This window comes from Melospiza georgiana, chromosome 25, assembly GCF_028018845.1.
Source record: "Melospiza georgiana isolate bMelGeo1 chromosome 25, bMelGeo1.pri, whole genome shotgun sequence".
In the NCBI taxonomy this organism is placed as follows: domain Eukaryota; kingdom Metazoa; phylum Chordata; class Aves; order Passeriformes; family Passerellidae; genus Melospiza; species Melospiza georgiana.
In genome coordinates this window covers 7,890,624-7,961,338 of record NC_080454.1, presented here as the reverse complement: position 1 = coordinate 7,961,338, position 70,715 = coordinate 7,890,624, and the positions used below count along the sequence as shown (strand labels likewise).

The 70,715-nt window shown below is 53.2% G+C and overlaps 2 protein-coding genes and 1 long non-coding RNA gene across 6 annotated transcripts; 2 read left to right on the top strand and 1 right to left on the bottom strand.

Moving 5' to 3' along the window:
- The first annotated feature begins 12,895 nt into the window (after positions 1 to 12,895).
- On the top strand, positions 12,896 to 16,829 carry LOC131093371 (uncharacterized). The gene is made up of 3 exons (XM_058040520.1): positions 12,896 to 13,380; positions 14,818 to 15,039; positions 15,670 to 16,829. The coding sequence occupies exons 1-3, from the start codon at positions 12,896 to 12,898 to the stop codon at positions 16,778 to 16,780; spliced, it is 1,818 nt and encodes a 605-aa protein (XP_057896503.1). The 3' UTR covers positions 16,781 to 16,829.
- A 64-nt stretch (positions 16,830 to 16,893) lies between these two features.
- On the bottom strand, positions 16,894 to 19,645 carry LOC131093460 (uncharacterized). 4 transcript variants are annotated; one of them, XR_009115571.1, is made up of 3 exons: positions 17,677 to 19,645; positions 17,085 to 17,356; positions 16,894 to 17,009 (listed from the first exon to the last, which is right to left on the bottom strand). It is a non-coding gene; the product is annotated as an uncharacterized LOC131093460 (long non-coding RNA). The 4 variants fall into 4 exon arrangements; XR_009115572.1 differs by having other exon boundaries at positions 16,894 to 17,356; positions 17,677 to 17,897; positions 17,940 to 19,645; XR_009115573.1 differs by having other exon boundaries at positions 16,894 to 17,356; positions 17,677 to 17,750; positions 17,878 to 19,644.
- Positions 19,646 to 20,678: 1,033 nt separating this feature from the next.
- On the top strand, positions 20,679 to 23,187 carry LOC131093427 (uncharacterized). The gene is made up of 2 exons (XM_058040592.1): positions 20,679 to 20,767; positions 21,697 to 23,187. Exons 1-2 carry the CDS (start codon positions 20,753 to 20,755, stop codon positions 22,528 to 22,530), a joined length of 849 nt encoding a protein of 282 aa, XP_057896575.1. The 5' UTR covers positions 20,679 to 20,752; the 3' UTR covers positions 22,531 to 23,187.
- Positions 23,188 to 70,715: the final 47,528 nt, after the last annotated feature.

The window sequence follows — 70,715 nt, the reverse complement described above, 5'->3', positions numbered from 1 at the left end:
TCCCACTGAATTTTGGGGTTCCCATTGAATTTTGGGGTCCCAGCTGAATTTTTGGGTTTTCTGGGGTGAATTTTGGGGTTCCTTGGGGGGGATATTTGGGGTTTCCCGGTGTGGTTTTTGGGGTTCCCATTGAATTTTGGGGTTCCCATTGGGAATTTTGGGGTTCCCATTGTATTTTTGGGTTCCCATTAAATTTTTGGGGTTCCCATTGGGATTTTGGGGTTCCCATTGAATTTTTGGGGTTCCCACTGAATGTTGGGGTTCCCATTGGGAATTTTGGGGTTCCCACTAAATTTTGGGGTTCCCATTGGGATGTTTGGGGTTCCCATTGAATTTCGGGGTTCCCATTGGGATTTTTGGGGTTCCCGTTGAATTTTTGGGGTTCCCACTGAATTTCGGGGTTCCCTGGGGGGATATTTGAGGTTCCCATTGTATTTTTGGGGTTCCCATCGAATTTTTGGGGTTCCCACTGAATTTTTGGGTTTCTATTGGGATATTTGGGATTCCTTGGGGGGGATATTTGGGGTTCCCATTGGGGTTTTTGGGGCTCCCATTGGGATTTTCGGGGTTCCCATTGGGATGTTTGGGGTTCCCATTGAATTTCGGGGTTCCCATTGGGAATTTTGGGGTTCTCATTGGGATTTTTGGGGTTCCCATTGGGACTTTTGGGTTCCCATCGGGAATTTGGGGTTCCCATTGCATTTTGGGGTTCCCACTGAATTTTTGGGGTTCCCATTGAATGTTGGGTTTCCCCGGTGCGGTTTTTGGGGTTCCCATTGGGAATTTCGGGGTTCCCATCGAATTTTGGGGTTCTCATTGGGGTTCCCATTGGGATTTTTGGGGTTCTCATTGGGGTTCCAATTGGGAATTTCGGGGTTCCCACTGTATTTCGGGGTTCCCATTGAATTTTGGGGTTCCTTTGGGGGGTTTTGGGGTTCCCATTGAATTTCGGGGTGTCTCTGACCCTTCTCCCCTCCCCCCAGCCTGGCGCTGCCCGGGGGGGTCCCCCCGGCTCTGGGGGGGGCGGGGCCGGATTTGGGGGGCGCCCCCCCCTCCCCCCTGCCCGACTCCACCCGCGCCGACTCCCCCGGGGGGGACCTGGTCAGCTCCTCGCAGGGGAGCCCCCCCAGAGCGGGGCACCCCAAAACCTGCAAGGTGAGAATGGGAGATTTGGGGGGTCCTAAGGGGTGTTTGGGGGTGTTTGGGGTGGATTTGGGGGTGTTTGGGGGTCTCTGGGTGGCTCCTGGTCAGCTCCTCGCAGGGGAGCCCCCCAGGATGGGGCACCCCAAAACCTGCAAGGTGAGATTGGGGAGACTGGGGGGGTCCTGGTGGGATTTGGGGGTGTTTGGGGGAGTTTAGGGGGGTCCTGAGGGGATTTGGGGGGTCCTGGGTGGGAATTGGGGTGTTTGGGATGGATTTGGGGTTCCCTGGGGGCTCCTGGTCAGCTCCTCACAGGGGAGCCCCCCGGGACAGGGGCACCCCAAAACCTGCAAGGTGAGAATGGGGTGTTTGGGGGGTCCTGGGTGGGAATTGGGGGGATCTGGGGGGGATTTGGGGGTGTTTGGGGGGGATTTGGGGGTGTTTGGGGGGGATTTGGGGGTCCCTGGGGGGCTCCTGGTCAGCTCCTCGCAGGGGAGCCCCCCGAGACAGGGGCACCCCCCAAAACCTGCAAGGTGACAATGGGAGATTTGGGGGGTCCTAAAGGGGATTTGGGGGGTCCTGGGTGGGATTTGGGGGGTCCTGAGGGGATTTGGGGTGAGTTTGGGGGAGTTTAGGGGGGTCCTGAGGAGGATTTGGGGGGAATTTGGGGGCTCCTGAGGAGGATTTGGGGGGTCCCGAGGGGGTTTGGGGGGTCCTGAGTTGTCTGGGAGGGGTTTGGGGGGCATTTTGGGGGGGATTTTGGGGGTCCCCGGGGGGAATCTGGGGCATCTTCGGGGGGGTCCCAGAATCTGGGGTGACCCCAGAGGGGTCCCGGACCCCCCAAATCCCTGTGGGGCGACCCCAGACCCCCCAAAATTCCCCCCAATCCCTGTGGGGTGACCCCAAACCCCCCAAATTCCCCCCAGAATCTCCGTGGGGTGACCCCAGACCCCCTAAAATTCCCCCAAATCCCCGTGGGGTGACTCCAAGTGGGTCTCAGACCTCAGGACCCCCCAAAATTCCCCCCAAACTCCCCTGGGGTGACCCCAGACCCCCCAGACCCCCCGGGGTGACCCCACGGGACCCCAGACCCCCCAAAACCCCCGAATTCCCCCCAATTCCAGACCAGCGTGGGAACCCAGTGCGACCCCGAGGAGATCATCGTGCTCTCGGACTCGGATTAGCCCCGCCCACCGCCTCTGGTCACGCCCCCTCGCGCTCAAGCCCCGCCCCCTTCGCGCTCAAGCCCCGCCCCTTTGGCTCCTCCCCCTCAATAAACCCCGCCTTTTGTTTTACCTGCAAGGCTCCGCCCCTTTGTGGGCGTGGCCCGAGGCGATCACGCCTCTTTTGTCGCGATATGACGTCACTGATCGAGGGTGTGGTCTGCGCGGGGAAAGGGACGCGGCGCCTTTAAGGGGGCGTGGTCGGGGCGGGGGGCGTGGCCGGCGGGTCCAAGATGGCGGCGGCGGCGCCGTGAGGGGAGAGCGCGGGTAAGGCGGGCGGGGGGCGGGGCCTGAGCAAAGGGGGCGGGGCCTGAGCAAAGGGGGCGGGGGCTGAGCGGGGAGGGGGCGGGGCCTGAGCGGGAGGGGGCAGCGGGGGGGGCGAGGGGGGAAATGGGGAGAATTTGGGGGGGCTCGAGGGGCGATGAGGGGGGGGATTGGGGGGGAATTGGGGGGGATTTGGGGGTCCCGGGGGGGATTGGGGGAGGATTTTGGGGGTCCCGGGTGGCAAGGGGGGGATTTGGGGAGGATTTTTTGGGGGGTCCTGGGGGGTCTTGAGGGGGATTTGGGGGTCTGGGGGCGATTTGAGGGGCATTTGGGGAGGATTTTGGGGGTCCCGGGTGGCAAGGGGGGGATTTGGGGAGGATTTGGGGGGGTCCTGGGGGGTCTTGAGGGGGATTTGGGGGGTCCCGGGTGGCAAGGGGGAGAATTTGGGGGGGATTTGGGGGTCCCGGGAGGCATTGGGGAAGGATTTTGGAGGTCCCGAGTGGCAAGGGATGAATTTGGGGAGGATTTGGGGGTCCCCGGGGGGGACTGGGGGGATTTTGGGGGTCCCGGATGGCAAGGGGGGATTTTTGGGGGGTCCTGGAGGGTCTTGAGGGGGATTTAGGGGGTCTGGGGGAAATTTGGGGGGGATTTTTGGGGGGTCTTGAGGGGGATTTGGGGGTCCCGGATGGCCAGGGATGGATTTGGGGAGGATTTGGGGGGTCCTGGGGGGTCTTGAGGGGGATTTGGGGGGATTTTAGGGGGGATATTTGGGGGTCCTGGGATGGATTTGGGGAAGATTTGGGGGGTTCCGGGGGGGCTTGAGGGGGATTTTGGGGGGTCTGAGATGGATTTGGGGGGGATTTGGGGGGTCCTGTGGGGGCTTGAGGGGGATTTGGGGGTCCTGGGGTGGATTTGGGGGGGATTTGGGGGGTCCCGTGAGGGACTGGTTGGAAATTGGGGGTCCTGGGGCGGCTTGGGGGGGATTTGGGGAGGATTTGGGGGGTCCCGGGGGGGCTTGAGGGGCATTTGGGGGGTCTGAGGTGGATCTGAGGGGGATTTGGGGAGGATTTGGGGAGATTTTGGGGGTCCTGGTGGAAGATTTGGGGGGGGGAATTCAAGGGATTTGGGAATTAGGAATTAAATTAGGAATTAATTAGGAATTAATTAGGAATTAATTAGGAATTAAAGAGGATTTGGGGGTCCTCGGGGGGCTTGGGGGGAATTGGGGAGGGATTTGGGGACCATGAATGGAATTTGGGGGATCTTGGGGGGTCCTGGGGGGATGAATTTGGGGGGTTCGGGGAAAATTTGGGGGGTTTGGTTTGGGGGAAATTTTGGGGATTTTTTTTTTAAATTTTTTGGGATTTGGGGATTTTGGGGGGGGGGTCCTGAGGGGATCTGGGGGGGGAGGGGGAATTTGGAGGAGCTCGGGGCAATTTGGGGGATTTTGGGGGGTCCGGGTGGTTTTGGGGGGTCCTGGGGGAGTCTGGGCTGGATTGTGGGGGGGATTTGGGGAATTTTTGGGGGGATTTGGGGAATTTTTGGGGGGATTTGGGGAGAAATCCGAGAGGTTTGGGGGTCCCGGTGGGGGGTGCAGAGGATTTTGGGGAGGATTTTGGGGGGTCCTGGGGGAGATTTGGGGCAAATTCCGGGGACTGGGGGAGATTTGGGGAATTTTGGGGCATCCTGAGGGGGATTTTGGGGGGTCTGGGCTCAGTTTTGGGGCAGCTGGGGGAAGATTTGGGGGATCCTCGGGGGGAATTGAGGGGGATTTGGGGGGTCCTGAGAGAGTCTGGGGGGAATTTGGAAGAGTTTGGGGGTCCTGGGGAAGATTTGGGGGGGTCCATGAAGGATTTGGGGATTTTGGGGGGTCCTGAGGGGATTTGGGGAGATTTTGGGGGGTCTGGGCTCAGTTTTGGGGCACCTGGGGGGATTTGGGGGATCCTGAGGGGGATTTGGGGGATTTTGGGGGGTCCTGAGGGGATTTGGGGTGAATTTGAGAGATTTTGGGGGATTTGGGGGAGATTTGAGGGGTCCTGGGGGGGATTTGGAGGAGCTCGGGAGGAATTTGGGGGATTCTGGGGGGTCCCAGGGGGGATTTTGGGGGTCCTGGGGGAGTCTGGGATGGATTTGGGGGAAAATTTGGGAAAGTCTGGGGAGGATTTGGGGGGTCCTGGGGGGATTTGGGGGAAATTTCGGGGGTCGGGGGGAACTGGGGGAGATCTTGGGGGATTTTGGGGGGTCCTGAGGGGGATTTGGGGGGTCTGGGCTCAGTTTTGGGGCACCTGGGGGGGATTTGGGGGGGTCTTGGGGGGATTTGGGGGGTCCTGGGGGGATTTGGGGGGTCCTGGGGGGGATTTGGGGGATTTTGGGGGGATTTGGGGGAGATTTGAGGGATTTTGGGGATTTTGGGGGGAATTTGGGGGATTCTGGGGAGATTTGAGGGATCCCTGAGGGATTTGGGGGATTTTGGGGTGTCCGGGCTGGGTTTGGGGGGATTTTGGGGGGATCTTGGAAAGGATTTGGGGGATCCGGGAGGATTTGGGGGGTCCTGAGAGGGCCTGGGGGGGGGAAATTTGGGGGATTTTGGGGGGAATTTGGGGGATTTTGGGGGAGATTTGGGGGATTTTGGGGGATTTTGGGGGGAATTGGGGGAATTTGGGGGATTTTGGGGGAATTTTGGGGGATTTGAGGGGATTTTGGGGGGATTTTGGGGGGAATTTGGGGGATTTTGGGGGGAATTTGAGGGATTTGGGGGGATTTTAGGGGGGATTTTTGGGGGGTCCTGGGGGGATTTTTTGGGGTCCGGGTTCAGTTTTGAGGCTCCTGGAGGGGATTTTTGGGGGATTTCGGGAGGATTTTGGGGGTTCTTGGGGGGAATCTGGGGAAGATTTGGGGGAATTTTGGGGGGTCCTGAGGAGGATTTGGGGGAGATTTTGGGATTTGGGGGAGATTTTGGGATTTGGGGGAAATTTGGGGGATTTTGGGGGATTTTGGGGTGTCCTTTGGGGGATTTGGGGACATTTTTGGGGGTCCTGGAGGAAAATGAGGGGGACTTTGGGGGCTCCAGGGAGGAATATTGGGGAAATTTTGGGACATTTTGGAATTTTGGGGGAAATTTTGGGGAAATTTTGGGGTTTGGGGGGAAATTTGGGGGATTTTGGGGTTTGGGGGATTTTGAGGTTTGCGGGAATTTGGGGTGAGAATTTCCTGGGATTTGATGGGAATTTTATGGGATTTGGGTCGGGATTTGGGATTTTATGGGATTTTAGTCGGGATTTGGGGATTTAATGGGAATTTTGTGGGATTTGAGCAAAATTCAGGACGAAAATTTGGGATTTGGGGGAGGATTTAATGGGATTTGGGTCGGAATTAAAGGATTTGGGTCGGAATTAACAAATCTGGGAAGATTTAAAGGAATTTAGGGGCGAAATTTCTGGGGTTTGGGGTGGAATTAACGGGATTTGGGCCAGGATTTGGGGATTTCAGGGAGAATTAACGGGATTTGGGCCAGGATTAAGGGAATTCGAGCCAAATTTATGGGATCGGGGTAAAATCAGAGGGATTCGGGTCCGAATTAACGAATTCGAGGCAGAATTTGGGGCAGAAGTAAAAAAAATCTGGGTGAGGATTTAATGGGGTTTGGGGCGGAATTGAAGGATTTGGGGTAAATTTGGGGAATCGGGATTCGAATTAATTAATTATTTAATTAATTAATGGGATTTTGGCTGGAATTAATGGGATTTGGGGTAAAATGAGGGAATTTCGGCTGGGATTCATGGGATTTGTGCTGAAATTAATGGGATTTGTGTGGAATTAATGGATTTTGGTTGGAATTAATGGGATTTTGGTTGGGATTAATGGGATTTTGGTTGGGATTAATGGGATTTTGGTCGGAGTTAATGGGATTTGAGCCAGAATTCAGGGATTTGGGGGAGAATTTTTGGGATTTTGGCAGGAATAATGGGATTTGTATTGAAATTAATGGGATTTGGGCTGGAATTAATGGGATTTTGGTTGGAATTAATGGGATTTTGGTAGAAATTAATGGGATTTTAGTAGAAATTAATGGGATTTGTATTGGAATTAATGGGATTTTGGTCGGAATTAATGGGATTTGGGCTGGAATTAATTAATGGGATTCGGGCAGAATTTTGGGATTTTATCACAGAACCAACGAGGTTCCATCCAGGATTGGGGGATTTGGGTCAGAATTGGGGGATTTGGTACAAAATTTGTGAGATTTTTATTGGAACTAATGAGATTTGGGCTGGAATTAATGGGATTTGATACTGAATTAGCGGGGTTTGGGTGGAATTAATGGGATTTGGGCTGGAATTAATGGATTAGTATTGAAATTAATGGGATTTTGGTTGAAATTAATGGGATTTGGGTGGAATTAATGGGATTTGGGCTGGGATTAATTAATGGGATTTGGGCCGGAATTTTGGGATTTTATCACAGAACCAACGAGGTTCAATCCGGGATTGGGGGATTTGGGGAAGAATTAAGGGATTGGTTTTGGGATTAATGGGATTTGAGCCGGGATTCAGGGATTTGGGGTTGGATTAAGGGACTTGAATTGGAATTAATTGAGATTTGAGTTGTAATTAGTGGGATTTGTGTTGGAACGAAGGAATTCGAGCTGGAATTATTGGGGTTTGGAATTAATGGGATTCAGGGCGGAATTTTGGGATTTGATCACAGAACCAGCGAGGTTCAATCCAGGATTGGGGGATTTGGGGCAGAATTGGGGGATTGGGCACAAAATTTGTGAGATTTTTATTGGAATTAATGGGATTTGGGTGGAATTAATGGGATTAGTATTGAAATTAATGGGATTTTGGTTGAAATTATTGGGATTTTTGTAGGAATTAATGGGATTTTGGTAGGAATAATGGGATTTGTATTGAAATTAATGGGATTTGTATTGAAATTAATGGGATTTTGGTTGGAATTAATGGGATTTGGACTGGAATTAATGGGACTTGATGCAGAAAAAAACCCCATTTGAGCTGGAATTGATGGGATTTGGGTCGGAATTTTGGGATTTGATCCCAAACTAGTGGATTTGGGTTGAAATTTTGGGCTTCGGGCTGGAATCAGGAGATTTGGTGCCGGATTAACGGGATTTGGGTCAGGATGAAGGGATTTGGGCTGGAATTCGGGGATTTGATGGAGAATTGATGGGACTTGGGCTGGAATTAATGGGATTTTTGTAGGAATTAATTAATGGGATTTGGGCTGGAATTAATTAATGGGATTTGGGTGGAATTAATGGGATTTGGGCTGGGATTAATTAATGGGATTTTTGTAGGAATTAATGGGATTTGGGCTGGATTAATTAATGGGATTTGGGGCGGAATTTTGGGATTTTATCACAGAACCAACGAGGTTCAATCCGGGATTGGGGGATTTGGGGAGAATTAAGGGATTGGTTTTGGGATTAATGGGATTTGAGCCGGGATTCAGGGATTTGGGGTTGGATTAAGGGACTTGAGTTGAAATTAATTGAGATTTGAGTTGTAATTAATGGGATTTGTGTTGGAATGAAGGAATTCGAGCCGGAATTATTGGGGTTTGGAATTGATGGGATTCGGGGCAGAGTTTTGGGATTTGATCACAGAACCAGCGAGGTTCAATCCAGGATTGGGGGATTTGGGGCAGAACTGGGGGATTGGGCACAAAATTTGTGAGATTTTTATTGGAATTAATGGGATTTGGGTGGAATTAATGGGATTTGGGTGGAATTAATGGGATTTGGGCTGGAATTAATGGGATTTGGGTGGAATTAATGGGATTTGGGCTGGAATTAATGGGACTTGATGCAGAAAAAATATTTGGGCTGGAATTAATGGGATTTGGGTCGGAATTCAGGGATTTGGGTTGAAATTCATCAGATCTTGCTTGGAATTGAGGGACTTGAGATGGAATTTTGGGATTTGGGTCGGAATTCAGGGATTTGATCCCAAATTAGTGGAATTTTGGTTGAAATTTTTGGGGTTCGGGCTGGAATCAGGAGATTTGGTGCCGGATTAACGGGATTTGGGTCAGGATGAAGGGATTGGGGCTGGAACTCAGGGATTTGATGGAGAATTGATGGGACTTGGGCTGGAATTAATGGGATTTTTGTAGGAATTAATTAATGGGATTTGGGCTGGAATTAATTAAGGGGATTTGGGTGGAATTAATGGGATTTTTGTAGGATTTAATGGGATTTGGGCTGGGATTAATTAATGGGATTTTTGTAGGAATTAGTGGGATTTGGGCTGGAATTAATTAATGGGATTTGAGATGGAATTAATGGGATTTGTATTGGAATTACGGAATTTGATACAGAATTGGTGGGATTTGGTTGAAATTGGTGGGATTTGAGCTGGAATTCAGGGATTTGTGTTGGAATTAAGGAATTTGACACAGAATTAGTGGGGTTTGGGTGGAATTAATGGGATTTGAGCTGGAATTAATGAGATTTGGGTGGAATTAATGGGATTTGAGCCGGAATTGGGGGTTTGGGTCAGAATTCAGGGATTTGATACAAAATCAGTGGGAATTTGGTTGGGATTTGTGGGATTTTGGCTGGAATCCATGGGATTGGAGCTGGAATTAATTTGGGATTTGGGGCAGAATTTTGGGATTTTATCACAGAGCCAACGGGCTCTGAACCCAACTTGGGGGATTTGGGGAGAATTAATGGGATTTGATACAAAATCAGTGGGATTTGGGCTGGGATCAATGAGATCGGAGCTGGAATTTCTGGATTTGGGCGGGAATTAATTTGGGATTCGTGTTGGAATTTTGGGATTTTGTCGCGGAGCCAACGAGCTCCGAGCCAGAACTCGGGGATTTGTCCAAAATTAATGGGATTTGGGTTGAAATGAGTGGGATTTCGGCTGGAATTAATGGGATTTTGGTTGAAATGAGTGGGATTTCTGCAAAATTAATGGGATTTGGGTTGAAATGAGTGGGATTTGGGCTGGAATTAATGGGATTTGGGTTGAAATGAGTGGGATTTGGGCTGGAATTAATGGGATTTGGGTTGAAATGAGTGGGATTTGGGCTGGAATTAATGGGATTTTGGGCCAGAATTCAGGCTCAAATCCCATTTGGGGCAGAATTGTTGGGATTTGAGTCAGAATTGGGGGATTTGGGGCAGAATTGAGGAATTTGGGGTGGAACCAATGGGATTTGGTACAGAGTGAAGGGGAACGATACAAAACCAGTGGGATTTTGGTTGGAATGAATGGATTTGAGCGGGAATGAAGGAATTTGGGGTGGAATTAAGGGATTTGTGTTGGGATTCATGGGATTTCTGTTGGAATGAGAGGATTTGATGCAGAATTAGTGGGATTTGGGTGGAATTAATGGGATTTGGGTGGAATTAATGGGATCTGAGATGGAATTAATGGGATTTGTATTGGAATTACAGAATTTGATACGGAATTGGTGGGATTTGGTTGAACTTGGTGGGATTTGAGCTGGAATTCAGGGATTTGAGTTTGAATTCAGGGATTTGATACAGAATTAGCGGGGTTTGGGTGGAATTAATGGGATTTGGGTGGAATTAATGGGATTTTGGTTGGAATAAATGGGATTTGGGCTGGAATTAATTAATGGGATTTTTGTAGGAATTAATGGGATTTGATAAAGAATTAATGGGATTTGGGTGGAATTAATGGGAATGGTGGAATTGAGGGACTTGAGATGGAATTAATGGGATTTGTATTGGAATTACGGAATTTGATACGGAATTGGAGGGATTTGCTTGAAATTGGTGGGATTTGAGCTGGAATTCAGGGATTTGGGCCAGAATTAAGGGATTTGAGCTGGACTTCAGGGATTTGTGTTGGAATTAAGGGATTTGATACAGAATTAAGGGATTTGGGTGGAATTAATGGGATTTGGGTGGAATTAATGGGATTTCAGCCAGAATTAAGATATTTTATCACAGAACCAATGATCTTCGAGACAGAATTGGGGGATTTGACACAAAATTAGTGGGATTTTGACTGGAATGAATGGGATTTGTGTGGAATTAATGGGATTTGTGTTGGAATTAAGGGATTAATTAGCGGGGTTTGGGTGGATTCAATGGGATTTGGGCTGGAATCAATGGGATTTGTGTTGAAATTAATGGGATTTGGGCTGGAATTAATTAATGGGATTTTGGTAGGAATTAATGGGATTTGGGCTGGAATTAATTAATGGGATTTGGGCAGAATTTTGGGATTTTATCACAGAACCAACGAGGTTCAATCCGGGATTGGGGGATTTGGGGAAGAATTAAGGGATTGGTTTTGGGATTAATGGGATTTGAGCCGGGATTCAGGGATTTGGGGTTGGATTAAGGGACTTGAGTTGGAATTAATTGAGATTTGAGTTGTAATTAGTGGGATTTGTGTTGGAATGAAGGAATTCGAGCCGGAATTATTGGGGTTTGGAATTGATGGGATTCGGGGCGGAATTTGGGGATTTTATCACAGAACCAGCGCAGTTCAATCCAGGATTGGGGGATTTGGGGCAGAATTGGGGGATTTGGTACAAAATTGGTGAGATCTTAATTGGAATTAATGGGATTTGGGTGGAATTAATGGGATTTGGGTGGAATTAATGGAATTTGGGTGGAATTAATGGGATTTGGGTGGAATGAAGGGATTTGATGCTGAATTAGCGGGGGTATGGGTGGAATTAATGGGATTTGAGCCGGAATTGGGGGTTTGGGTCAGAATTCAGGGATTTGATACAAAATCAGTGGGAATTTGGTTGAGATTTGTGGGATTTTGGCTGGAATCCATGGGATTGGAGCTGGAATTAATTTGGGATTTGGGGCAGAATTTTGGGATTTTATCACAGAGCCAACGGGCTCTGAACCCAAATTGGGGGATTTGGGGAGAATTAATGGGATTTGATACAAAATCAGTGGGATTTGGGCTGGGATCAATGAGATGGGAGCTGGAATTTCTGGGATTTGGGCGGGAATTAATTTGGGATTTGTGTTGGAATTTTGGGATTTTGTCGCGGAGCCAACGAGCTCCGAGCCAGAACTCGGGGATTTGTCCAAAATTAATGGGATTTGGGTTGAAATGAGTGGGATTTCTGCAAAATTAATGGGATTTGGGTTGAAATGAGTGGGATTTGGGCTGGAATTAATGGGATTTGGGGCCAGAATTCAGGCTCAAATCCCATTTGGGGCAGAATTGTTGGGATTTGAGTCAGAATTGGGGGATTTGGGGCAGAATTGAGGAATTTGGGGTGGAATCAATGGGATTTGGTACAGAGTGAAGGGAAACGATACAAAACCAGTGGGATTTTGGTTGGAATGAATGGATTTGAGCTGGAATTAAGGAATTTAGGGTGGAATTAAGGGATTTGTGTTGGAATTGATGGGATTTTTGTTGGAATGAGCGGATTTGATGCAGAATTAGTGGATTTGTGTGGAATTAATGGGATTTGGGTGGAATTGGTGGGATTTGTATTGGAATTATGGAATTTGATACGGAATTGTTGGGATTTGGTTGAAATTGGTGGGATTTGAGCTGGAATTCAGGGATTTGAGTTTGAACTAAGGGATTTGATACAGAATTAAGGGATTTGGGTGGAATTAATGGGATTTGATACCGAACTAATGGGATTTGGGTGGAATTAAGGGATTTGATACAGAATTAATGGGATTTGAGCCAGAATTAATGGGATTTGATAAAGAATAATGGGATTTGGGCCAGAATTAATGGGATTTAGGTGGAATTAATGGGATTTGGGTGGAAATAATGGAATTTGAGCCAGAATTAATGCGATTTGGGTGGAATTAATGGGATTTGATAAAGAATTAATGGGATTTGAGACGGAATTAATGGGATTTGGGTGGAATTAATGGGATTTGGGTGGAATTAATGGGACTTGGGTGGAATTAATGGGACTTGAGCTGGAATTAATGGGATTTGGGTGGAATTAATGGAATTTGGGTGGAATTAATGGGATTTGGGTCAGAATTAATGGGATTTGAGCCAGAATTAATGGGATTTGGGTGGAATTAATGGGATTTGGGTCAGAATTAATGGGACTTGGGTGGAATTAATGGGATTTGAGCCGGAATTAATGGGATTTGGGTCAGAATTACGGATTTTATGACAGAACTGATGAGCTTCAATCCAGAATCGTGACATTTGTGTCGGAACTCTGGAACCGGTCACAGAACCAATCCCTGACCCCATTTCCGCCCCCCATTTCCCCCCCCGCTCCCCCCCAGCCCCTCCCCCTCCTCCTCCGCCATGCCCCGCCCCCGCTCCCCCGCTCCGCCCCCCGCTCCTTCCTCCTCCTCCTCCTCCTCCTGCTCCTCCTCGTGCTCCCCGTGCCCGGCCCCGCTGCTGCAGGTGGAGCTGCCGCAGGTGCCGCGGGCGCTGCTGCGCGCCCTGAACCGGCAGCGCCTGGAGGGGACGCTCTGCGACGTCTCGGTGCGCGTCCAGGGCCGCGAGTTCCGAGCGCACCGCGCCGTGCTGGCCGCGGCCTCGCCCTTCTTCCAGGAGCAGCTGCTGCTGCGCGGCGCGGGCGCGGCCATCGAGCTGCCCCCGGCGCTGGAGCCCGCGGCGGTGGCGGCCGTGCTGGGCTGCGCCTACACCGGGCGGCTCTCGCTGCGCCGCGGGGCCCTGCTGGCCACGCTGACCGCGGGCAGCGCGCTGCAGATGTGGCACGTGGTGCGCAAGTGCGCGCAGCTGCTCGGGGAGCCTTCGTCATCATCGTCATCGTCATCGAGAACGTGGGGAGGGGACATGGGGACAGGGGACATGGGGACAGGGACAGGGGATGGGGACATGGGGACAGGGGATGGGGATGGGGACATAGGGACAGGGGACATGGGGACAGGGGATGGGGACATGGGGACACAGGAGGGGACACGGGGATGGGGACACGGGACGGGGGAAAGGGACAGGGGATGGGGACATGGGGACAGGGACAGGGACAGGGACATGGAGACAGGGGTTGGGGACATGGAGACACAGGAGGGGACACAGGGATGGGGACACGGGGCAGGGGAACGGGACAGGGGATGGGGACATGGGGACAAGGACAGGGACACGGGGAGGAGACACGGGACAGGGGATGGGGACATGGGGACAGGGGATGGGGACATGGGGACGGGGGAGGAGACACAGGGATGGGGACAGGGGGAGAGGACAGGGGACATGGGGACACGGCAGGGGAGCAGGGACAGGGGATGGGGACGTGGGGACAAAGGCAGAGGAGGGGACACGGGGATGGCGGAGGGGACACGGGGATGGGGACACGGGGACAGGGACAGGAGAGGGGACACGGGGACAGGGGAGGGGGACAGGGATAGAGGATGGGGACACGGGGACATGGGGATGGTGGAGGAGACACGGGGATGGGGACACGGGGACAGGGACAGGAGAGGGGACACGGGGAGCAGACACGGGACAGGGGTTGGGGACATGGAGACGGAGGAGGGGACAGAGGGAGGGGGACACGTGGAGAGGACAGGGGACATGGGGACACGGGAGGGGAACGGGGACAGGGGATGGGGACGTGGGGACAGGGACAGGAGGGGGGACACGGGGACAGGGGAGGGGGACAGGGATAGAGGATGGGGACACGGGGACATGGGGACACGGGATGGGGACATGGAGACGGGAGAGGGGACACAGGGATGGGGACACGGGGACGGCGGAGGGGACACGGACAGGGGGTGGGGACACGGTGACAGGGACGTGGGGACACAGGGAGGGGGACACGGGGACAGGAGAGGGGACACGGACAGGGGAGGGGACACGGGATGGGCACACGGGGACACGGGGACACGGGGAGGGGGACATGGGAGGGGAGGCGGGACAGGGGATGGGGACACGGAGACAGGGACAGGGGAGGGGGACAGGGACGGGGGATGGGGACACGGGGACAGGGACACGGGGAGGGGATACGGGACAGGGGAGGGGGACACGGGATGGCGACAGAGGGACAAGGACAGTGACACGGGGAGGGGACACGGGGAGAGCAGAGGGGACATGGGGACACCGGAGGGGACGGGGGACGGGGACACGGGGACACGGGACGGGGCTTGGGACGGGACACGGGGAGGGGACACGGGAGGGGGACAGGAGGAGGAGGAGGAGGAGGATGAGGAGGGGAGCGAGGAAGGGCCGGAGCCCAGCCCCGAGGGGCCGTTCCCGGGTCCCAGCCCCGTTCTGCCCCAAAACCGCCGCGTTTTGCCCCAAACTCCCCGGGTGAAGCGGCGCTGGCTGCAGCAGGACCTGGTGCTCACCTGCGAGGAGGAGGAGGAGGAGGAGGAGCCGCCGGCCGGGGAGGAAAATTCGGGAATTGCGGGCGGGGATGAGGAGGGAGAGGGGAGGGAAATTTCGGGAATGGCGCTCGAGAGGAACCGGGAAAATTCGGGAAAAGGGTTCGGGAATAGCCGGGGAAATTCGGGAATGGGGCTGGGGAGGAACCGGGGAAATTCGGGAATGGGATCGCGGGAAAATTCGGGGATGGGATCGCGGGAAAATTCGGGAATGGGGCTCGGGAGGAACCGGGAAAATTCGGGAATGGGATCCGGGAGGGGTCGGGGCTCCTGGGGCAGCGAGGAGATTCGCGGGATTCCGCACGGAAATGAGGAAATTTCGCTCGGAAATGAGGAAATTTCGCTCGGAAATGCTGGAATTTCACACGGAAATGAGGGAATGTCACTCGGAACCGAGAGAACCGTGCACAGAACCGGCAGAACTTTGCGTGAAAACGAAGGAATTTTGCACAGAGCCGGCAGAATTTTGCACGAAAACGAGGAAATTTTGACCGGAATCGTAATTTCGCACGAGAACGAGGGAATTTTAACTGGAATCAGCAGAATTCCGCACGAAAGTTCGGGAATTTTGAGCAGAACCGGCAGAATTCGGGACGGAACCGCGGGAATTTTGATGGGAACCGGCGAAATTCTGCACGGAAATGAAGGAATTTTAACCGGAATCAGAGGAATTCCGCACAGAACTTTGGGAATTTCGCAGGAAAATTCGGGAATTTTGACCAAAACCGCCAGAATTCGTGAGGGAACTGAGGGAATTTTGATGGGAACTGGCGAAATTGCGCTCGAAAACTCGGGAATTCCAACTGGAATCAGAGGAATTCCGCACAAAATTTCGCACAGAACCGCGGGAATTGCGCAGGGAAATTCGGGAATTTTGACCAGAACCGGCAGAATTCGGGAGGGAACCGCGGGAATTTTGACGGGAACCGGCAGAATTTGGTATGAAAATGAGGGAATCTTGACCGGAACTGACGAAATTCCGCACGAAAACTCGGGAATTCTGACTGGAATCACAGGAATTCCGCACAAAATTTCGCACAGAACCGCGGGAATTGCGGAGGGAACTGAGGGAATTTTGACCGGAACCGGCGAAATTCCAGAGGGAACCGCGGGAATTTTGCACCGAGCGGGCGGAATTCCGCACGGAAACGAAGGAATTCTAACCGGAACCAGAGGAATTTCGCACAGAACTTTGGGAATTCCGCAGGAAAATTCGGGAATTCTGACCAGAACCGGCAGAATCCGGGACGGAACCGAGGGAATTTTGACGGGAACCGACGGAACTCCGCACGGAAATGAAGGAATTTTAACCGGAATCAGAGGAATTCCGCACAAAATTTCGCAGGGAAATTCGGGAATTTTGACCAGGACCGCCAGAATTCGTGAGGGAACCGAGGGGATTTTGCACAGAACCGTCGGAATTCTGGACGGAACCGCGGGGATTCCGAGCAGAACCGTCAGAATCCCGCAGGAAACCGCGGGGATTCCGCCCAGAACCGCGCGGATCAGAGGGCCCGGCCCCGCCCAGGGCGCACCTGCGCGCCAGGTGAGCGCGGGCAGGGCGGGCAAGGGCGGGCAGGTGTTCGTGTGCCACTGCGGGAAGGCGTTCTCGCACCGCTCCATGCGGCAGCGGCACGTGAACATGCACCTGGGGCTGCGGCCCTTCACCTGCGCGCTGTGCCGCAAGCGCTTCAAGATGAAACATCACCTGACGGAGCACATGAAAACGCACACGGGGCTGCGGCCCTACACCTGCCACGCCTGCCACCGCTCCTTCATGTGGAGGGACAGCTTCGTGAGACACCGCGGCACCTGTGCGGGGACAGCCGGCACACCTGAGTGACACCCGGCACACCTGAGTGACACACCTGTGACACCTGAGTGACACCTGAGTGACACACCTGTGACACCTGAGTGACACCTGAGTGACACACCTGTGACACCTGAGTGGGACACCTGCCACACCTGCCACCGCTCCTTCATGTGGAGGGACAGCTTCGTGAGGCACCGCGGCACCTGTGCGGGGACAGCCGGCACACCTGAGTGACACCCGGCACACCTGAGTGACACACCTGTGACACCTGAGTGACACCTGAGTGACACACCTGTGACACCTGAGTGACACCTGAGTGACACACCTGTGACACCTGGCACACCTGCGACAGGTTCTTCATGTGGAGGGACAGCTTCGTCCGGCACCGCGGCACCTGTGCGGGGACAGCCGGCACACCTGAGTGACACCCGGCACACCTGAGTGACACCTGTGACACCTGGGCACAGATACTGTCACACCTGCCACACCTGCCACCGGTCCTTCATGTGGAGGGACAGCTTCGTGAGACACCGCGGCACCTGTGCGGGGACACCCGGCACATCTGAGTGACACCTGAGTGACACCTGGGTACAGATACTGTCACACCTGTGACACCTGAGTGACACCTGGCACACCTGAGTGACACCTGAGTGACACCTGAGTGACACACCTGTGACACCTGAGTGACACCTGACATCTGAGTGACACCTGGATACAGATACTGTCACACCTGTCACACCTGCCACACCTGGCACAGGTCCTTCATGTGGAGGGACAGCTTTGTGAGACCCTGCGGCACCTGTGCGGGGACTGCCACACCTGAGTGACACACTGTGACACCTGAGGGACACACCTGTGACACCTGAGTGACACATCTGTGACACCTGAGTGACACCTGGGCACAGATACTGTCACATCTGTCACACCTGCCACACCTGCCACCGCTCCTTCATGTGGAGGGACAGCTTCGTCTGGCACAGCAGCACCTGTGTGGGGACACCTGAGTGACACACCTGTGACACCTGGGCACAGATACTGTCACACCTGTGACACCTGTCACACCTGCGACAGGTCCTTCATGTGGAGGGACAGCTTCGTGAGACACCACGGCACCTGTGCAAGGACACCCGGCACACCTGAGTGACACCTGAGTGTCACACCTGGGACACCTGAGTGACACCTGTAACACCTGAGTGACACCTGGGTACAGGTACTGTCACACCTGTGACACCTGTGAGAGATCCTGCATGTGGAGGGACAGCTTCGTGAGACCCTGCGGCACCTGTGCGGGGACTGCCACACCTGAGTGACACACTGTGACACCTGAGTGACACCTGGGACACCTGAGTGACACCTGAGTGCAGGTAATGTCCCACCTGAGACACCTGAGTGACACCCTGGGTACAGGTAATGTCACACCTGTAACACTTGGCACACCTGAGTGACACCTGGGTGACACTTGGCACACCTGAGTGACTCCTGGGTACAGATACTGCCACACCTGTAACACCTGTGACACCTGAGTGACACCTGGCACACCGGAGTGACACCTGGGTACAGGTACTGTCACACCTGTAACACCTGAGTGACATCTGGACAGGCAATGTCACACCTGAGTGACACTTGAGTGACACCTGAGTGACACCTGGGCACAGGTGATGTCACGCCTGGGCGGGTGCAGGGACACAGGGGGTACTCAGGGCGATGTCACAGGTGTGACATCATCACACCTGGTGGCACAGGTGACATCACACCTGGTGGCACAGGTGGCATCACACCTGGTGGCGCAGGTGACATCACACCTGGTGGGCTTGGTGACATCACGCCTCGGGGTGTGGACAGGTGAGGGGGGCGGGGACAGCTGGGTACAACGGTGATGTCACGCCCAGGTGAGCCTGGAGGTCACACACCTGGATGACGTCACACCTGGATGATGTCACACCTGGATGACGTCACACCTGGCAGGGGTCACGTCACACCTGGGCAGGAGGGGGGGATGTGGGCAGGTGATGTCATGGCGAGGTGAGCTGGTGACGTCACACCTGGGTGGGGGTGACGTCATAGCCGGGTGACGCCACACCTGAGTGGGGAGAGGTGGAGAGGTGACGTCACACCTGGATGGGTGGGTGATGTCATAACCAGGTGACATCACACCTGGATAACCGGGTCCCACCCATCCCATGTCACCTGGATCCCTCACACCTGAGTTCCAGCCCGCCCAGATGTTCGGGTTCCTGCACAGCTGGATCACCAGTTCCCAGCACACCTGGGCACCTGCACCTGCCCAACACACCTGGATCCCTCCAGACCCACCTGGATGTCCCCAGAAAGCACCGGGGACACCCCAAAAACACCTGGATCCCTCCCAAAAACACCTGGAACTGCCCCCGGGACACCTGAAACCCTCCCAGGAACACCTGGACTCCTCCCGAGCACACCTGGAGCCCTCAGGAGCACCTGGATCACCCCAAAAACACCTGGGAATGGCTCCGGGACACCTGAGTCTCCCCCAAGGACACCTGGATCACCCCAAAGCCCACCTGGAATCTCCAAAAACCCACCTGGACACGCCCAGGAACACCTCGATGCCCCCAAAATCCCACCTGGAACCCCCAAAAATCACCTGGGACCACCCAAAATCCCACCTGGGACCGCCCAAAATCCCACCTGGATCCCCCAAATCCACCTGGGACCACCCAAAATCCCACCTGGGACCGCCCAAAATCCCACCTGGATCCCCCAAATCCACCTGGGACCCCCCCAGACGCACCTGGCCCCTCCCCCGTGATGTCACAGGTGTGGCCCTGCCCCCCCCCTCCCCCCCGGGGTTGTATTTTTGGTTTCCGTTGATTAAAAAATCCAATTGGGGGCGGGGCTAAGGCTCTTTCGGGGGCGGGGCCAGAAGGCAGAACTGGGACTTGCGAGGGGCGGGGCCTGAAGGGGTGGGGCACCCTGTGGGCGTGTCCAGCAGCGAGGGGCGGGGCTAGGCACGCAGGGCAAGCGCCTAAAAGGGGGCGTGGTCAACATTTGGCGGGTTTTCCCTTCCCGCCCCCTCCTCCCCCCCAAATTCCCCGGGACCGCCCCCCCCCCCATCGCCGACCCCTCCCCCACCCACGTGACCCCAGCTCCTCACCGCCCCTCCCCCACCCATGGGACCCCCCCCTCCCCCCCCAGCCCCTCCCCCCCCCGGCCCTCCCAGCCCCCGGCCCGCGTTCTCATCCCGGAACCCCAAAATCTTTGGGAATTCTCAACTGGGAAGCCCCAAACCCCTGGAAACCTCACTCGAGGCGCCCAAAACCTCACCCGGGACCCCCAAACCTCACCCGGGACCCCCAAACCTCACCTGGGACCCCCAAACCTCACCTGGGACCCCTGAAACCTCACCTGGGACCCCCGAAACCTCACCCGGGACCCCCAAACCTCACCTGGGACCCCCAAACCTCACCTGGGACCCCTGAAACCTCACCTGGGACCCCCAAACCTCACCTGGGACCCTGAAACCTCACCTGGGACCCCTGAAACCTCACCCGGGACCCCCAAACCTCACCCGGGACCCCCAAACCTCACCTGGGATCCCCCCCAAAATCTCCTCAGGACCCCCCCAACCCAAAAGCGGCCAAAGGAGTGGGCGTGGGGCGGGGGCGGTGACGTCACCTCTTCCTGTCCGGCTCCGCCGCTTTCCCGCGCGTCCCGAACCGCGAGCGGGGCGAGTTCGCGTCCCGGAGTGTCCCCAAAGCGTCCCCAAAGCGTCCCGGAGTGTCCCCAAAGCGTCCCGGAGCGTCCCCGGAGTGTCCCCAAAGCGGCCCGGAGTGTCCCGGAGTGTCCCCAAAGCGGCCCGGAGCGTCCCCGGAGTGTCCCCAAAGCGGCCCGGAGTGTCCCCAAAGCGGCCCGGAGCGTCCCCAAAGCGGCCCGGAGTGTCCCCAAAGCGGCCCGGAGCGTCCCCGGAGTGTCCCCAAAGCGTCCCGGAGCGTCCCGGAGTGTCCCGGAGTGTCCCCAGCGGCCATGGAGCCCCGCGAGGTGCGACAATCCCGGGGCGGGAGGGGACGGAGGGGACACGGGAGGTGGCAGTGGGGACAGAGAGGGGACAGGGGGGGTGGCAGTGGGGACACGGGACAGGGGGGTGGCAATGGGGATGGGGACAGGGGGGTGGCAGTGGGGACAGGGGGGTCGCAGTGGGGATAAAGAGGTGGCAGTGGGGACAGGGGGGTCGCAGTGGGGACACGGGGGTTGGCAGTGGGGACACGGGGAGTGGCAGTGGGGACAGGGGGGTGGCAGTGGGGACAGGGAGGGGACAGAGGGGACAGGGGGGTGGCAGTGGGGATGGGGACAGGGGGGTGGCAGTGGGGACACGGGGGGTGGCAGTGGGGACAGGGGGGTGTCAGTGGGGACAGGGAGGTGGCAGTGGGGATGGGGACCGGGGGGTGGCACTGGGGACAGGGGGTGGCAGTGGGGACAGGGGGTGGCAGTGGGGACAGGGGGGTGGCAGTGGGGATGGGGACAGGAGGTGGCAGTGGGGACAGGGGGGTGGCAATGGGGACAGGGGGGTGGCAGTGGGGACAGGGGGTGGCAGTGGGGACAGGGGGGTGGCAGTGGGGATGGGGACGGGTGTGGCAGTGGGGATAAGGACGTGGCAGTGGGGACAGGGAGGGGTGAAAGGAGGCAGTGGGGGACGGAGGGGACATGGGGGTGGCGGGAGGAGCAGGGGGTCCCAAAGGGGACAGGAGAGCATAGGAGGAAGGGGGGAGGTGACAGAGAGGAGAAGGAGGGGGACAACAGGAGATGGCAGGGGGGAGCAGAGGGATCGGGGGGGGTGGTAACAAAGGGACAGAGGGGACAGCAGAGCCCTCCAAGGAGGGGACAAAGAGGACCCCGGGAGGGCACAGGGGCCAGCCTAGGAGGCCGTAAGTGCCACCAGGTCCCTGACACCTCCCCTGTCCCCTCCCCAGCTGCTGGAGCGGCAGGTCACCGTGGTGGCCACCCTGGGCAAGCTGGTGGCCATTGCGACTACGCCGTACAGGGGCATGCTGCTGGGTGGGTCCCCAAGGTCCCTCCACGAGGCCCTGGGGACCTTCATCCGTCACCTCAGTGGGACCCTGGGCTGCTGCGGTGTCACCTCCTGGCTTGGCAGCAGTGTCACCTCCACGTGCCGTGGCAATGTCACCCCTCTGGGCCACCTCGATGCCAATTCCCTGAACCGATTCACTTCCCTGCTGGGCCTCTGCGGTGCCACCCTTGGGCGCCACGACCGTGTCACCACCCTGGGCCAGGTCCTGGCCAACCCGGAGGCCACCTGGGCCGACGTGAGAGCTGCGGCCAGCACCTGGCGGGAGTCAGTGGACAGACTCATGGACAGCTGGTCCCGGCGGGTCGAGGAGGCCGCCAGGCTGTGCAACGAGTGGGAGGTGACGGCCACCATGAGGGGACGGCGGGCAGAGACACCCCTGGGGCTGCTGGAGTGCCTGGTGGCCGAGTGTGACAGAGCCACCGCGTACCCCCGGGAGCTGCAGCGCCGGCTCGGGGACATCGAGTTCGCCCTGGAGGAGACAAGGGAGCCGTGTCCCGATTTCCGTGTGGCCTTGGTGGCCGCCGTGGCCGAGGCCGAGCGGCTGCGGGATGCCAGCGCCCACCTGGTCTCGTGTCACCTGGAGGCCATACTTGGGCAAATCTGCGGCATCCTGAACAGTTTCGTTTGCGGCCCTGATGGCCCTGCTGCCCGCATGGTGGCCGAGCGGTGCCAGAAAGCCATCGAGGACATCCCGAGGCTGCTGCGGGAACTGTGATGTCACCGCTGCGATGTCATCGGTGATGTCACTGCGGATATCAGAGGTGTCACTCGTTCTCTCCACCCCCTCCCTGTGAGGGATTTGAAGCTAGTTTGGAGAATTTTCTGGGAATTTTCATTGAAATTGCTCCAAATCCTGACGGGAATTCCTGGGGTCACGTCACCGGGGCCACTCAGGGTCACTCCGTGGCGGGTTGGGGGATGAATGAAGCAGCTTTCCACCATGGGTGCAGCCGACCATTTCTCAACCCTCCTCAAAAACCTTCAGGTCCCTTTCCCTCCCTGGGCAGTTTCACCTCCAATGCCCAATTTCCCTGTGCTGGTGACAGATTGGGCCTCAGCTGTTCAATTGCCCTTTTCCCTTTTAGGGCCTCTGCCCCAGGGAGCTCTGTCCCATTCTCCTCCCCCTGGTCCCGTTTGCCTTGCCCTGACAGGGTCTCACTTCCCTCTGGGGGTGGCTCCTTGCACACGGGTTCCCCTCAGCAATAGTTGCTCCATTATCTTTGCTTTCCCCTTGGCTTTCTCCTCATCCCTCCCTCTGTACATTGACCTTTTGGGCTTCCTTTAATAGGTCATTCAATCCCTTATCCTGCCATTCCCCTAGTCTTGCAGCTTTTCCTTATATCCAGCCGAAGGTTATCTTCAATAAACCTTGCCTAGCTATTCTATCAGTCTGTTCCTGAGTATTGTCTCGCATTTCTTTTAACCTCTCCAGCCATTCAGTTGGAGTCTCATCCTTCTTTTGTTGTTCAGCAAATGCCCCATGATCGTTCTGAGTTGGTGGAGCAGCCTCCCTAATTCCCCTGATAATTAATGCTCTATAATCTTCCATGTTTTACCTTCCTCCGGGGTTATGGTGGTCCTAATTAGGGCATTGCAGGGGCATTTTCTGCTCCCCATGGGGTCTATGTTGTGCAGGGTGCCTTTCCCAAATCCACATCCCCACTAGTTGGATCATTTGTCTTTCCTCAGGTGCAAACAAAAGGTTAATTCTAGATTGCACTTTGTCCCAGTTATAAACATTGGGTCCCAAAATTGGTCTGCTTGTTCTGCTGATCCAATTGGATCTTCACGTAGACCTTTTAATTCATTTTTAAATGCTCTCACTTTGGCGGAATTAAGTGGGGCAGTGACAAACCTGATTCCCTGTGTGCCCCACCCAATGGCACTTCCCAGAGGGGGTTTCGTGCCACTGCTTGGTTCTCATTTTTTCCATTCCTCTCGCTGGACTGCTCTGCCCCAGGTATCCTGGCTGGGTCCATCAGGGGGTGCATCAAGTGCTGGCAGATATGGAGGGGACAGATACTCTAAGGTTTCCCAGTTTCTGTTTTATTTTAATTGAAACATGTTCTCCTTGTTCTCCTTCCCCAGAGAAGCCTCGCCCTCCCAGCTGGCAGCAGAATCACATTTTTCCTGGCTGGCTGATTCTTCAGCGTTCACATGACTGTTCAAAGTTTGGCACATCCACCCCTCAAAGGAGCTCTCTTTTGGCCAGTATAAGTGATCAGGTCTTACGATGCTATTTCATCATATAGTATTCTATCATTTTGATTTTATTTTCATTCTTTGTGTCAGGGTTATGTTCACACTGTGCCAATTTTATCCCTAGGAGGCTGTTTGGAGGTGTATCCATGGATGTTTTCCGGCTCCCCTTTCCCCTGGGGGTTTCTCCTTGTTTGCTTTGTGTCCCATTTTCTCGTCTTATTCCTGGCACTGTCCCCACACCTTTTTTTTTTTTTCTTTCTTTCTTAATTTTCAAGCACATCTGCCTTCCACATGTATTTTCCCAGTGTCCTTCTCAGGAACTGTTCAGGCTCGTGGAAATAAATGCAGTTTTCCCACACACTATTTCCTACAGAAATTTAAAAAAAAAATTAAACATTTTAAAAAATTATAAACATTTTTAACAATTTAAAAAATGCCCAATTCCTGTCTCTCAATTCCGCTCTTTCCCACTCCCGGCCCCAGGCACTCTTTAGTGTGCCTGTGCAATGCCGCCTCTCATGACAGATTTTACAATCACACCATACCCAAGGATCACATCCCGGTCCACAACTGAAACACAAAATTACATTCATGCAGACAACACAAAATCTTTATTAAAATTTTATTAGTATGCAAAACAAACACTTTGCTTTTTCTGTCTGTCTCGGTCACCTGAAAAGCGGAATTGTGACTCTAGGCTCCTGGTTTGTTTTGTACTGCAGTACATCTCATTCACTCAGCAGCTACACTCATCAATCAAAGAAGACACAGGGCATAATCACGCACTTCCAACTCTCCTCATTTCCCATTCACACTTTCACACAATACTGAGGTGTAGCAATGGGGAATAAAGAGACACGGATGCCCTTGTGCATCTGAAGGATATCACTTTATTGTAGAAATCACCCTCCTTTTATAGCTTTACTCTGAACCTGACAAAACCAGAACTCAACAGAAGAAGGGCGCCCATTGGCTGGCTCAGCTGCAGTCTCCTATCACCCAATCAGTTTCCCTTTCATGCATTTTTCCATGCATTCCTCCTCATAACTGCCTCTCACCCCCCCAGCCAACCCCCAGCCGTCCAGCCTGCAGCTGTGCCTTCCCCACAGGGCCTTCCGTGGGCACGAGCCTTAACAACTTTAGGAAATATCACCCCAGATTGCCCATCTTCCCCTTCCTTTTTTTTTTTAGGCAACGAAAACATACTGAGAAAAACCTAAACAACTCCTAAAACATCAATTACAGTGACAACAATAATAAGAATGGGATAGGTAATGTAGTTGATTCATGCTGTACAAACAGATATGTGTAGGGGTAAAATATTGTAGAAATAATATTTTACCCTCCCAGCCAGGAACAAAGCTCTATTTGAATTGTAACTAATTCCTGGCAATGTCAAGGTAGCATCGGACCTGTTTAACGTCTGAATGGACCTTCCTGGACCATCAGAGATGATTTCCTTGTCTCCTGCACCTGGAGATAACATCAGGAGCCTCCCTGGCCCGTGATTAATTGCTGTGTCCCAGGAATCTCACAAGACTCAGACTCGCCCTGATCACATCTGGGCACTCAGGAACCAATACCAACTTATTCAAACTTCTCCCGTGTGCTCAGACTTCTGTCTGCCCCTCTTTGTCTATTTCAACATATGTATAGAAATGGATTTGCATTCAAAGAAGTGAATAGAAAGATGTGGTCATCTGTGCCTCGGGCAAAATAAACTGTACATAAACTGGACGCTGGAGATACCCGGGGTGAACCTTTGAGGGGATGCCATCACTCTGTCAGATGAACCTCTGGTCTCACCCAGCGCCCGTTCCCGGGACTGACCGAACCTCTGGTCTCACCCAGCGCCCGTACCCAGGACTGACCGAACCTCTGGTCTCACCCAGCGCCTGTTCCCGGGACTGACGCTGTCTTGGCTGTGGTGGTTGCTTGAAATTCTATTTTTTCTGTAATTGACCCAATAAATCATTGTTAAATTTTTAATAAATTTGGCTATCGATTTGATAATTTATGCCAACAATAACAAGTTTTCAAAAACTGTAACGTACGCCTATCACATAGTAACTACATACACATGGGATCAGGACAGTGGCACACCATGATGGAACCCACTCCACATGGAGACACTGTGGAGACACAGGCTCAGCCCCTTCCCCATGTCAGTAAGTCCAGGGCTCCTTTCCACTGTCCAGTCAGTAAGTCCTTCACCAGAACTGGAGGTCTTAGATGAGCCTTTGTGCTGAAGGAATGCTGTTTGTCACATGCAGTCTGTCCCGTCTTGTCCCGATTTAAAAAACTGAAGACATATAGGGCTTTAGCTAATCTGTTGTGAGGGTACCCCAAGTCCCCCTCTTTTTGTTTTTCAAGCATGGTTTTTAGGGTCCTATGGGCACACTTGACAACAGTTTACCCTGTGAGAGAGCGGGGAATGTCAGTATTGTGAGGCACACCCCATTGCTGCAAGAAGTTACAAACTCTCTCTGAGGTGTAGGCAGGTCCATGGTCCATTTTAACGGTGTCAGGAAGGCCCAGAGTAGCAAAACAGGTGAGCATCACAAGCCTTCTCTCTGATGTGAGCAGCTGCCTTTAGAAAATGAGAATAGGTGTCAATGGAAACGTGAACATATTTTAAGCAATCAAACTCTGGGATAGGGGTGACGTCAATTTGCAAATGGAGTTAGGAGTTAAACCTCAGGGCTTAGTGCCTTCTGCTAAAGGAGCAGGATCAGCCTCATGACAGGAGGGACAAGACAACAGGATATCATGGGCTTGTGAGGAAGTTATTTGAAATTGCTTGTGAAGAGAATAAGCATTCTGGTGTAAAAAGTTGTGACATAGCTTGGCCTGTGCAAAAGTATTTTTTTGGAATGTTCCCCCTATTGAAAGAGTGACCAAATTATCCTTTATCTCCTTAAAAAGGAAAAAACCCCAGAAGTTTCTCTCCTCAATTTGGTAAAAAGACACACAGGACCTTTGGGACTTCATCTCAAACCTAAGGCTACCCAATTGGATAGAAGCCAAAAAGTCCCCCCTAAGTAATTCACTAGAAAAAGAAGAGAACAAAAGAAATCATTGTTTTTGTGGGGTGTTTTTAGCAGGAGCAAGAACGTCTTGCCCCTGGCTCAGGTTTTCTCTGCAAAGAGCTTTGTTAATTTGCCTTTTATTAAAACTTTCCTGTTTCCAACACTACCTCAGAAGTCTTCCTGCTAATTTTATGCCATTTGAAGTAGCTGGGCTATCTTGGGTGTGATAAGTCCTCTAAGAGCTCATGAGACCTGGCTCGAGGAGAAAACTTATCAGTATTTGGTACCACACCTGTCATGACAATGACATCTGCATAGTTATTACCTTCTGCAATAGGGCCAGGTGAACCTGTGTGGGAGCGAACATGCAACACATAAAAATCATGCAGCTGGCTGTTAATTAAAGTCCACAATGTTCTTAACTCTGTAAACAAAAGATAGTTATTAACATGCTTTAAATAGGAAAATTGTCAATGGAGTACAACATTGGCAGCATACAAGGAATCAGTTATGGTGTTAAGTGGTTCCTGTGAAAATCACTGAAGGGCATAGCGGATAGCAGCCAATTCTAAAATGTGCACCGAGGCATCCTTTAACATTAACACCCTTTTATGCCTCTGGAAAGAGTCACCTTCATGCCAAACCCCTGCACCTTTGATGGTTTTGCTGGATGCATCTGTAAAAACACCTGGTCTGTTGACAGGGGTCGTGCTGCAGTGATGCTTTGAGTGCAGGGGGAGGTTACCCATCTCTGTCCATAAACGATGTGAGGGATAATGGATAGATAATTGTCCAGAAAAACCTGCAAGCACAATTTGGAAGTTAGTTGCTGTCAGAGTCTTCTTTACTTGCAAGTACGTTGGTGGCATGATGATCCTGGCCATTGAGAGTTTGCAATGCGTCTCTACCTTTCTTAACTAAATAAGAGAACATATCATTAACAGTCCACACAGGTTTTGTTGCTATGTGAGGTAAGAATAACCATTCTAACACACGCAAACGGTCTTTATCATTAGCAAACAATCAAAACACAACAGCAAAATGTTGAAATTTTTAGCAATTATGGCAAGGTACGCAGATTTATCAGGATCCCCTCTCCAGTTTTGTTGGTTTTCCATTGCTTGAGCACAGTGTGCAAGGGCACTTTTAGCTTCTGGGGTAAACTGTCAAAGCAAATGCAGGTGGGGGTTTCCTCTGAGTAAGCCAAACAAAGGATGTGAAAGTTCTGTGGATGTACCCAAAACAGGATTTTTTGGGTAAATCAGCAGCCAATTCAAAGAACCCAGCAGTTCCTGTAATTCATTTAAAGTGAGGGTGACTTTAACACAAAGTCTCAAAGGCTGAGGGCTGACAGTGTGTTGAGTAACTCTCTACCCCAGATAATTGTAGTAGATAGGGTCAGGTGTTCGGAAAATCTCGCGATGTTACGGAAAGCAGTAGAGCTCCTCTCCCCCTAACTCCTAGTGATAAAGGATCACCCAAGAATATAGTCCCCCCTAACATTAGTAACTTTCTACTCCTTAATAACCAATTACAGTAAAATAAGACCCCCTGACGTAGGGAAAAAACTTTCCCAGTATAAAACCCGACGAAAAGGGACAGTAAAGGTCTTGAACTGTCCACCATACTGGTGTCTGCGTATGTTCTTGGCCCGAGTGACCCTGGGCAGTGGGTCGCCGTGCCGTCTCCTCGGAACCAGGTTGCCTTGCCTTGCATCAGAAGGCAACAAGTGGTGCCAAAGCCCGGGATCGAACCAGTGCCCGGGGAACGGGAATCGCCTGGAGAGAGGACGGCGGCTGCACAGCTGGCCTTGTGCAGCGGAGGGGACGCCCTCGAATCATGGAAGCGATCGCAAAGGTAGTCAGTGAAACGCATGCACAATGGGGAATCGAATGTAAGCTTAAAGATATGACTCTCGCATTGCCGATATTGATTAAGCTGGGGGCTATAGAGAGCCCCGTGGATGTTTTACACCCGGAGGTGTGGGATAATTGTATGAAAACCCTGGCCGAGGATACCATGTGTTCAGGCTCGGGGAAAGCCCTAAAATCGTGGGGCAGAGTCATCCGGGCTCTGCAAAAAGCTCGAGAAGAGCAAGAAACCTGGAAAGCTGCCAGAAGCTGCTTAATAGCCATTCCGCAGCTAGGGGTGGGAGCTACGACCCAGACCACCCGGGAAAGTGATCAGATTACAGACGGGGACGCACGGGGGCTAGGCGCGTCCCACCTCTCCCCGAACCCCAGCCCAAAACCCCCGGGAGACCCCCCAACCCCCCCGCGGAGCCCGCCAGATCCCAGCCCCCCCTCAGAGCCTCTCGACAAAACCGCGGCTCCTCTACCCGTCCCCCCCCTGCCAATTGCCGACCCAGTGCAGAGCAACGGGCACAGTGTTTTTGGGGGGAGCTGGTGGAGGAGGCGCGGGAAGTGGCGGGATGGTCAGAAACCGCCCGGATCGAGAAAATCTCTCCGCCGCCGTATGGGCTCGAAGATGGCGGCCGACCGCATGGTCAGGGCGGAAGAGAAGAGGGGACAAAGGGCGGAAATGGAGTCAGCGCGCCTAACATTGCATGCGCGGGAGAGCGGGGAGGGGGGGCGGTCCCCGCGGTGAAGGGTGAGACCAATCAGAGCACTCTATTCAAATTAAGCCCATATAAAGCAAGGACCTCCCCCAGCAGGAGGCGGGGAGACCCCAGGGGGAGGGAACGGTCTGCCCCCTGCAGGAGGGGTCGGGGCCCGAGAAAAAGGCAGAGCAGCCCGGAAGTGCTCGGCCATTCCACATCCGACTCCGACTCAGACTCGAGCCGGGACGAGTCTGAGAGGGAGTTGGGGAGCTCCGGTTCGGATACTAGCCTTAACAGAGGGAGAGCAGCAGCATATAAGGTCTCTAGTCGCAGCGCTCCCGCACGGGTGAAGGGGTCATCGGAGAAAGACCGGACCCCGCTTACAGACTGGCGAAAAATAAAGATAGCCTGCGCCGAGTACAACCCTTCAGCTAAGCTAGTGTTCCCTGTCCGTGTGGGGGGGGCAGGTGGAAACCAAAGGACCTATTCACCGGTCAATCCGAAAGATGTGCAGGCAATTGTTAAAGCGATTGCGGATAAGGGAATTAATTCTGCCATGGTTTGCACACTCATTGACGGCCTTTTCGGTGGGGACGATATGCTTCCCTTTGATATTAAGCAGACGTGTAGAATGATATTTGACGGTGCGGGGATGATTGTTTTTAAACAAGAATGGGAGGATAATTGCATCAAACAGCTAGCCTTGGTAACAGGGGCAGACCACCCACTGCACAGCTCTAGCATACAGAGGCTAATGGGCACAGACCCCACCATGCTCACCCCCCAGCAACAGGCTGAGGGCTTGCGGGCCCATGAGGTCATGACAACAACCCGTGCTGCCCAAGAAGCCATCCGTGACGCTTCTAAAGTGGTAGCCAAACCATCTCCGTGGTCTTCCATAAAACAGGGTGAGAGTGAGAGCTTCACTCAGTTTGTGGACAAACTTCAGGCCGCATTAGATTCCTCTGCGTTACCCTCAGAGGCGAAGGGTCCTGTGCTGGCAGAGTGCCTACGCCAGCAATGCAACTCGGCCACCAAGGACATCTTAAGATCACTGCCACCTGGGGCTAACATAGCCGACATGATCAGAAATGTGGCAAAGGAGGAACACCTTGCTCCCATCCAAGCAGCAGTCCACACTGCAATAACCAGTGTGATGGCATGCCTTGAGTGTGGTCAGGCAGGCCACCTGGCAGTAAACTGCCCACAACCAAGGCGCCGATCAGCAGCTGCTCCACCACGCCAAGGAGAACTTAGGGGACCGTGCTGGGCATGTGGGAAGAAGGGACATTTAGCTAAGGAATGCAGATCCAAGCTTCAGGGAAACAGCAGAGGGAGGGGGTGGCCGGGCCGCGTTCAGCCCCCTCCCACCTGGAATATGCAGGGGCCCAGCTACAGCAACCCCCAGTGGGGCAGGGGACCCTCATACCCCATGCCCCCACAGGGAGCAGTCAATTTTACATCCCCACCTACAACGCAATGCCAGAACTGCACAACACCACCAGTAATGCTTTCGCACCCTCCACTGCCACAAGCCGTGCCGGTGCCACAGGACCAGCAGGGGATGCCCCAGTGCGGGATCCCTGGGTGGCCCTGGCCATGAGAATAGGGAAGGAGCCCCTGATGGTGTGGGGGACATGCCGCCTTTACGGCAGTCAGGATCCCCACGTCATAGGGTTTCAGTTCTGGGCAGACACGGGATCAGACTGCACAATCATTCCCCAATCACATTGGCCCACACATTGGCAATTCAAAGAAGTCCCTCCAGTGAACGGAGTGGGAGGGCAGTCCCGGGCATGGAAAAGCACCCAGCTGGTGGCTATAACACTTCACACGAAAGAGGGACCAGAACAGACAGTAGCAATCTACCCCTACATTCTGCAAAATTCTCCGCCACTGTTGGGAAGGGAAGTTCTTTCCCTGCTAGGATTCCGAATTACAAATTTATCATGAGAGCCACTGCCGTAAACCCTCCACTGCCAATCAAATTGACTTGGAAATCACCAGACCCCGTATGGGTTGAGCAGTGGCCCCTGACAGAGCCTCGAATGGCATCATTGCTGAAACTGGTCGACCGCGAACTGCAAAAAGGTCACATAGAGCCCTCCATCAGCCCATGGAACACCCCTGTATTTGTGATCCCCAAAAGGTCCGGAGAAGGCTATCGCCTCATCCACGACCTGAGAGAAGTGAACAAGACGATCCGACCCATGGGTCCAGTCCAGACACTGCTTCCCGCGAACTCAGCCATCCCCGAAGGGCAGCCGTGCGCAGTACTGGACATCAAGAACTGTTTCTTTTCAATACCCCTGCACCCTGAGGACGGAGAACGGTTCGCCTTTTCTGTGGCGTTTCGAAACGGCGAACGGACCAACCTCCGCTTCCAATGGAGGGTAGTTCCACAAGGTCTTGTTGACAGCCCTGTCATATGCCAAATCACTGTAGACAAAGCACTGATGCTGGTCCGACACTCCTATCCTGATGCAACCATCATCCAGTACATGGACAACATCTTAGTCGCCGCACCATCAGCAAGCCAAGTAGATCACCCGGTGTCCACAATCACAGAGACCCTTCAGGTTTTGAAATCGCGAGCGCAAAGATCAAGAGAGGACCCTGGGTGACCTTCCTGGGAGTGGGGATCACAAGCTCTTACGTGACACCCCCCAGGGCGAAGGTCTGTCGAGACATCGAAACACTCCACGACGTGCAACGCCTGGTGGGATCGCTACAGTGGCTTCGCAACATCATCCTAGTTCCCCCCGAGGTCATGGACCCTCTGTACGACCTCTTGAAAGGAAAGAACCCCTGGGATCCCAAGAAGCTGACACCGCAGGCAGCGAGCTCCCTCGACTTCATCGAAAGCCAGATGTCCACTGGCACACTTGCCAGATGGAACCCAGCCATGCCGCTGGACCTGTATGTCCACTTTACACTGAAGGGTGGAGTGGGAGCACTGGCCCAAGGACCTTCTGAAAAGGCCCGACCCATTCAATGGGTGGTGCTCGGAAGACCTGCTCGTGCGTTTTCCCCGGGAATCGAATGCATTGCTAACCTCATCATGAAGGGCAGGAAACTCGCCTTGAGACACCTAGGGACAGAGACGACAAGCATCCACCTTCCATTTCGCAAGCAACCGACCACAGAGTCAGCCACAATATCAGAGTACCTGGCCCTTGCTCTCACCGGCTTCAGAGGAGAAATCTCCTACTCCTCCAAGCCACCCTGGACTAAGCTGCTGACCGTAGTCGACATGGACATGCCACCAAAGGTCATGGGTCGACCGCAGCCAGGACCAACGGTCTTCACAGACGCTTCCTCCACGACTTCAACTGCAGCAGCAGTGTGGCAGGCAGGAGAGCAGTGACTCTGCGTCAAAGCGTGTGACCCCACACTGTCAGTGCAACAGCTGGAGGCAGCAGCAGTCGTCTTGGCGTGCGGACTCTTCCAAGAAGAACACCTCAACATCGTAACGGACTCTATATTCGTGGCAAGGCTCTGCCTAGCCATGGCAGGACCAGAAGTGCCGACATCAGCAGCAGCCCTAATGCTGGAAGAAGCACTCTCCTCGTGACAGGGCACCGTATCAGTCATCCACATCAACAGCCACGAGCCAATCAAAGGTTACTTCCAGATCGGCAATGACAAAGCGGACGCCGCAGCAAAAGGCATCTGGACATTGCAGGAAGCTCGTCAACTGCACGAGTCGCTCCACATCGGAGCCAAAGCACTGGCGAAGAGATGCGAAATCTCGACAGCGGACGCGAAACATGTGGTAGCCACCTTCCCTTACTGCCAGAAGTCACCCCTTTGGACCTACGGGGTCAACCCGAGAGGTCTCAAGCCCTCAGAAATCTGGCAGTCGGACTTCACTTGGTGTGAACTGCTGAAGCCCCGAGCATGGCTTGCAGTGACAGCGGACACTTATAGCGGAACGATCATAGCCACGCAGCACCCCAAAACAAACTCCAAGACCACAATTCAGCACTGGCTGACAGCCATGGCTTGGCTTGGCATCCCCAAGCAGATCAAAACAGACAATGGCTCCAATTTCACCTCCAAACCAGTACAGGAATTCACCTCGAAATGGGGCACCACGTTAGTGCAAGGCATCCCATACAACAGTACCGGACAGGCCATAGTCAAGAGAGCAAATCAGACCCTGAAAACCAAGATAGAAGTGTTGGCAAAAGCAGAGGGCTTTGCCCATGCCATTCCCCCAGGAGATCAGGCACGTATGCTGGGAACTGCTCTGCTGGCATTGAACCAATTCCCTAGAGGAGATGAAACAAACAGTCCTCTTCAAAAACACTGGGCCACTCGAACGCTAGAAGAGGGCCCGCAGGTCGTGATTAGAAACGAGCTAGGAGAGTGGGAACGGGGCTGGAGGTTGATGCTCATGGGGTGAGGGTACGCGGCTGTCAAAAAGGACGGCAAAATCAGGTGGTGTCCACTTAAGTCAATTAAGCCGGACCTCCATAGCGAGCAGAATGAGACTGATGAGAGTTGTGAGTTTCTGTTTACAGGACATGCTCGTGGGGCGTCCTCGTGATGCGTACATCCCCATTCCAGAGGGAAGTGACAGACCACCAAGCCGCCAGGCAGCGCCTGAGAGACCCGCACGGGTGGAACCCAAGCGTCAACAGTGTTTCTGTGTGATTTTGCTGATGGGGCTTGTTGCCAGAGGGCAAGCCAGCCCAGATCACTACCCCCATCAGCCCTTCAGGTGGGTCATGCAACACCTTAGTAGTGACAAGGTGCTCAGAGAAATCACCACACCGAACGCCCCATCCTTCGTGCTCCGCATCACCGACCTGTTTCCAGGACAGCCAAGGGTAAACCCCTATTCCCCACACTCCACACACATGTACCTATCCTACTGGTGCCCAGCTTCAAACCCTGGGAAAAGCTACTGCAATCACCCAGGGTGGGGACATTGTGGGCACTGGGGCTGCGAAACCATTGTCACAGATGCCAGACCGTCGGGGCCTGGGTGGGATCCACAAGAGCCCGACAAATTCTTACAGTTCACCTGGGCACCCACCGGTTGCAAAACACCCCTCTTCCTCCCCGGAAACTTTTATCGAAACCGCCATGAAATCCCCAAATTGCAGAAATGCACAGACTACAACATGACAGTTTTGCAGCCACATCACCCCAGCTGGACAACAGGCAGAACATGGACAGTAGTCCTTCAAGGGTCAAAAGAAAAGGTGAACGTGCGAATTATTAGGCTCCAACCGTTGACCCCCCGAGCAGTCGGACCCAACAAAGTGATTAAAAGTGTGCCGAAAGGGAGAAATGCGACCCGCCCCAAAGCCTTGCCCACAAGGGTCGCTGATATCCCGACCTATGTAGAAGCCTTTCAGATAGATCGTTTAGCCGGGTCGGATTTAGATCCGATCCTTCGTATGTTAGAAGCTACCTTCCTATCCTTGAACGAAACTAACCCTAACCTAACCGAATCCTGCTGGCTTTGTTACGATGTCGAACCTCCCTTTTACGAAGGAGTCGCTCTAAAAACTCCTTTCAGTTACTCCACAGCCGATGCACCCAGCCAATGTAGATGGGACACCCCTCGCAAAGGAATCACCCTGAGTCAAGTCACAGGCCAAGGCAGATGCTTTGGCAATGAGACCCGCCTAGAACGGGCCAACATCCTGTTCATAGGCCGGCAGCAAATGCTGTGAATTTGACCAGGGACAACCTCATGCCTCATCTCAGTACCTATGTGTATGACTACTTCGTTCATTTGTGACAAAGGGGGGGGATAATGTGGTAGATAGGGTCAGGCGTTTGGAAAATCTCGCGATGTTACGGAAAGCAGTAGAGCTCCTCTCCCCCTAACTCCTAATGATAAAGGATCACCCAAGAATGTTGTCCCCCCTAACATTAGTAACTTTCTACTCCTTACTAACCAATTACAGTAAAGTAAGACCCCCTGACATAGGGAAAAAACTTTCCCAGTATAAAACCTGACGAAACGGGACAATAAAGGTCTTGAACCGTCCACCATACTGGTGTCTGCGTGTGTTCTTGGCCCGAGTGACCCTGGGCAGTGGGTTGCCGTGCCGTCTCCTCAGAACCAGGTCGCCTCGCCTTGCATCGGAAGGCAACAGATAATGCCATGGAGACTCACACTGCGCCTTTTCAGTCACCACGATGATTCCTGCATTTTGAATTGCCTGCATGACAGTTACCTGAACGGAACATAGGATGGATTGATCATGGGCTGCAAGTGAAATGTCATCCGTATAATGATATACGATTGCAGCAGGAAATTTATGACAGGCTGCAGGGCAAGATGGACTGTCCTTTGGCATGTGGTTGGGATGCCACACATGCCTTGTGGCAACAGAGTCCAATGAAATCTCTTCATTGGTTCTGCGTGCTTGGAGGCAGGCACAGAAAAGGCAAACAGAGGTGTATCATCAGGGTGTAAAGGTATGGTGAAATAACAATCTTTAGGTCTAACATTACTGAGGGCCAATTGGATGGCATCGTTGTAGCTGATGGAAGAGCACCCACAGCTTCAATAAGTGCATTTACTGCCCAATAATAGCTCACCACTTGCCATTTTGCTTGGGTATACAGAATATTGGTGTTCCGGGGGCTAGAAGATGGACAGATATGGCCTAAGGGCAATTGCTGTTCCACAAGCTGTTTTAAATTTAGTAGATGTTCTTTTCATAGGGGCCATTGGTCGACTCATGCAGGGTCTTCAGTCCACCTTGACGGTTGACATATGTCCAGTATTTGGTTTTGGAATGGCTGATCAATGGCCCCTTTGAAAAAGGATTTCTGGTGAGGTCAAGTCTATGGTGACAGAGGGACAGAACAGGTGGCAATGCTGTGTCCCTGGTGCCACCTCCCCAGTGTCCCCATGTCCCCGCAGTGTTGCTGGACTCAGCCAGCGCCACCCTGGCTGTGTTCGACACCTGGAGTGTCCCTAGAGTGTCCCCAAAGTGTCCCCAGTGTGTCCCCAGCGGCCATGGACCCCTGCAAGGTGTGACAATTCCGGCAAGGAGGTGGCAGAGTGGACACAGGGGGTGGGGGGAGGGGGCGGGGGGGAGAGAGGGTCACAAAGGGCACAGGAGCGTGTGGCAGGATGGGGGCAGGTGACAGAGGAGTGGAGGGGACCAATGGTGGCAGGGAGACGGCAGAGAGGATGAGTGGCCTGGCAGGGGGGTTGGCAGAGGGGACGAGGAGGTGACAAAGGGATAGAAGGGACAGTAGAGCCCTCCAAGGAGGGGACAAAGGGGACCCTGGGAGGGCACAGGGCCCACCACAGGTGGCCACAAGCGCCATGGGGTCCCTGACACCTCCTCTTTCCTCTCCCCAGCTGCTAGAGCCACTGGTGGCTGTGCTGGCTACCCTGGGCAAGGTGGTGGCCACACTGGCCAGGCTATACAAGTGTGGTGGCGTGTGTACCCAAAGTCCCTGCACGGAGCCCTGAGGAACTTCACCTGGCACCTCTTGTTAGACCCTGGACCATGGCGATGTCAGCTCCCTGGGCAGATTCAATGTCCTCACTCTGGTTTGGTCCCTGAGAGTCCTCAAGTTCTCCAACATCAACCCCAGGTCTTCTGGGCCGGTGTCTGGCGGGACTTGGTGGCCATGCTCATGGACAGCTGGGTCCAGCTGGCCAGGGAGGCCGCTGAGCTCCATGACACCTGCAGGGACACGGATACTGCTGAGGCCGGTGCTGCAGCCACCACCACTGCCCAGGCTGGGGACCCGTGGGACAAGGCCACCCGCCAGGGGATGTCAATGCACACTCTGGTGGCCATGGCCCAGCGGCCTCCAGTGCTTCTGGCCATGAAGGACTTGGCCTTGGCAGTGACTGCACACAAGGCCCATGTGGCAGTGGCCACCATGAGGTGGTGGCAGCCCCCAAGGCCATGAGAGAGGCCATATTGGCCGCCAGCCAGGCAAGGGCAGCCACCAGGAGGGGACAGTGGGTGAATGTGGGCCTGGGTCCACTGGAACGCTTGGTGACCACATGTGACAAAGCCACAGGGTACCCCTGGAAGATGCAGCACCTGCTCGGGGACATTGAGGCTGCCCTGGAGGGGACAAAGGAGGCGTCCCACAATGTCTCCAAGGCCTTGGAGGCCCCCGTGGCTGAGGCTGAGCAGCTGTGGGAGGTCAGCACCCGCCTGTTCATGCATCACCTGCTGGGGACACTTGGGGACATCCACAATCTCCTCTTCAGTCCCTATGGTGGCCCCGGCAGCAGCACGGTGGCCGAGCAGTGCCAAAAAGCCATGGAGGACATCCCAAATCTGCTGCAGGGACAGTGATGTCACTGCTGTGATGTCATTGGGGGTGGTGACATCAGCGCTTATGTCATCTGTGCCCTCCCTCCTCTCCACACAGGATTTGGGACAAAAGTGGGGAATTTTCTGAGAATTTTCATTTATATTCTTGGTGGAAATTCCTGGGGTGATGTCACTGGGGACACTCTGGGGACACTCTGGCAGCACTCAGGGACACGCAGGGACATGGTGACAGGTCAGGGGGTGAATGAACCCCCTCAGTGCCTTGCAGCAGAGGCAGCTTTCCACTGTGGCTGCAGCAGAACTGGGTTATAAATGGCAATATAATAATTGGCTTTTGCATTTCTGTATTGGCTTTTACACATTGTAATTGATCACAATTATTTTGCTATGGTGCTTGATATTGATATACATTATTGATAATTCCTTCTATCTACTTGTTAGTACAATATAATCTATCAGGTTTTTGTCCACTGCAGAGCCTTTTTAATGGTAGCATAATGGTCCCTTGGGGCTCGGTCCTGTCACCCCCCGACCTGCTATCACCGGGACCCCCCATTGTGACGGTGTTCGCAGGGGTCTTCAGATGAGGGAAGAGACGAGGATGCTGACTCTCTGTTTCAGAAGGCTGATTTATTATTTTATGCTATATATATTATATTAAAACTATACTAAAAGAATAGAAGGAAGGATTTCATCAGAAGGCCAGCTAAGGATAGAAATAGAATGAATAAAAAAGGCTTGTGACTGACCAAGACAGTCCAGACAGCTGGGCTGTGATTGGCCATTAATTAGAAACAACGACATGACACCAATCACAGATGCACCTGTTGCATTCCACAGCAGCAGATAACCATTGCTTACATTTTGTTCCTGAGGCCTCTCAGCTTCTCAGGAGAAAAAATCCTAAAGAAAGGGTTTTTCAGAAAATATCATGGCTACACCCCATTATCACCAGGGACACCCCTCAATTTACCAGGGCCTTCCCTGTGGTGAAACGCACAGCTTTAGCCAGGGCCCCGTGGAGAATCTGAATAATAGAAATGCTGACACAGCAGCAAAGAAACTTCCTCACTCCAGGGACATCCGCCCTATAACCTATCCCTAAAACCATGTAAGGCAATATCTTGTTAACCCTACTATTGGTCACCTATGGTCCCTCTAACCTTTGCCATTGGTCAAGACTGGAATTGGGCCAAGGCTATAAAAGTAGCATACTGTACCCCTACTAACTTGGAAGAAGAAGAGCTGAGACCCTTCACGAACCCCTCCAATAAAGCCATACTCGTGGAACAGCCTTCTCCTTCTCCTCTCTCTGCTGGAGCCTCAAGCCAAGGGCAAGCTACCTAGCAAGCAAAGCTGAAATCGTAAGAGCTGGCTAATCACTATAAGAGCTGAATATCTCCCTGCTTGCTAGGGGCTGACCCGCGGCCTTGGTCTGAGCAAGCTGGCCTCTGGCACTCAGTCCTCTTGGGGGCTGAGCTCTGGAGCTGTCATAGCTTGCCCTAGGATAAGACCAATTAAGGCTCATTACTCCCCCATGCACTGGGACCCCTCCTTCACTGCCCCCCCATTCACTGTCCCCCCAAAGTTCTGGGACCACCCTGATCCATGAGCCCCATCCAGAGTGTCAGGACACCCCTTGGCCTCCTCCGAATCCCCAGCCTGCACTGGGCCCTGCCAGGGCCAGGCTGGCTCCAAAACCCTGCGTGGAGCCATTCAATAAATGCCAATTGGTCTTGTAGTCATGCCCACAAAGGGGGAGGACTGCTCGGGGCGGCCAGTGGGGAGCAATGGAGCAGGGAGGCGGCAGGGATTGAAAAGAGTTAGAAATGGGACTGTGGGAAATGGGGCGGGGCCCAGTGAGTGATGGCCGATGGGGAGATGAGAGGCCTGGGGGGCTGGAATAGGAGCGTGGGAAGGGGCAGGCAATGAATGGGGTGTGGAAAAGGGGCGGTGCCTGGACAGAAACAAAAGTGGGCAGTGCACAGCAGGTGTGGAATGGGGATGATTCTGGATGATTTTCTCTCCTTTCTCGAACACTTTTTCTGCCATCTTCCCCCACACAATGATGTCATTGATGTACTGCAGCTGTTCTGGAGTCTCACCCTTTTCCAGTGCAGTCAGGATCAGTCCATGGCAGATGGTGGGACTGTGCTTCCACCCCTGGGGCAGTCAGTTCCAGGTGTACTGCACACCCCTCCAGGTGAAAGCAAACTGAGGCCTGCATTCTGCTTCCAGAGCAATGGAGAAAAACGCGTTAGCAATGTCAATGGTGGCAAAGCACTTTGCTGCCTTGGACTCCAGCTTGTACTGGAGTTTCAGCATGTCCAGCACAGCAGCGCTCAGTGGTGGAGTCACTTCATTCAATGCACAATAGTCCACAGTCAATCTCCATTCTCCTTCAGATTTACGTACAGGCCAAGTGGGGCTGTTGAAGGGTGAGTGGGTTTTGCTGACCACGCCTTGGTTCTCCAGCTCATGGATCATTTTGTGCATGGGGATCACAGCATCTTGATTTGTCCAATACTGCCAGAGGTGTGCTATTGAGGTAGCAATTGGCACTTGTTGCTTTTCCACCTTCAGAAGTCCTACTGCAGATGGGCTTTCTGATAGTCCAGGCAAAGTGTTCCACTGCTTCATGTTCTCTGCCTCCACAGCAGCTATGCCAAAAGCCCATCTGAGTCCCTTTGGGTCTTTGTAAAGCCATTCTGGAAGAAAGCTATGCCCAGAATACACGGGGCCTCTGGGCCAGTCACAATAGGATGTTTCTGACACTCCTTCCCAGTCAGGCTCACCTGGGCTCCAAACAGGGTCAATTGCTGGGATCCCCCCGTCACTCTGGCAATGGAAACAGGTTCTGCCCCACATGTCCCGATGGTATCAAGGTACATTGTGCACCAGAATCAACTAAGGCGTCGTATTTTTGTGGTTCTGATGTGCCAGGCCATTGAATCCACACTGTCCACAGATCTGAATTTCCCATGCCTCTTCCTGGCTAGAGGCAGGGCCCCTCTAACCCTGGTTACAGTTTCTTTCCTGGGCATACATGGTAGAGGTTCCTTCAAGGGGATCTGACAAATCATGCTCAGCAGCTCGGTCATGGGAGGTTGAGGCTACCTTCACTTTAGTGGAACTCCCTTGGTTAGTGTTTCCCTCCTTGAGCTGATGCACCCATGATGCCAGGACAGAAGTGGGTTTCCCATTCCACCTTCCCGTGTCTTCCCCATGGTCACACAGACAGAACCACAGGTCACCCTCTCTGTCTAGTTGGGGGATGTTGGGCTCTGATTTTTGGGCCTGTGACTTGCACTGGTGCTGCATTGATCGTACTCACCTCCTCCTTTATCTCCCTCATCTCCTCTTTGAGGTCCTTGACCACAGCAGAGACATGAGCCTGCATGGGGCCATTGATCACACTCTGATAATTTCTGAGCTTGTTGGTGACAGAGTGCACTGTCTCTCAGTTGGTATCAGTATTAATTGTTGCAATGAAGGTGGTGTATTGAGATGGCCCCAGATTGGCCAGACTCCACAACATTTCTCCTGTACACTTATGTAAGAGCCTGAATGAGGGATGTGAGACTCCAGGTATCTCTTCAAAATGCAGTTTATTACATCCAAGACATTACAGCAGTCCAGGGTCAAGGGTGACAGAGTCTGTGCCTACAGCTGTCAGCTCCAGCTGCAGGCAGGCCTGGACACCCACATCCTTCAATCAGGCTCTTACTAACAGCGTCCCACGTTGGGCGCCACCGTAAGCTAGAATATGTTTTTCAGCTTTCTTGCAGTGGAAAATCCTGAGACCTTTTTTCTACTTGAACTATTGTCAGGCTTGTTTGTCTATGCTATCTTTGTGCTTGGTAAAAACATCTTCTTGTTTGAGGTGGGTTTATCCTTTGCTCTAGGCCATAAAACCTCCTTCTAACTAACAGACCCTTTGCCTCCTTGGTTATCCAGTAAGACTGGCTCAGCAGTTCTTTTCTTCTATATCAAATCTTGCTTCCATCTCAATTCCTTGTGGGAGATTAGGAAACGACCAGAAGACATTGCGATGTTATGGGCAGACAGAACCCCTCTCCTTTACCCTTACTTAGTCCTCCATCTTGTTGACCGTTAACCCCCGTCATATATAACCCCATGGAACCATTAATAAACGCCATTTACTGTCCACCACATTGGTGCATGTGAGTACCTGGACCGAGTGGCTGGGGAATTGCTGCCGTGCCGTTCCCAATCCAGGTCATCACACCTCAGCGCAGGCAACAAAGTGGTGCCAAAACCCGAGACATTGCCCGGAGGATGGAGATCGCCTGGATGGGTGAACAGCTGCCGCAGCGGCTGGACCAGCTTGGTGGGGAGGAGACACTCCTGGACCAGCAAGAAGGATGGAAGCCCTCTCAAAGGTCGTATTTCAAATTCATAGGCAATGGGGTATTGATTGCAAGCCAAAAGATTTTACCCTCGTAGTATCGAGGCTGCTGCAAATTGGGGTCCTTGACCGACCAGTGGATATACTCCACTCAGAAATATGGGATAAGTGTACCAAAGCTCTGGCCGAGGAGGCCATGTCCTCAGGTTTGGAGTGGAATCTTAAATCATGGGGGAGAGTCATACAGGCTCTGCAAAAGGCTTGGCAAGAGCAGAAAACTTGGAAAGCCGCGCGGGATTGTTTGCTGGCCATGCCCCAGCTGGGGATTGAAGCAACTGCGCAGACTGCAGGTGATTGCGATTTTGCCGAGCACAGGGATCCGCAGCCACTGGGACGCTCTTCGTGGCTCCCGAGCCCAGGCGCGCCGGCTGAGGGAAAAGAGCAGGAGCAGTCATTTTGGGAAGGGCTGTTAGAGGAGGCGCAAAGTGCTGCCATTAATTCGGAGTCTGAGGGAGCCTGGGCGGGGCCTCCGCCTTGTGTGCCGCAGGGTGGCGAGCCCCAGAGGCATGGGAGGGACGTGGACGTGGTCGGCAGTAACAGAGAAGGTTTGCAGGACAGCGCAGACACATGCGAGCAGGAAAGAGGGGAGAGACATGGAGGGGGAATTTGAGCTACTCAGAGCGTGCGTCTGAAATCTTATTCTTACAAGACACCAGCTTCCCCCAGCAGGAGACGGGGCGAGCCTAGAGGGAGGGAGTGGCCCAATGCTAGAAAAAAGGGGCGGGGTCGAAGCCTGACAAAAAGGTCCTGGAGCCAGGAAGTATCCAGTCAGTCAACTTCTGGACCCAAGTCAGACTCAAGCTGGGATGAGTGGTTAGACAAGTGGTCTGTAGCCAACTCTGGCTCCAACTCCCATAAAGAGGGAGTGAGAGCATACAAGATTAGCCATCACAATGCTCCCACTTGGGTCAAGGGGAAGTTAGGAAAGGAACGAACTCCTCTTACTGACTGGAGGAAGATAAAAATAGCATGTGCTGATTGGGCCCCATCAGCCACGCCAGCATTTCCAGTCCGAGTGGGGGAGGCAAGGCGGAAACCAGAGGACCTATATGCCTGTAAACCCAAAGGATGTGCAAGCAATTGTTAAAGCAATTGCGGACAGAGGGATTAATTCAGCTAAGGCTTCCACCCTTATTGATAGCGTTTTTGGAGGGGATGACATGCTCCCATTTGATATTAAACAAACATGCAGATTAATTTTTGAGGGGGCAGGGATGATTGTTTTTTAAACAAGAATGGGAGGATAACTGTGCAAAGCAGCTAGCCTTAATGACTGGGGCAGACCACCCGTTGCACAGTTCCAGTGTACAGCGGTTAATGGGCACAGACCCAACCATGATCACCCCCCAAGTGCAGGCCGAGGGCCTTCAGGCCTATGAGGTTATGACAACAACCCGTGCTGCTAGAGAGGCTATTTGCTCCGCGTCTAAGGTTATTGCCAGACCATGGCCATAGTCTACTATAAAGCAGAGCAAAAGTGAAAGTTTTACACAATTCGTGGACCACCTCCAGGCAGCACTTGACTCCTCAGCTTTACCCTTGGAAGCGAAGGGCCCTGTGCTAGTGCAGTGTTTGCGACAACAGTGCAATTCAGCTACTAAGGACATCTTACGGTCATTATTGCCTATGTCTAGCGTTGCGGACATGATTAGCCATGTCGCGAAAGAAGAGCATCTAGCCCCAGTTCAGGCAGCCATCCACACTTCAATAACTAGTGTGATGACATGTCTTAAGTGTGGCCAGGCAGGTCACATTGCAGTGAACTGCCCTCAGTCAGGATAACTGCCAACAGCCGTTACCCCACGCCAGATGAGACCTAGGGGGCCATGCTGGGCATGTGGAAAGAAAGGGCATTTTGCCAAAGAATGCAGATCTAAGCCTCCAGGAAACAGGAGGGGGAGGGGGCACCTGGGCCACACACAGCTCCCTCCCACCCGGAACATGAAGCGGCCCGGTTATGCCAATTGTCAACAGGGCGTGGAGCTCCCGCACCCATTGCCCCCTCCAATGACTGACTTCACAGTTCAGCGAACGGCCCAGCCAAACCCATCCACACTCCAGGAATACCAAGAACGACTCCCTGGGGGCGAGGCCCCTGGGTCACCCTGACCATGAAAGCGTGGAAGCAGGACCCATGGGTGTCTTTTGCTGTGAAGGGGGAAGACACCCACTGATAGTGTGGGCAGTTTGCTGTCTCTATAATAACCTGATAGCTCTGCAATCTGCCTTCCCTTTTGGGTTGACACGGGATCAGATGTCACTGTTATCCCAAACATACACTGGCCTTCACAGCGGAAATTAGAAGAAGCCCCCATGGTGGGTGGAGTTGGAGGGCTGTCTCGGGCCTGAAAAAGCCAATAGCAATAATGCTTTGCACTGAAAGGGGACTGGGCAGAACCATCACCCTTTCCCCATATGTCATGTCAGAATGTTCACCCTTGCTGGGGAGGGATGTCCTAACCCTGTTGGATGTCAAGATGACAAATTTATTCTAAGGGCCAGTGCCGCGTACCCGCAGCTACCCATCAAATTAATATGGAAATCACTGGACCCAGTGTGAGTCAAGCAGTGGCCCTTATCAAAGCCTCGAATGACTGCTATTCTTGAGTTAATTACCCATAAGCTGCAGCAAAACCATATAGAACCCTCCAGAAGCCCGTGGAACACCTGATTTTTGTAATATCCAAACTATCTGGTGAAGGCTTCCATCTCCTACACGACCTACAAGAGGTGAACAAAAGAATCCAGCCAACGGGTCCTGTACAAACTTTGTTGCCGATGGATTCAATGATACCAAGAGAACAACCCTGTGCAGTGCTTGATATCAAAGACTGCTTCTTCTCCATCCCCCTGCATGATGAGGACAAAGAGTGGTTTGCCTTTTCTGTCATCTTCCCGAACAGCCAGCGGCCCAACCTGCGCTTCCAGTGGACAGTATTGCCCCAGGGAATGGTCAACTCCCCAGCCATTTGCCAGATCACGGTGGACTGAGCACTAGCGCCAGTCCGACAGAATGATCAAACTGCGACCATTGTTCAATACATGGATGACATCCTGACTGCTGCACCATCAACGAGCCAAGTAGACTAGCTAGTGCCAACAGTCTCAGAGACCTTGAAAACAAATGGGTTTGAAATCGCGAGTGCAAACATAAAAAAGGGACCGTGCGTGACCTTTTTAGGTGTGGGAATCTTGGACTCCTATATAACCTCTCCCCAGATAAAAATCCGGCGAGACATCAAGACGCTCCATGACATCCAGCAGCTGGTAGGATCTCTACAATGGCTCCGCAACATCGTCCTGATCCCTCCCTGTGGAGGGCTGGCAACGTGACAGAGGTCACGTAGACATGCTCTGGTTAGCTGACCAAGGACTGGAAAAGCACCGAATGCAGCTAATCTAGTCCCTACACCTGCAAGGACACTGTGGCCTTGAAGCATAGCTGTATCATGATAGCAAGATGCTGTAATTGAGAAAGAGACATGAGACAAAGAGATGTAACTCCAAAGGAATGAGGAAGACCTGATATCTACGATGTAACCAATAGACTGCTTGGCTTACAGAATATGTATGAGCTTATTATTTGTTGTGCATACATGTCTGATGGTCTAATCAATAAAGGAAACTTGCTGATTCTCGTATTGAGCATCCCTAGCCTTCCCTCACTGTGACAAATGGTGTCCTGAACAGGGACCCTACAGTGGGCTTGAACCTGCGAGTCACGGTGCGGTGCAATATTCGTGTTTGTCCCAACGCAGCATGGGAGGCAAAAGAGTGGGCTCTGTGCCCCAAGCGACCCTAGAGAGGAGTCTCGGAAGGCGGAAGAGCGGGCTCTGTTGCCCCGAGCAACCTTAGAGAAGGGCTCAGCTGACTAAACACTGCCGACATCTTGCAAAGGGCTGCAACAACGCACTGACGATCAGATTAGAAGGTAATGCAGAGACAAGCGGTGTATGATCTTTTTAAATGCTTTTTACAGAAGTGGGGATTGCAAGGTATTGACCTGGGAAAAGAATTCTCGGGATTGCTTGGATATGGAGTTGCAAAAGGGTGCTTTGCAGATCCTGACCAGGCCTTTGAGGGGTTAGAGTGGCATAGGTTTGGGGAGAAGTTGTGGGAAGCTGCGTTAGATGATTGTAAAACTGCAAAAAAAGTTGTCTAAAATTTGGCAGATAGTTGCTAATGCACTAAAACAACATCAGGCAGAGCAGAAGGCTGCTCAGGCAGCCTCTGCTCAACTGGGAATGCCTGTTCCTAGGGAGAATAGGGGGGCCACAGCATCCACGTCTTCTTATCCCCTCCCCCCATCAACTAACACAGTGTATCTACCAGTGGGGACGGCCTCAGCGGCAGCTCCCTCTGCGCCTCGGCTGGCTGTGGGGGATTGGCCCCCCCTTCAGCTGGAGAGGACGGCAGGGAAGGAACAAAAGAAATGCCTGACCCCGAGTCAATGAGAATTGCTAATGAAAGGCATAAGGCATGGTGAGAAATTACAGGAGAGGCGACAGCTGCAGGTGACCGAGCCGCTGCTGATGCCTTGCTTGAGGTGGCTTGTCCAGCGGTTTATGCATCAAATCCTGATGGAAGTTTGCAGGCGATGATTACTGCCTTAGATTGGAAGTGGCTGGCACAGCTCCATGCCACTGTAAGTGAGTGTGGTATCCACGGAGACACCACTTGCCAGATGTTGAATTATTTGTGGGGAGGAAACATACTGTTGCCATCAGATATTAAAAGCCTCATGAGGCTAGTGCTTACCCAGCATCAACAGTTGTTGTTTAATGCTCACTGCCAGGCTGCGTGCCAAGAGTCTGTGGCTACCCCAAGACAGCCGGGAGATCCGCTATACGGAGTTACTCTAGAAGAGCTTATGGGGATAGGGACATACCTAGGGACGGAGGTGCAAGCGCTAATTGGGCCCGAGAAGCTGAGGGAGGCTATGAGGTTAGCCTGGGTGGGGCTCGATAGGGTGAAATCCCCAGGGGGTATTCCCTCATACATGGGAATTAAACCAGGAAGAGAAGAGCCATTTGGGTTGTTTATTGACAGAGTGGTGAATGCTATTCAGACAGCAGGGGTCCCTGAATATATGCACAGAGCACTACTAAAGCAATGTGCCCTACAAAATTGCAATCCCACCACTCAGAGTACACTTGTCACACTCCCTGGTACCTGGACTGTTGAGGAGGCTTTAGAACAAATGGCTCAGGTACTGGTGGGGCCGCAGGCTATGTTAGTGGAGGCAGTAAGAGAATTGGGAAGTAGTTTTAGAGAGCAGGAGCAGGTGATGCAGAGTCAGGTGTTGGCTGCCCTTGCCCCCTTGCAAGCATCTGTAAATTGGCCTCAGGGAAAAGGACCATCACGACTCTGATGCTTCCACTGTGGAATTGCTGGCCATGTGCGATGGAATTGTACAATGGGAGTTGTGTGTGATGCTGGCGTTGCAAGTCTGACGCTCACAATGATTCAGCCTGCTGGCGCGTCTCAGGAAACAGGAAGCCCAGCAGGAGGGGTCGCCCTACGTCGACACAAGTGGTGGCCCAGAACCTGAGTGTCTTCCCAGCACAAGCGCCTCCTCCCTCCGCCCTGCAACCAGCGGAAGCCTTGGTTTGGACCTGGCAACCTCAATAGGCTGTACCTTAATAGACTGCAAATTGCAATGTATCCCAAAACGGGGATTAAGGGCCCTGTTTCAGCAGACAGACAACCAGTGGGGGCTTTGTTGATTGGACGCTCATCTGCCAGCATGTCGGAACTTACTATTCTTGTTGGACTAATTGATGCAGATTATACAGGTGAAATACAAATAATGGCACAAACATGATTCCCACCATTGTTCTTCTTGTTGGACTAATTGATGCTGATTATACAGGTGAAATACAAATAATGGCACAAACGTTATTCCCACCATTGTTCATTCAGCTGGATTGCGAATTGCTCAATTGATCCCTTTGCCTCAATTAACAGGAGGAACTTTACCACTTGCCGAGCAGCGACATGGCGAAGGCAGTTTTGGTTCCACAGGAACAATGACATTGTTAACAGTGGACTTAAAGCATCGTCCTAAAAAACATACCCACGTCCAGTATCAAAATTGACCATACCCACAGTCAAACCATCACCCTCGTTGCGCTCCTAGACACCGGCGCAGATGTCAGTATCACAGGGACTCAGAGATGGCCACCCCAGTGGCCCACCCATGCGGCAAATACCACAGTCACAGGAGCTGGAGGAATCATACTTGCACGGAAATCCCCTCTGCTGAAAATTATTATAGAGGGAAAGACTGTCACATGTACAGTTTTGTAATACCGCTCCCTGAGGGTGTCCACGCCTTGCTGGGCCGCGATGTGTTGGCACAGTTGGGAATGGTCCTTACCACAGATCTCCCTTTATAGGGATGGCCATTGCATGGACTTTCCCAATCCCACTCCGATGGAAAACAAAGAACCTGGTGTGGGTTGAGCAATGGTCTTTAAAAGGGGAAAGTCTCATTCAGGCACACAAGCTGGTACAGGAGCAGTTTGACCAAGGACATCTCCAGCTATCTGTTAGTCCTTGGAGTACTCCTATTTTTGTGATCAAAAAGAAATCTGGCAAATATCGGCTCCTGCATGATCTACGTGCCATCAATGATCAGATGCACAGTATGGGAGCCCTGCAGCCCGGACTGCGTAATCCTGCAATGCTCCCTGATGGATGGTCCCTCCTCATTATTGATCTAAAGGACTACTTCCTCACCATCGCCTTGCATGAGGCAGATAAGCAGCGCTTTGCTTTTACCCTGCCTGCGCTGAATCGAGAAGGGCCTGCCCAGAAATTTGAGTGGATGGTACTCCCACAGGGAATGCGTTGCTTGCCCACTCTTTGTAAATTGTATGACGAAGCAGCCTTGCAGCCAATTTGAAAGGCGTGGCCCAAAGTTATATTTACCATTATATGGATGACATTCTTTTTGCTCAATCATCATCGTTCTCTCCAGAGCAAAAACAACAATTGGCTCAACAGCTCCAACAGCAAGGCCTGGTAGTTGCTGCAGAAAAGGTGCAGGAAACAAGCCCTTGGAAATACCTAGGGTGGAAAATCACTGACCAACATATTCAGCCTCAAAAACGCACTCTTATTGTTGAACTTCAAATACTCCATGATGCTCAGCGATTACTAGGAGATCTGCAATGGCTTTGCTTGGTGATTGGCATTCCCAACGAATATCTTGAGGAGCTGCAATCTCTTCTAAAGGGTATGGACCCTGTGGCTAAAGTGTCCTTAACTTCATGACAAAGAAGAGTTCTGCAGGACATTACCTCCATGGTTGCCTATCATGTTACTCATCGCTGCCAGCAGGGCCTTCCATTAAATCTTACCATCCTGGCAGGAGACAGGCACCTATTAGGGGCCATCACGCAGCAAGAAGAAGAAAACAGGGGAGAAGCAGGCAGCCAAACAGATTGTGTTAGAGTGGATTGCCCCTCCCCTACAGCCCTGAAGAACAGTGCAGGTAAAAGTACGGACATTGGCGGAGCTTATGAAGAAGGGCAGACTCCGAATTCTGAAAATTACAGGAGAGCGACCGGGTGAAATTCACATTCCTATGCATGAAGATGTGGTATTTGATCAACTCCAAAGCCCTTCAGACTGCATTGCTAGAAGATGGAGCTGCAATTCATATTGAGCCTTTAAAATCACCTGTGTTAGCATGGATGGCAAATCAAGGCTGGATAAAAGTTCTGAAACGGGCTGATCAACCACTGCCGAATGCTGTCATGGTTTTCACAGACGCTGGGAAACGGTCTCGAACAGCCGCTGCCACTTGGAGAGACGTTGATGGATGGCATCATCAAATCCTGCAGGCAGAGCAAAACGATTCCCTGCAGACCCTCGAGCTGTTGGCAGTAGTATGGACCCTGTCGTGCTGATTGCACAAACCCTTGAACATTGTCACAGATTCACTATATGAGGCAGGGGTAGCAAGTCACATTGAGCATGCAAGTATTAGGGATGTGATCAATAAACGGTTAGGAGAGCTCCTGATACAGCTCCAGCAGGCCACACGGCAAAGGACTGCTGACTATGCTGTTTTGCAAATCCACAGTCATCAATGGGACCAAGAACTCGGAGAGGGCAATGCAAGGGCAGATCATCTAGTGACTGTGACGAAGGAAGCCCCATTGTCTCCTAATTGCCGAGCTAGAGAGGCTCATGCAATATTCCCCCAGAATGCTCGGGGTCTCCATTGAGCATATGGTCTCTCTCTGGAAGAGGCTAGGGCCATTGTGAAGGTCTGTCCTATATGCAGCCATCATAATCAGGGTTTGGGACTTGGGACAGGAGTAAACCCGAGGGGGTTGAAGGCCAGTGAAGTGCGGCAGATGGATGTAACACATGTGTATGCATTAGGTCGGTTAAAATATCTGCATGTTACCATCGACACTTACAGCCACATGATTTGGACTACCCCTCAGCCTGGTGAAAAGTCAAGGGACGTACAACGGCACCTTACAAGTTGCTTCGCAGTTATGGGGGTGCCTTGTTGTATCAAAACTGACAACGGGCCTGCCTACAAAAGCAAGACAGTTATGCAATTCATGCAAACATGGGATATCAAGCACGTAACTGACATAGCTCATTCCCCTACAGGTCCAGCAATAGTGGAACGAGCTAATGGAACTGTGAAGAAGTATCTTGAGAAATTCCAGAGCATAGCGGACCCACGTGAAAGGGTTAATAAGAGCCTGTTTGTGATGAATTATTTGTGTGTGTTTGGTGACCACCTGTGAGAGTCTGTCAGAATTTTCCCTCATCTGCCTCACAATCGTCCTTGGGATACCACTGAAGAGAAGACGCCCCCCTGTCTAGAGTATCTGGCTCTGAAGGAGAGAAGTCACACGCCATGAGCCCTGAGACCTGAAAGCTCAGTGTTAAGCTATTGTTTTCACAAGTGTGTTTGCTGTGTGCTAAGAAGGGGGCACCATGCCCCGTTTGCAACAATAGCAGCTCTGGAAGCTGTCCCATCTTTCGGCCTGGCTGGACTTCTCCTGAGTTTCAGGTGGTCTCCCACAGAAAACCTTCATCTGTTTTACAACCACCGTGACAGACAGATGAGATGTAAGAAGCTTCTCCACCAAGGACTGAGACATGAAACTCCTAAAAGGCCCCTCTGCTCCTTCCAAGGACTGGGACTGAAACCCCCAGCCCGGGGCAGGTGTGTGGGGGAGGCAAGCTGACCGAAGTGAGATGTTTGCTTGCAGGTTGTGACCACTGAACCAAGAAAACAATGGCTCTCATTTACTGCTGAGAACATGGACTACCTGCTACATCTGTTCCCTGTTGTATCTGTTTCCCCCCCCTCACAACTTTCAGTAATAAAAACCTCTGAGTTAGCTAGAGCCTTTGAGATCTCCCCAGCATAGCAGGCAGATCCTCGACTGGACTGGATCAAAGGACTTCGACTCTGCGTTGGTAGCTATTCCCCTCTCTCTTCCTCTATCTTTTTCTCTCCCTTAATCCCTCTATCGCATTTTTACTGCGATTATTTTAATAAAATTGCATTTGTTTTGATTATCACTGCAAACCCCCTTGTACCATGTTGGTTTTTGCACTCTGAGTTCATTCCTATGAACCATCAGGTCATCTGTTCACTAGGACAGATCCTGACAGCTAGAAAGACAACCCTGGATGCCAAACCGAAAAACTGGGAATCTCCTGGTGCTCTCATGAGGATGGAACCCCCAGCCCTTCCTACAGCCCAGCGGACACAGCTGCACTCTTCCTCCTCCTCCGTGCCACTCCTGGGAGCAGCAGCGGTGTGAGTGCGACCTGTCGGTTCTCCCCACCCAAGCCGAGCGCTTTTAACAATGGCATTAAAAGGGAGAAAGATCTCCTGCCCTATTTCTTTCAGCTGGGGGTTCTCCAGGATAGCCATGCCTGAAGAGGACACCGGGACTGGGGCGGCCACCCACCCTGGAACTCCAGGACAGCTGGCTGTCAGAACCAGAGAAAATCGGCTTGGGACCAGTGAAACAGAGGAGTGCCTGACTGGTGAGAGTATCTGATGTCGGGAGTAGGGGGTGAGCGAGTGGAGTGTGATTGAGATGAGGGCCGGGAGCTTGGACCCTCAAAGTCATGGAGGGCCCCATGGTACCACGGTTCCGGACTCCGCGAAGCGTCCAGCCAGGCACGGGGTGAGCGAGTGGAGTGTGAGTGAGACGAGAGCTGGCAGCTCGGACACTCAAAGTGAGTGAGGGCCCCTTCGTACCGAACTCCCGCGAAGGGGTCGACCGGGAATGGGGTGAGTGAGTGGAGTGTGAGTGAGACAAGGGCAGGCAGCTTGGATCCTCAAAGTGGTTAAGGACCCCCTAGTACCGTGGTTCCAGACTCCCATGAGGGGGTCAGCCGAGGACGGGGGAAGTGAGTGGGATTGGTGGTTGAGGCGCCTCCTAAGGGGTAAAAGGGGCCCCCCCTCCGGGCATGAGGAGGAAATAGTGTGTAAGTGGCACGCAACCCAAAAGTCCTGATATGTAAGCCCTAACCTTAAGTTAGACAATTTAGAAAATCAGGCAGATTTGTTTTTAAGTCCTGACACAGGAGGCCAGGCATGAGTCTTGGTGAAGGAGGCCAGGGTCTCGAGTTTATAAAGTCCTGACAGAGAAGCCCTAATGGGGGGAAGTTAGGCAAACTAAAAATCAGGCAGTGCTTTTTAAAAGTCCTGAAGAAAAGGGTCAGGCAAATCTGAGTTTCAGTGGAGGAGGCTGGGACTTCTCAAATAGTATTTTTCTTGAGTTACTTATCACTTCATTTCTCTTCGAGGAGAGGCATCTTTATGATTTTTTTCTGTTGAGATCTGAAAAAATGGGAGAATGTAATAGTAAGAAGAGAGGCAAGAGACTGAGGAATATATCTCCCCATAGTCACTTAGGCAAACTGCTAGAGATGGGATTCTATAGAGGCCATGGAGGCACTGGATAAGGTTAAGATGATTCACAACTGTGTAGAAGTCTGGCCAGAGTTAGATGTGCAAGGAAGATGGCCGTGGTGTGGGACAAAGGAAAAGTGGATGTGTCAACAACTGAGTCACTATCTGACAGCCCGAGGAGATACTGATCCCAAGCAACTATTGTATGCTGCTTGCTGGTTAAAGAGTGCTATCGGGGATGAAGGTGTGCGAATTTGTAAGGTGCAGAGGAAGAAAGAGGGGAATGACGGATGGGATACTAGAATTAGAGAGAATAGTAAAAAGGTGGGACCCCCCCGGACTATTTGTCTCCTGATGCTCCTCCACCTGACCATCCTCTTCCGCGGGCACCACAAATGAAAGATCCAGCTTTTCCCCCCGCTGCCACCCCATTACCGCCTCCTCTAATTCCACCCCATTACCGCCTCCTCTAATTCCTTCTTCTACCTCTTTGGCTTTCTCTATGGTAAACCCGGTATTTCGTCTAGTAACCACTCCCTCACCACCCCCTTCGGCTCCTCCAGTTGTTTCTGCACTACTACAAACGCCTACTACACCTGCTGCACTCTCCACCCCTTCTCCAGCTCCACTAAACATGCAGTCAGGCTCTTCTCACCCTCCTATTGCTGTCCCTTTACCTCCTCCTAGTTGTTGCCTTCTGATGCAAGGCAAGGCAACCTGGTTCTGAGGAAACAGCACGGCGACCCAAACTCTCCAGGGTCACTCGGGCCAAGAACACATGCAGACACCAGTATGGTGGACGGTTCAAGGCCTTTATTGTCCCGTCTCGTCGGGTTTTATACTGGGAAAGTTTTTTCCCTATGTCAGGGGGTCTTACTTTACTGTAATTGGTTAGTAAGGAGTAGAAAGTCACTAATGTTAGGGGGGACAACATTCTTGGGTGATCCTTTATCACTAGGCATTAGGGGGAGAGGAATCCTGCTGCTTTCCGTGACATCGCGTGATTTTCCGAGCGCCTAACCCTATCTATTACATCTCCCCCCCCTTTTTTACAAATGAACGAAGTAGTCATATACATAGGTACTGTGATGAGGCATGGGGTTGTTGACAGAGAAAGGGGTTTGGTAAACCTGGGTAGGAGATCTTGTGACTGGCAGTGTTTCCTGGTCAGATTCACAGCAGTTGTTGCCGGCCTATGAACAGGATGTTGGCCCGTTCTAGGCGGGTCTGAATGAATGAGACCAGCTTGTTCAGCAGGCATGGTCCGAAGGTGACAGCTAAAAGTAGCATTGCCAATGGACCTATAAGGGTAGAAATTAGGGTGGTCAGCCATGGTGATCGATTGAACCAGGAGTCGCACCAACCCTGTTGGGCTTCCCTGTCTTTCTGTCTCTGAGCCAATCTGCTTTGGAGTTCTGCCATGGAGTCTGCCACGACTCCCATGTGATCTGCATAGAAGCAGCACTCCTCCTTCAAGGCGGCACACAGACTCCCTTGCTGCATGAACAGGGGGTCCAGTCCTCGCCTGTTCTGCAAGACCACTTCTGAGAGTGAGGAGACTGACTTCTCTAGAAAGACATGGATTTCTCGATCCTCTGTAGGTCCTCGTCAATTGTTGCCTGCAGCTGTGACAGTCCTTGGTGCTGGGTGGCCGAGGCTGAGACTCCTGTGGCCATTCCGGCTGCTCCTAGGCCCAGCAGCATTGCGATAGCCACACCTGTTACTATTTCTCTTTTGTGGAGCTGGCTGGATTCCTCGAAATGGTGATACACTTCTTCATCTGCGTGGTACAGGACCCTAGGAACAATCAGAACTTGGACACAAAAGTCGTTAGAGTCATCGAATTTAGCAAGGAACACACAGGGACTCACTCTGGATCGCTGGCAAACCCACATCCCAGATGCGGATGGGACTGCCCACTTATTGTTTTTCCCGTTGGGTTTGACAACTTCGTTGCAGACGTTGCCTTTCCGCCTAGCTAGGGTTACATTGCCAAAGCATCTGCCCTGGCCTGTCACTTGACTCAGGGTGATTCCTTTGCGAGGGGTGTCCCATCTACATTGGTTGGGTGCATCTGCTGTGGAGTAACTGAAGGGAGTGTTTAAAGCGACTCCTTCGTAAAAGGGAGGTTCGACATCGTAACAAAGCCAACAGGATTCGGTTAGGTTAGGGTTAGTTTCGTTCAGGGATAGGAAGGTAGCTTCTAACATACGAAGGATTGGGTCTGAGTCTGACTCAGCTGAAAGGTCTTTCTGAAAGGCTTCTACATGGCAAGTCGGGATATCAGTGACCCTTGTGGGCAAGGCTTTGGGGTGGGTCGCGTTTCTCCCTTTTGGCATGCTTTTAATCACTTTGTTGGGTCCGACCGCTCGGGGTGCCGACGGTTGGAGCCTAATAATTCGCACGTTCACCTTTTCTTTTGACCCTTGAAGGACTACTGTCCACGTTCTGCCTGTTGCCCAGCTAGGGTGATCTGGCTGCAAAAGTGTCATGTTGTAGCCTGTACATTTTCGAAATTCGGGGATTTTATGGTGGTTTCGATAAAAGTTACCGTGGAGGAAGAGGGGTGTTTTGCAACCGGTGGGTGCCCAGGTGAACTGTAAGAATTTGTCAGGCTCTTGTGGATCCCACCCAGGCCCCGACGGTCTGGCATCTGTGACAATGGTTTCGCAGCCCCAGTGCCCACAATGTCCCCACCCTGGGTGTTTGCCGTAGCTTTTCCCAGGGTTTGGAGCTGGGCACCAATAGGATAGGTACATGTGTGTGGCGTGTGGGGAATGGGGGTCTACCTTTGGTCGTCCTGGAAACAGGTTGGTGATGCGGAGCACGAAGGATGGGGTGTTCGGTGTGGTGATTTCTTTGAGCACCTTGTCACTACTAAGGTATTGCATGACCCACCTGAATGGCTGATGGGGGTAGTGGTCTGGGCTGGCTTGCCCTCTGGCAACAAGCCCCAACAGCAAAATCACACAGAAACACTGTTGACGCTTGGGTTCCACCCATGCGGGTCTCTCAGGCGCTGCCTGGCGGCTTGGTGGTTTGTCAGTTTCCTCTGGAACGAGGATGTACACGTCAGGAGGACACCCCATGAGCATGTCCTGTAAACAGAAACTCACAACTCTCATCAGTCTCATTCTGCTCGCTATGGAGGTCCGGCTTAATTGACTTAAGTGGACACCACCTAATTTGCCGTCCCTTTTGATAGCTGCGTACCCTCTCCCCATGAGCATCAACTTCCAACCCCGTTCCCATTCACCTAGCTCATTTCTAATTACCACCTGTGGGCCCTCCGCTCCTGTTTCTGCTCCCAGGCCTTCTGATCCTCCCTTTTTCATCTGCTCCAATCGCTCCAGCTGCCTCTGGCCCTCCTGGTACAGCTCCTCAGCTCTCAATGCCCGCTCCTCTGCATTCTGCTCCATCTGTTTCACAATGCCCTGCCAGGCTCTCATCAGCTCCTGCTTCCTCTGGCGCTCCCACTCCTCCTGGACCTCCTTGCCCTTCTCCCGCTCCATTTCCATCATCTTGTTCAGGTGCTTCTCTTCCTCTGCCAGTTCCTCGAGGATCATCTGCTTCTCCAGGACTTGCTTGTCCCAGATCATGTTGCACTTGGCACTAAGGAACAGTGCGTTCAGTTCCTGCACATTTTCCTCCTCCTCCGACTTCATCCTTGTCGCTCACTGCGGCAGCTTCTGCTTCCCCTGCTGCAGCTCCTCATCCATGTCTCTCCCGAGGTCCCGCTCATCCTCCAGCTCTGCCTTTCTCTGCCCCTTGATCTGGGCCTTTTTCAGGGCTTCCTGCAAAGTCCAGATGCCTTTCGCTGTGGTGTCCGCTTTGTTGTTGCCGATCTGGAAGTAGCCTTTGACTGGGTCGTGCCTGTTGATGTGAATGACTGACACGTTGCCCTGTCGCGAGGAGAGTGCTTCTTCCAGCATTAGGGCTGCTGCTGATGTTGACACTCCTGGTCCCTTTTTTGTGTGAAGTGTTAAAGCCACCAGCTGGGTGCTTTTCTATGCCCAGGACTGCCCTCCCACTCCGTTCACTGGAGGGACTTCTTTGAATTGCCAATGTCCGGGCCAATGTGCTTGGGGAAAAATCGTGCAGTCTGATCTCGTGTCCACCCAAAACTGAAGCCCTATGACGTGGGGATCCTGACTGCCGCAAAGGCGGCATGTCCCCCACACCATCAGGGGTTCCTTCCCTATTCTCATGGCCAGGGCCACCCAGGGATCCCACTCTGGGGCGCCTCCTGCTGGCCCTGTGACACTGGCGCGGCTTGTGGCAGTGGGGGGTGTGAGGGTGCTGAGGGTGCTGCATAACTCTGCCATTGTGCTGCTGGCGGGGATGCGAAATTGACTGCTCCCTGTTGGGGCATGGGGTATGAGGGTCCCCTGCCCCACTGGGGGATGGCATAGATGGGCCGTTTTGCATTCACAGCAGGAGGAGGCTGAGTATGGCCCGCGTGCCCCCTCCCTCTCCCGTTTCCCCGGGGCCGGGATCTACAGTCCCTAGCGAGGTGTCTTCCCGCAGCTCCTACAGATCCCTCTAGGGCGTGCTTGGAGTGAGGGTGCTGCCAGGGAAAGCTGTGCTGGCTGGGGACAGCTCGCTGAGTTGCTGCCCTTCCCCAGAAGCCTGGGCTAACGCGGTCGTCCTGCCACTCCTGCTTAAATACAATCCGCCCCGCCCCATGAAAAAGCATGCGGCTTATTTGTGTAATATCAAAAGTGAGCAGATCGTTATTGCTAGAAAGGTCGTCCTCAAGAGTGGGTACTACAGCTGAGTTGATCCCTATTTCTGAAATCGCTTTGGCTTCTTTTGGGTTAACTGGGGTATATGCCCTTGGTTCCCCCGCGCTCCGGCAACCCCCCCCGGGAAAGCGTGCATGGAGGCTGCCGGTGCCCGGTCCCCACAGGCTGCTTTTATTTTTCCCCAATCGGTGAGTTTGTGTTGCGATTGTTTCCTGATATGTTTTAAAGCTTTATTCGGTTTCGCTCTAAACCGCATTAATTCTGCTCTCTCGGTTTCCGAGTCCCAGCCGGACTCGGTCGGCTCTTCCGAGCTGTCTGAGCAGCTGTTACTTGACTCTGAGCCGGAAGCTGACTGCCGGTACACTTCCGGTGCTCCGTACCGTTTTGTGCAGCTTCGACCCCGCTCCTCCCTTCGGGGGAGGTGCCGCTCCCTCCCCCTGGAGTCCCCCCGCCTCCTACTGGGGGAGGTCCTTGCCCTATAAGGACCTAATTTGGATAGAGCGCTCTGGTTGGTTTTGCACTCTACCACGGGGACTGCCCCCCCTCCCCGCTCGCCCGCGCATGCGATGTTAAGCAGGCTGACTGCATTTCCGCCCTTTTCCCCCTCTTCTCTTCCTCCCTCGCCATGCGGTTCGGCGCCATTAAACGCACATGGCGGGGGCGAGGTTTTACCGATCCCGGCAGGGTCCAACAATCCGACCGCGTTCCGCGCCTTCTCCATGAGTGCCTGCCAGAAGCATCGCGGGCGCTGCTCTGCCCCCTGCGTCGGATCGGCGACCGGCGGGGAAGGGACGGATAGAGAAACCGGGGATTTTTCGGATGGTTCCACGGGGGGGTGGGACCCGGCGGGATCCGTGGGAGGGTCGGGGGGTCCCCTGGGGGTTCCGGGGGGTCTCCTGGGGGCTCCAGGGGGTCTGGGCTGAGGCTGGGGAAGGGATGGAACGCGCCCGGCCCCCGCATGTTCCTGCCTTCAATCCGATCGCTCTCAGAGGCGGTTTGTGTCGCGGCCCCCAACCCTGGCTTTGGTGTAGCTAATGAACGTATACGCGCGGCTTCCCGCGTCTCCTGTTCTTCTAACGTCTTGCGTAGGGCCTCTTCTACTTTCCCCCACGCTTTGAGGTTTTTACCCCTGTCTGCGAACTTTGAGTCCTCTGCTGAGGCGGCAGTGCACTTCTCCCGCGCTTCCCAATATAATATATTTATTATATTGGACATTCGATCGTCCCCAGCTCTAGGAGCCTTGCAATAGCAAGATTAGAATTTCTGAGCTCACCTTTAATTCCCCATTGCTCATGAGCCTGACTCACAACCTTCGCTATGGATTCCATGATTCGAGGGCATCCCCTCCGCTGCAGTCGGACCCGCTGCTACAGCCGCTGTCCTCTGTCCAGGCGATCCCCGTTCCCCAGGAACTGGTTCGATCCCGGGTACCGGCACCACTTGTTGCCTTCTGATGCGAGGCAAGGCAACCTGGTTCTGAGGAAATGGCACAGCGACCCAAACTCTCCAGAGTCACTCGGGCCAAGAACACACGCAGGCACCAGTATGGTGGACAGTTCAAGACCTTTATTGTCCCGTCTCGTCGGGTTTTATACTGGGAAAGTTTTTTCTCTACGTCAGGGGGTCTTACCTTACTGTAATTGGTTAGTAAGGAGTCGAAAGTTACTAATGTTAGGGGGGACATTCTTGGGTGATCCTTTATCACTAGGCATTAGGGGGAGAGGAATTCTACTGCTTTCCGTGACATCGCAAGATTTTCCGAGCGCCTAACCCTATCTACTACAGTACCCCCAGTGCCCGCAATATCCCCACCCTGGGTGATTGCAGTAGCTTTTCCCAGGGTTTGAAGCCGGGCACCAGTAGGATAGGTACATGTGTGTGGCGTGCGGGGAATGGGGGTCTACCTTTGGTCGTCCTGGAAACAGGTCGGTGATGCGGAGCACGAAGGATGGCGTGTTTGGTGTGGTGATTTCTTTGAACACCTTGTCACTACTAAGGTGTTGCATGACCCACCCGAATGGCCAATGAGGGTAGTGATCTGGGCTGGCTTGCCAACAGCAAAATCACACAGAAACACTGTTGACGCGTGGGTTCCACCCGTGCGGGTCTCTCGGGCGCTGCCTGACGGCTTGGTGGTTTGTCACTTACCTCTGGAATGGGGATGTATGCGTCACGAGGACGCCCCACGAGCATGTCCTGTAAACAGAAACTCACAACTCTCATCAGTCTCATTCTGATCGCTATGAAGGTCTGGCTTAATTGACTTAAGTGGACACCACCTGGTTTTGCCATCCTTTTTGACAGCTGCGTACCCTCTCCCCGTGAGCATCAACATCCAGTCCTGTTCCCATTCGCCTAGCTCGTTTCTAATTACAACCTGCGGGCCCTCCTCTAGCGCTCGGGTGGCCCAGTGTTTTTGGATGGGACTGTTTGTTTCATCCCCCCTAGGGAATTGATTCAGTGCCAGCAAAGCGGTTGCCAGTATGCGTGCCTGGTCTCCTGGGGGAATGGCATTGGCAAAGCCCTCTGCTTTCACCAACACTTCTATCTTGGTTTTCAGGGTCTGATTTCCTCTCTCAACTATGGCCCGCCCAGTACTGTTATATGGGATACCTCGCACTAATGTGATGCCCCATTTTGAAGCGAACTCTTGTACTGGTTTAGAAATGAAACTGGAACCGTTGTCAGTTTTGATCTGTTTGGGGATACCAAGCCAGGCCATGGCTGTCAGCCAGTGCGGAATTGTGGCCTTGGAGTTTGCTTTGGGGTGCTGTGTGGCTATCATCGTTCCGCTATAAGTGTCTACTGTCACTGCAAGCCATGGTCGAGGCTTCAGCAGTTCACACCAAGTGAAGTCCGACTGCCAGATTTCTGAGGGCTTGAGACCTCTTGGGTTGACCCCGCAGGTCCATAGGGGTGACTTCTGGCAGTAAGGGCAGGTGGCCACCACATGTTTTGCATCCGCCGTCGGGATTCCGCATCTCTTCGCCAGTGCTTTGACTCCGATGTGGAGCGACTCATGCAGTTGACGAGCTTCCTGCAACGTCCAAACGCCTTTTGCTGCGGGGTCCGCTTTGTCATTGCCGATCTGGAAGTAGCCTTTGACTGGGTTGTGGCTGTTGATGTGGATGACTGACACGGTGCCCTGTCACGAGGAGAGTGCTTCTTCCAGCCTTAGGGCTGCTGCTGATGTTGACACTCCTGGTCCTGCCATGGCTAGGCAGAGCCTTGCCACGAATATAGAGTCTGTTACAATGTTGAGGTGTTCTTCTTGGAAGAGTCCGTACGCCATGATGACTGCTGCTGCCTCCAGCTGTTGCACTGACTGTGTGGGGTCACACGCTTTAACGCAGTGCCATTGCTCTCCTGCCTGCCACACTGCTGCTGCGGTTGAAGTCGTGGAGGAAGCGTCTGTGAAGACCGTTGGTCCTGGCTGCGGTCGATCCATGACCTTTGGTGGCATGTCCATGTCGACTACGGTCAGCAGCTTAATCCAGGGTGGCTTGGAGGAGTAGGAGATTTCTCCTCCGAAGCTGGTGAGAGCAAGGGCTAGGTACTCCGATATTGTGGCTGACTCCGACGTCGGTTGCTTGTGGAAAGGGAGGTGGATGCTTGTCAGCTCTGTTCCCAAGTGTCTTGAGGCGAGTTTCCTGCCCTTCGTGATGAGGTTAGCAATGCATTCGATTCCCAGGGAAAACGCACAAGCGGGTCTTCCGAGCACCACCCATTGAATGGGACGGGCCTTTTCAGAAGGTCCTTGGGCCAGTGCTCCCACTCCCCCCTTCAGTGTAAAGTGGATGTATAGGTCCAGCGGCATGGCTGGGTTCCACCTGGCAAGTATGCCAGTGGACATCTGGCTTTCAATGAAGTCGAGGGAGCTTGCTGCCTGCGGTGTCAGCTCCTTGGGATCCCAGGGGTTCTTTCCTTTCAGGCGGTCATATAAAGGGTCCATGACCTCAGGAGGAATTAGAACGATGTTGCGAAGCCACTGTAGCGATCCCACCAGGCGTTGCACATCGTAGAGTGTTTCGATGTCTCGATGGACCTTCGCCCTGGGGGGTGTCATGTAGAAGCTTGTGATCCCCACTGCCAGGATGGTCACGCAGGGTCCTCTCATGATCTTTGCGCTCATGATCTCAAAGCCATTGGCCTGAAGGGTTTCCGTGATTGTGGACACCAGGTGATCTACTTGGCTTGCCGATGGTGCGGCGACTAAGATGTCGTCCATGTACTGGATGATGGTTGCGGTAGGGTAGGAGTGTCGGACCGGCATCAGTGCTTTGTCTACAGTGATTTGGCATATGACAGGGCTGTCAACAAGACCTTGTGGAACTACCCTCCATTGGAAGCAGAGGCTTGGTCACTCGCCATTTTGAAACACCATGGAAAAGGTGAACCGTTCTCTGTCCGCAGGGTGCAGAGGTATTGAAAAGAAACAGTCCTTGATGTCCAGTACTGCACACGGCTGCCCTGCGGGGATGGCTGAGTTCGCGGGAAGCAGTGTCTGGACTGGACCCATGGGTCGGATCGTCTTGTTCACTTCTCTCAGGTTGTGGATGAGGCGATAGCCTTCTCCAGACCTTTTGGGGATCACAAATACAGGGGTGTTCCATAGGCTGATGGAGAGTTCTATGTGACCCTTTTGCAGTTCGCGGTCGACCAGTTCCAGCAAGGCTGTCGCTCGAGGCTCTGTCAGGGGACACTTCTCAACCCATACGGGGTCTGATGATTTCCAAGTCAATTTGATTGGCAGCAGAGGCTGTACGACAGTGGCCCTCATGATAAATTTGTGATCCTGACTCCTAGCATAGCAAGGACGTCCCTTCTCAACAGGAGTGGAGAATTTTGCAAAATGTAGGGGTAGATTTCTACTGTCTGTTCTTGTCCCTTTTTCGTGTGAAGTGTTATAGCCACCAGCTGGGTGCTTTTCCATGCCCGGGACTGCCCCCCCACTCCGTTCACTGGGGGGACTTCTTTGAATTGCCAATGCCCGGGCCAATGCGCTTGGGGAATAATTGTGCAGTCTGATCCCGTGTCTGCCCAGAATTGAAACCCTATGACATGGGGATCCTGACTGCTGTAAAGGCGGCATGTCCCCCACACCATCAGGGGTTCCTTCCCTAGTCTCATGGCCAAGGCCACCCAGGGATCCCGCGCTGGGGCGCCCCCTGCTGGTCCTGTGACACCGGCACGGCTTGTGGCGGTGGGGGGTGCGAAAGCATTACTGGTGGTGTTGTGCAGTTCTGGCACTGCGTTGTAGGTGGGGATATAAAATTGACTGCTCCCTGTGGGGGCATGGGGTAGGAGGATCCCCTGCCCCACTGGGGGTTGCTGTATCTGGGCCGCTGCACATTCCAGGTGGGAGGGGGCTGAACACGGCCCGGCCACCCCCTCCCTCTCCCGTTTCCCTAAAGCTTGGATCTGCATTCCTTAGCTGAATGCCCCTTCTTCCCACATGCCCAGCATGGTCCCCTAAGTTCCCCTTGGCGTGGTGGAGCAGCTGCTGATCGGCACCTTGGCTGGGGGCAGTTTACCGCCAAGTGGCCTGCCTGGCCACACTTAAAGCATGCCATCACACTGGTTATTGCAGTGTGGACTGCTGCTTGGATGGGAGCAAGGTGTTCCTCCTTTGCCACGTGTCTGATCATGTCGGCTATGTTAGCCCCAGGTGGCAGTGATCTTAAAATGTCCTTGGTGGCTGAGTTGCATTGCTGGCGTAGGCAGTCTGCCACCACGGGACCCTTCGCCTCCGAGGGTAATGAGGAGGAATCTAATGCTGCCTGAAGCCTGTCCACAAACTGAGTGAAGCTCTCACTTTCGCTCTGTCTTATGGTTGACCACGGGGCAGGTTTAGCCACTACTTTTGAAGCCGAACGAATGGCCTCTCGGGCAGCCCGGTTGGTTGTCATAACTTCATGGGCCCTTAATCCCTCAGCCTGGGCCTGGGGGGTGATCATAGTGGGGTCTCTACCCATCAATCTCTGTATACTAGAGCCGTGTAGTGGATGGTCAGGTCCTGTTATCTGGGCTAGCTCCTTTGTGCATTGATCCTCCCACTCTTGTTTAGAAACAATCATTCCTGCCCCATCAAAAATCATTCTGCACGCCTGTTTGATGTCAAAGGGGAGCATGTCATCCTCCCCAAAAACGCCATCAATAAGTGTGGTAACCATGGCAGAATTAATTCCCTTGTCTGCAATCGCTTTAATAATCGTCTGTACCTCTTTTGGATTTACTGGAGAATAGGTCCTTCTCTGGTTTTCGCCTGCCCCTCCCACGCGGACTGGGAACACTAGCTTAGCTGAAGGGGTGTACTCGGCGCAGGCTATCTTTATTTTTCGCCAGTCTGTAAGTGGGGTTCGGTCTTTCTCTGATGACTCCTTCACCCATGCGGGAACACTGTGACTAGAGACCTTATATGCTGCTGCTCTCCCTCTGTTAAGGCTAGCATCCAAACCGGAGCTCCTCAACTCCCTCTCAGACTCGTCCCGGCTCGAGTCTGAGTCGGAGTCGGATGTGGAATGGCCGAGCACTTCCGGGCTGCTCTGCCTTTTTCTCGGGCCCCGACCCCTCCTGCAGGGGGCGGACCGTTCCCTCCCCCTGGGGTCTCCCCGCCTCCTGCTGGGGGAGGTCCTTGCCTTATACGGGCTTAATTTGAATAGAGCGCTCTGATTGGTCTCACCCTTCACCGCGGGGACTGCCCCCCCGCCCCGCTCTCCCGCGCATGCGATGTTAGGCGCGCTGACTCCATTTCCGCCCTTTGTCCCCTCTTCTCTTCCGCCCTGACCACCGGCCGGCCGCCATCTTCGAGCCCATACGGCGGCAGAGAGATTTTATCGATCCAGGCAGTTTCTGACCATCCCTCTGCCTCTCGCGCCTCCTCCGCCAGCCCCCCCCAAAAACACTGCACCCGTTGCTCTGCACTGGGTCGGCGATTGGCAGGGGGGGATGGGTAGAGGAGCTGCGGTTTTGTCGAGAGGCTCTGAGGGGGGGCTGGGATCTGGCGGGCTCCGCGGGGGGGTTGGGGGGTCTCCCGGGGGTTTTGGGCTTGGGCTCGGGGGGAGGTGGGACGTGCCTAGCCCCCGTGCATCCCCGTCTGCAATCTGATCACTTTCCGGGGTGGTCTGGGTCATAGCTCCCACCCCTAGCTGCGAAGTGGCTATTAAACAGCTTCTCGCAGCTTTCCAGGTTTCTTGCTCTTGTCGAGCTTTTTGCAGAGTCCGGATGACTCTGCCCCACGATTTTAGGGCTTTCCCCGAGCCTGAACACATGGTATCCTCGGCCAGGGTTTTCGTACAATTATCCCACACCTCCGGGTATAAAATATCCACGGGGCTCTCTATAGCCCCCAGCTTAATCAATATTGGCAATGCGAGAGTCATATCTTTAAGCTTACATTCGATTCCCCATTGTGCATGCGTTTCACTGACTACCTTTGCGATTGCTTCCATGATTTGAGGGCGTCCCCTCCGCTGCACAAGGCCAGCTGTGCAGCCGCCGTCCTCTCTCCAGGCGATTCCCGTTCCCCAGGCACTGGTTCGATCCCGGGTACCGGCACCACTTGTTGCCTTCTGATGCGAGGCAAGGCAACCTGGTTCTGAGGAAACGGCACGGCGACCCAAACTCTCCAGAGTCACTCGGGCCAAGAACACACGCAGGCACCAGTATGGTGGATGGTTCAAGACCTTTATTGTCCCGTCTCATCGGGTTTTATACTGGGAAGGTTTTTTCTCTACGTCAGGGGGTCTTACCTTACTGTAATTGGTTAGTAAGGAGTCGAAAGTTACTAATGTTAGGGGGGACTATATTCTTGGGTGATCCTTTATCACTAGGCGTTAGGGGGAGAGGAATTCTACTGCTTTCCGTGACATCGCAAGATTTTCCGAGCGCCTAACCCTATCTACTACAGCACCCTCAGTGCCCACAATGTCCCCACCCTGGGTGATTGCGGTAGCTTTTCCCAGGGTTTGAAGCTGGGCACCAGTAGGATAGGTACATGTGTGTGGCGTGCGGGGAATGGGGGTCTACCTTTGGTCGTCCTGGAAACAGGTCGGTGATGCGGAGCACGAAGGATGGGGCGTTCGGTGTGGTGATTTCTCTGAGCACCTTGTCACTACTGAAGTGTTGCATGACCCACCTGAATGGCCGATGTGGGTAGTGATCTGGGCTGGCTTGCCCTCTGGCAACAAGCCCCAACAGTAAAATCACACAGAAACACTGTTGACGCTTGGGTTCCACCCGTGCGGGTCTCTCGGGTGCTGCCTGATGGCTTGGTGGTCTGTCGTTTACCTCTGGAATGGGGATGTACGCGTCACAAGGACGCCCCACGAGCATGTCCTGTAAACAGAAACTCACATTCTTGGGTGATCCCTTATCACTAGAAGTTAGGGGGAGAGGAATCCTGCTGATTTCTGTGACATTGCGAGATTTTCCGAGCGCCTGACCCTATCTACTACACCTAGTCGGGACACAAATGCCTCCTTACCTGGTAAACTCTTATCACCAGATACAGCTGTTGACCTACAGCAAGTCCAGGGTAATGCTACTACCCCTCAAATGAGTAATTTTGTGTCGGAGGATGGGCCATACTGCGGTACCAGATCCAAGACCTCCAAGGCAGAGAGACTTTTTCCCCTCAGAGAAGTTCCTAGGGGAGGAGTAGCAGGAGGTGTTGGCTTTGTGAACACTCCTCTAACCGCTTCTGAGGTGAGAGGATTCAAGAAAGAGTTGGGGCATTTAGTTGAGGACCCTGTGGGCATAGCCAGCAAAGTGGATCAATTCTTAGGTCCAAATATCGACATGTGTGGGAGATTAATTCTATTTTGAACATGCTATTTTCCCCAGAAGAGGTCCTGGTGATTAGAGCCACTAGCATAAGAATTTGGGAGAAAGATAACCATCTGAGACCCCATGTGCCATCAGGTGAACAGAAATTGCCAATAATGGATCCCAGTTGGAGCCCTAATCAGGAGGAAGGGCATGATGGAATACAGGTCTTTGATAATGGGGGGGATGAGAGAATAAGTTCCCAAAGGAACTAATACCAAATTGGAATTTGAGGGTGCACAAGAGATGGATGAAACTCCTGCTACTTGGCTTCATAACCTAAAGTGGAACTTCGAATTGTACTCCAAAATAAATCCAGACACCAGAGGAGGTCAAGTGCTACTAAAGGTCAAATTTATTACCAAATCTTGGCCTGATGTATGGAGAAAACTGGAAAAGATTGAAGATTGTCAAGAGAAGGACATTAATGAGTTATTGAGAAAAGCATTGAAGGTGTATTTGAGGAGGGAAGAAGAAAGAGCAAAGGCCAAGGCCAGGATCATGGTTGCGGTAGCTAGAGAAAGTGTGGGGGCAAGCAACTCTATCCCACGATCCAAGGTAACAAAAGAGTGGCCGGGTCCACCACCAGGAGCAGGCAAGGATTCTTAGAGGTGACAATTAGAGGTGTCAAAGGCTTTACACTTTAGGGGATCCAATGCAACATCTAGAGGGGCCCTTGGTAAACTTTGAGGTGGGACCCCTAAATGAAGAATTTGAAGTTTTGGTGGATACAGGAGCAGATAAGTGCTGTCTAAACAAAGTACCGGAAGGTATGGAAAAATGCCCAAGACCATCTGGGCTTGGACAACACAGCTGGGTGGAGGGATATCCAATAGAACTGGGACTGGCCAGTAACACCTAAACTTGTAATAGGGGATGTGAAAGTAAAAGGTACCTGTTGTTGTCTTGTTGCGTGTGTGAGAGTGAGTCACACACAAAATCAGCTTCAACTTCCTGGGTGAATGGGAAGGGGGACTCAGTGGAAAGAGGAGTGAGTGACCTGCACACGAGGCTATTGTCCCCAGGCAGGTGGGGGATTTGGCTGAAGGCTGTGTGTGACCCACAAGGCTATAGTCCCCCAGGCAGGTTGGGGATTTGGCCGAAGGCTGCGTGTGACCTGCAAGGCTATAGTCCCCCAGGCAGGTGGGGCTTTGGATGAAGAATGTGAGCAACCTGCAAACCAAGCTATTGTCCCCGGGCAGGTGGGGACTGTGGCCGAAGGGTTTGTGTGACCTGCACACCAAGCTACTGTTCCCCAGACAGGTGGGGCTGTGGCTGAAGGGCGTGAGTGACAGGAACACCAGGCTATTGCTCCCGGGTTGATGGGGACTTCGAATGAAGAGTGTGAGTGACCTGAACACCCAGCTAGTGTCCCTTGGGCAGCTGGGGCTGGGGCTGAAGGGTGTGAGTGACCTGCAAACCAGGCTATTGTTCCCCGGGCAGGTGGGGGCTGTGTTTTGCGGAGAAAAGAAGAAACCTCACAACTTTGTAAAAGTTGCAAAGCTTGGTATGTTTATTACAGCGCTGGACGCATGCGGAGATTGCTCTCCTCAAAAAAGGCATGCGTACCTCTGAGAACTTCAGGTCTCTTTTTATCTTCCTCTTAAACACATATGCATACAGTTTCACAATAGGTTCATACATATTCATTTTTATGGGTTTCGTGTGACTTTTACCACTAGTTCCTTTTTATCAGAAAAAATTCCGAGGTCAGGTTGACTTGCCCTTACAGCAGTCCCTGTCTCCTTCTATCATCTTCTGTCTCCCCCCCTTTATCTCTCTCCTTCCCGGAAGTAACTTCGCTGAGCTTAGGCCTTGAAGTCTGGCTAAATAACTATGGTTTCTAACCACAGACTCAACTCAAAAATGTACATTTCACCTAAATTAAAATAGATTTCTATCCTGGAAAATTTTCACTTTGCTTCAGTCGTGAGACACTCCATGGCCGAACTGAGTGATCAGTTAGCACAGAGAAAGGCAGAGAGAGAAGCCCAACAAGGTTGGTTTGAGTCCTGGTTTAATCAATCCCCATGGCTCACCACCCTTATTTCCACCTTAATAGGCCCTCTTACCATGATACTCCTGACATTGATTTTTGGGCCTTGCATTTTAAACAAGTTAGAATTGTTTGTTAAAAACCGGTTGGAAAAAGTTAACATTTTATTTGTTGACGACCAACAGTTGCATTGAGGAGCGTTTGTTGTGGACATGTTGCATTGTTTTTTACCAGTTGTCGGTTTTGCCGTGCATTAGTTTGGTTGCTTTTGCATTTTTATAACCTTTACACTTCCTGTGTTTTTAATTAATCATAAAGCGGGGGGGGAAAGTGGGAGATTAGGGACAGGCTATTGGAAGATCTTGCGATATACGGGCAGACAGAACCCTTCCCCCTAACTGGTAAAGTTACTCAGCCCCCCCGTTTTGTTGGCCAGTGACCCCTGTTTGTGATGCAAGCAGAACCAAGGTTATATAACCCCATGTAACCTGTTAATAAACACCATTTGCTGTCCACCATATTGGTGTCTGTGAGCACGTGGTCAGAGCGGCTGGGGGATCGCCACCGTGCCGTTCCCAAACCAGGCCGTCACGCCTCAGCAGAGGCAACACCTGAGATCCCAAAAATCCCCTCAGGACCCCCCAAAAAAACTCACCTGAGATCCCCCAAAATCTCCTCAGGACCCCCCAAAAGCGACAAAAGAGTGGGGTGGGGCCGGGGCAGTGACGTAACCTCTTCCTGCTTCCCCTGTCCGGCCGTGCCGCGCTCCTGCGTATCCCCAACTGTCACCAGGGCGTGTTCGCCCCCCAGAGTGTCCCCAAAGCGTCCCCAAAGTGTCCCAGAGGGTCCCGGAGTGTCCCCAGAGGCCATGGAGCCCCATAAGTCGCAGCAATCCTGGGGCTGGGGGGGATAGGGAGGGGACAGAGGGGACACAGGGGGTGACAGAGGGGACAGTTGGGTGGCAGGAGACGACAGGGGTGTGGCGGGAAGCGGGGAGGTGACCAAGGGGTGGAGAGGACCGAGGGTGGCTGAGGGGATGAGGGGGTGACAAAGGGACAGGGGGGATAGCAGAGCCCCCCAGGGAGGAGACAGAGGGCACTCCAGGAGGGCACAGGCACCACTGCAGGCAGCCACAGGTGACACCAGGTCCCTGACACCTCCCCTGTCCCCTCCCCAGGTGCTGGAGTGGCTGGTGGCCGTGGTGGCCACCCTGGGCGAGCTGGTGGCCACCGTGACCGGGCCAGACAGGGATGAGCAGCAGCTGGAAGGGTCTCCAGGGTCCTTCCTGCACGTGGCCCTGAGGACCTTCATCAGTCACCTCCAGGACACTCTGGGCCAGAGTTTCATCTACCTGGGCCATGGTGCTGCCACCCCCTGGTGGCGCCGCAGGGTCACCTCCCCGGACCCCTACACGTTCTCCTCCCTGCATCTCCATTATGTCCCCTCCCTGGGCCAGGCCCTGGCCAGCCTTGAGGCCACCGCTCGGACCACCTGGATCGATGTGAGAGCTGCAGTCAAGGCCTGGCAGGAGCCGGTGGACACCTTCATGGAGTGCTGGTCCCGGCTGGCTGAGGAGGCCACCAGGCTGTGAAATGCCTGGGCAGAGGAGGCCACCATGAGGGGACAGCAGGCAGAGGCGTCCCTGGGGCTGCTGGAGCACTTGGTGGCCACATGTGACAGAGCCATGGCGTACCCCCAGGAGCTGCAGCACCGGCTCGGGGACATCAAGTTAGCCCTGGCAGGGATAGAGGAGCCATCTCCCGATATCCCCAGGGCCTTGGTGCCCACATTTGAAGAAGCCACTGCATTCCTCCAGGAGTTGCAGAAGCAGGCTGAGGACATCAAGGCCACCATGAAGGGGACAGAGGAGCCATCCCCTGATTTCTGTGCAGCCTTGCTGGCCGTGGTGGCCGAGGCCG

Coding starts and splice junctions, on each gene's coding strand:
- LOC131093371 (XM_058040520.1), top strand. CDS start 12,896: ATGCCCCGCCCCCGCTCCCCCGCTCCGCCCCCCGCTCCTTCCTCCTCC. Junction 13,381..14,817: donor TCGTCATCGTCATCGAGAAC/GTGGGGAGGGGA, acceptor CCCGGGTCCCAG/CCCCGTTCTGCCCCAAAACC. Junction 15,040..15,669: donor CGGGAAAATTCGGGAAAAGG/GTTCGGGAATAG, acceptor CAAAACCGCCAG/AATTCGTGAGGGAACTGAGG.